This window comes from Vigna umbellata, chromosome 1 (assembly GCF_029865625.1).
Source record: "Vigna umbellata cultivar VRB3 chromosome 1, Vumbellata_1.0, whole genome shotgun sequence".
Lineage (NCBI taxonomy): Eukaryota > Viridiplantae > Streptophyta > Magnoliopsida > Fabales > Fabaceae > Vigna > Vigna umbellata.
Window position 1 is genome coordinate 88,104,808 of NC_142165.1, and position 72,089 is coordinate 88,176,896.

Here is a 72,089-nt window from a genome sequence, read left to right on the forward strand (position 1 = left end):
TGTTATTAAAGATATTTTATATTTTGTTTTTTAATGAACAATTCAAACATACGGTATGATTATTAATTATTATTTCGGGGTGCAGGGTCGAGTTGCTAACATTTACACAATTTTTCTTGGAACGTGGTTCGGTAACTGTTTTTCTAGTCTCTTCCGCTCCACTGAAGGTGTACCTGTCAAAGATTCTCTGATGCTTAAGTCAGTTAACTGTTCATACGAAATTTCAATATGTAAGGATAATAAATGTGCAATAAATGCGAATATCTACCTCTTACCTTTCACCTGTATTTATATTTTTCGACATGGACTTAAGATTAATGAGATCTTAATGGCTCAATCTCCGTCCAATACCTGTAATCACATATTACCTTAATCTTTGTATGGAAATTTGATTGTTTGATCGGTATTGCACGTCGTCCGGTCGTACTCGTTGATTCAGCTGTGTTCAATAGCTTTAGCGTGTTCCTATTTTTTGAAGACATTCGTCTGTCTGACTTGATGTTGGTGCGTCTGTGTGGCCGCGGTACAATTATCTTTTATAAGATTTGAGGTAACTAATTTAGAGTCTTCTCCGGTAAGAACAAATGTTTTTAATTGATGTTTAGAAATTAAAGATATTAATTTATTTCTTAATCCCTGGTTTGAAAGTTTTAGGCAGACATATCTACTTACTTGGTTATCGATAATGGGTATCAGCACTCTACGTGGTGTCTATAAGCCTTCTTCTCTTGGACAATTTCTTGAAATCTGAGATATTCTAACATGAATGAACGAAGTTGAAATGGAAAGCAAAATCTGGATTCGTGTATAAACGAACTTGCAGTTTTTTAAAGAGGGGTTATACAATACGTACGAAAATTTTCCTGTTATGCTGAAAGTTTCTTTTTTCTGTTCTACACTGACCGGGTTCAATGCACCACATGAAGAAAACCAGAAACTGAGAGGAGAATATGTCAAAGCTGTCAAAAGGAACACTGATTAGGATAGATTTCAGTATACATTTTCCTGACACACAATGTACATATCATTATCAAGCCAAAAGCAATTGTTTTCCCTTTTTTTTTTTCATTTCTAATGGTATGTATATTCACTAGCTGTTTGTTATTTTTAAAAAAAAATCGATTTTTTAACCTATATAATTTTAAGTTTCGGTTTATTTAAAGTCTATTATTTATTTTATGTTTGGATTTTTTTATTAACCGAAGTCTATTTTTATATTTTTAAAAAAAAATTATTTTTTTCACATTTCTATGTATTTTTTTAGGTTTAATTGCTTGCATTGTCCCTAGTTTGGCTGCAACGTGTCAAAGTAGTCCATCTTTTTAAAAAAATTTCAATTACGTACAAACTTGGTTTAAAAGTGTCGATTTCGTCCAAACGTATGTAAAATTTGCTTCAATCAAGTCCCTTCCGTTAAATTCACCAAAACGAACGTTAATTTTTTAGTTCTCTCTCCTCTGCTCCTCTGCTTCTCTGCTCTGCTCCTCTGGACATTATAAAATAATATAATGATAATATAAAATATAAAATAATACATTAAGCAATTATTAGAAAATTTGAAAATATTATGCATATATATTAAATGAAAAAAACAGTATACGTGGACTAAGTTATACAGAACTTCTGCACAGAGTAATGATTGTGGATGAAACTCTCATTTCTCATATATTTATACTTGGTTTTAGTTTATCTTACAAAAACATGAAAACTAAATCTAAACAAAAAGTATTCTTTTCACACCCATTTTCTGCTTCATTCGATAATTGCTTTTCGTAGTAAAATATTATATTAAAATAATAACAATAAATATAATTAAAATATTATAATTCGTAGTAAAATATTATCTAAAAATCAAATAATTCATTTTTCTGTTCTTTAACTAAAAAGGTATTTACAAAATTATTTATTTTGGTATAATATTGGTTGAACTGTTTCTACATATTTTCATTTTCTTTAAAAAAGAATTATACGTTTTGTGTTAATTATATATATATATAATTTATCGTCATTAAAAGTATATTAAAAATATATATAAGATAATAGGATAAATCATATATATTTAAAATAATTTATTAATTAATTTATTTACTAAAATAGTTTTAAGATAATAAAATATAAGATAGATATTTATATTTGAGATTAATAAAATTATTTTACTTTAAAATACACACATATTTTAATTAATAGATACTGTATAACTTTAATTTTTTCTTTCAATTAACAGGCACAATTCTCTATTAATAAATCATATGTAGCATATTGGTAAAAAAAAAAGTGGAATAATAATTTAGATAAAATCATTTAGTTACATCATGATCATGATTTAATTTATGTAAATATTAAATATAAGTGAAAAACATTTTACTAAAGGAGCAGCAGAGCATAGCAGCAGAGCAGTAGAGCAGAGAAGCAGAGGAGAGAGAAAAAAAAATTAACGTCCGTTTATGGGATTTAACGGAAGGGACTTGATTGAAGCAAATTTTACATACGTTTGGACAAAATTGACACTTTTGAACCAAGTTTGGACGTAATTGAAACTTTTTTAAAAAGATGGACTAACTTGACACGTTGCAGCCAAACTGTGGACAATGCAAGCAATTAAACCTATTTTTTTATTATAGAACCATCATATTCTCGATCAACAAACAGAGTCACCATTACATTTTTCTCCTTCACATTAAATAAAAGAGATTAAAATAATATTTGCATTAGAAAAAAAAATTATGAAACAAAAGAAATTAAGATGAAATAACAAACTTCTAACTTGATTTCGAAATGGAAAGAAAATAGATGTATGTAGTGACAACGACATACTTCGCATTGGCCACGAGGAAGGGAAAGAAGAGTGGATAAGTAACAACAAAAGAAACAGTGTAGTTTGTATTTGGTGACTAAGAATGGAATAAAATGGCTCTTGTAGCAGAGAACTGGGTAGCGATGCAAATGAAAAAACTTTAGTAAAATTGTAATTTTAACCCAGTAGACGAATAGATTTCGATTCTTTAAAAAAATCGAAGCATGTACTAATATAAACTTCAATTATTTTAAAACTAAAATTTATAGTTATATAAAAATTTCAAAAATGATGGAAAGACTTTTTTTTAAAAAAAAAAAAGAACGAAACATATTAAATAATTTTAAAAACCTTTTTACACTAGTGATTTCATTAAGTTTGTTTGGAAAGAGATAAAAGAAGTATATCATAAGTAATAGTTGACTAGTGATACATCACACATGTCATTTTCAAGTTGAAAGTAAATGCTTTGGCAATTTTTCAATTTAAGAGGGAAAGCTAGGATTATTATTATTAGGTATAGTACACATAGACATGGTTAATTTAAGGGAAATAAGATAAGGTGATAGTTGGGGAGCCAAGATATGCATACCTCTTATAGTTTAGCAGAGTTGAATGTATTAAAGTAAAGATATAATTAGTGGCACAATGTGTTGACAAATTAAGGATGAAGAGAAAGACAATAGAAGCAGGGTGAAGAAGGAGAATAAGACAACGGAGGTTCTTTCGTGTTTATTTTAAATTTCTTAGAATGGAAAGGGTATACCAAAGAAGATGCGCGTGGCAGAAATGAGATTCCTTCTGTCATATGCTTTTTTATTTTAGTTGTTTTTAGTGTAATCTTAAAACTTTGAGTAAACTAATCAATCAAGCAAACGAATTAAAAAAATTGTAATGTTTATCTCTCGATACCATATATACATAAAATGTGTGATAGGTCTTTTGAAAAACATTTATTAAAGAAACATAATATCAAAATCAGTGAGACTTAAATTCAATTCATATCACCTTTAACTCAAAACATTAAAACAGTGTATTTATAATTTTTTTATCTTATAAAATGTTCAAACTTTTCATTTTCATCCAATATAAAATTTAAACTTATACTTATTCTAACCAACAATATTTTTCTTAAGATTAAATCCTTCCCACATTACTTCACTCTCCCAGCACTTACCTGAAATTACTATAAGGAAGATTTTTTATATAAAGAATCTCAGGTAAAAATTCTTTACTCATATTATACCAAACAATATTCATTTTATATTCAACCGTTTGAATTAATAAAACTGCAAAGCAATTTATATATTATCTAACTAAACGAACCTCATCTTATCATTCAATATAGTATTTTAATTGTTATATCTTTCTCAATTAGGGAATATGTGACGAAGTCAAATGCTAATAAGCTATATAAGAGAAGTGTACTAATTAGGGTTGTACACAGTAGTGGTAAATTAGACAAGTATATTTACCGGAAAAGGTTAATATTTCTATTGCAAGAAAAAAACTCTCTTTTAACTTTTCGAATAACTATTTCTTCAAGTTCAGAATTAGATTCAATCACCAACTTATGGAGATTTAAAGTCAAACGCTCAAAATGATTAAGTCATTCCCATCAAAATAAATTGACATTATTTTCTAAGGTCACTTGCATTGCAATTAACGAATGATTGTGCAGAGTAAATTGTTTATAATTATCAAAAGTCTTCGGAACCCATTATATTGCATCATATTTAACATAGAAAATCTATAGGTTCTTTTTATTAAGCACATTTTTATAATTCCAATAAGTTATAGTCCATGAATATGATTGTAGATACATGTGATCCATTATAAAAAAAATCGTACAATTTCCGTTGTAATTAGCTATTGTAAATTTGGTCGGTATTTAATCTCTAATTTTTATCATTTTAGAATTGTTGAGAGTTAAAAAGTAAATTTTAAGTCTAACTTAATCTTACAAAACAAACTAATAAAAATAAATTTTGGATTCACAAAAATATTGAGTTTATCTAATTTTTAATTATAGTAAGATTAGACCTGTCAAACAAACCCATATAATGAGATTTGGCTCTAATCCAAAAAAGCCCACATAGCCAAGAAATCTTTGAGAGTTGCTCCCTCCACCACCCAACAGCTCCTGCACCTCTTCCAAAAAAATTTTTAACTTCCTCTAATCACTAGAGAACCTTCTTGCACAATGAATGTTATCTCCAACCAAACACACCACAATATCCCATGCTACACCACCACATTTTTAGCAAACAAAAATTAGAGGGAAAAAAAGATCCAAAGGAATTTCATTCAACGAAATCAGTGGAATGTTGTGGAGGTGCATTGATACAGGGACATTAATGAAAGTGAATGGTTGTTGGGTAAAAAGGTAAAAACATAAATTAAATATTAATGAGGGCAAAAAAGGAATGGGGAGGTGGAGGGAGTGATGTGTGGTGGTGGAGGGAGCAACTCCCGAAATATTTTTATCAGAAAAGTCCATGGAGTCAAATATCCCAAAACCCGGGTTAGGACTTATGACCAACCAATGGGCTTTCTTTTTTAGAATTATCAAATATAAATATATTAACATCATTAATATTAATTTAACAAAAAAAAGTTAAAAATATAAAAATCACACAAAACAATAAATAAATAAATAAAAAATCATTGAATCAATTATTACAAATAAATAATTAGCAAAAAAAGTGTTTTCAACCTATAAAAAATAAAATAAATAACTATATAGGAACTCTACAATTTTAAATATCTAGATAATACATGTGATTTTATTATATTATTTTTTTCTTTTTATATCTAATCATAATATTTATTTTAATCCTAATTTAAAAAATTAAAATGTTTCATATAGTATATTTTGTGATAAAAACAAAAGGAAAACAATATCACCGTGTATCATTCTTTAAAAACATGAAAACAACTCTAAGAAAATTATTGTACTTATTTTTAAAAAGTTTATTTTACATAATGAGAAAACTTACTCTGTTCTCATGTTTCTTGGTAATATTCTCAGTTTTTCCTAACCATTTCCAATATCAAAAATATATTTAATAGTAACTTGAATTAACTCATCTAATTATATATATATATATATATATATATATATATATATATATATATATATATATATATATATATATAATTAATTAAATGATAAATATTTAGTTAGTAATTTCATCTCTTATTTATTTTATTTATGTTTTAGATATATTTTTATCTATGTCTAAAAGTTTATATATACATATGATTTTTATAAAAAAATATTTACTCAATTCTCTCATTTTTTTTATAATTTTTAGCATATTTTTTTTATTTTTTTTAATTTAATAAAATTGTGTGTATTTTTATTCAATTTTAATGTACGAAAATGTTTAGGTTATATTAATATTATTTTTTTTTTATAATTTTTAGCATATTTTTTTTATTTTTTTTAATTTAATAAAATTGTGTGTATTTTTATTCAATTTTAATGTACGAAAATGTTTAGGTTATATTAATATTATTTTATAATAATAATAATTATTTGATTTTTTATGACTGTTTGTTTTTAGAAAAAACATTTCCTTTTAAATTGAAATTGAAATGTGCTTATTATATTTTAGATGTTAAAAATAAATATAAGTTAAAATTTTATTTATATATAATATTTTTCAAATAATTTTTCAAAATAAATTTATAAAAATTTTCAAAACAAGAAATAATTAAAATGTGTTTTTACAATTATTTTCAAATATAAGTAATATCTATACTTATAAAAAATAACTTATTTTGAACATTTTTTTTTCAAAATTATCTTATTTTTAAGCTTAAATAAACTTAACATATATTATATTTTCAAATTTTCAAAATAATGAAATTATGTATTTAAAATATGATTATAATTATGTACCATATATTAATAATTTTTGTGTCATTTATCCATTTATAAAATTAAAGTATTGAATGAATAAATTTATAATATTTTGCTCTCTTAGAAACATTTTTTTCTTTATTCTCATTTATAATACTATAAAAAATTTAAGTAATAATATTGAAACACAATAATAAATAATTAAATTAAACTAGGTGGATTTGTGAGTCAATCTGACTCACCACGGGTTCAACCCGGGTGAGCTGGGTTCTGAGTGAGCCGGGTTGAAAATTGGCCCATATAAAAAATTTCATTTCTTTCAAATCCAACCCGACCTGAACTCACGGTGGATTGGGTTGGTCTGCGGGTTCTAACCCATTTTGACATCACGAATCAAGACATGCCAAAGGCTACTCCTGTCGTTGATTATTCTTTTTTTGTTGGGTTTTCTTCGTCCATGGAAGAAAATATTGAAAATAGGTGTAGGAGGATGGAAGAAATGTACATTCTTAAAGGTTCTAGGCATGAAGAAGTGTGTAATCTAATTAGATATTTAGATACTAGAGTTTCTCAGTCAAAAGAGAAATTTAATAATTATTTTGTTGATATAACGATGATATGTGATGAATTTGAAATTTTAATTTAATAAAATATTTTCTACTTTTGTTTTTCTTGTTGTACGAGTTTTCTAATTAAGGAGAAGTTGAATTTTATTAAGTTATCTGATTTAGGAGGAGCTACATGAAGAGTTCATTTTGTTTATTATGATAAAAAAAGAGGAGAAAAGTTTAAAGCATGATTACCTTAAGACTATTTAATGTTCTTCTCTTATGTAGTTGGTTATTTGGAGGTAATTACAAAAGACTTTAAAACAAATTTTGATCATCATAAAAAAAAGGAGAGATTTTTGGTAAAAGAAGGAGATGATGGAGATCATTTTTCAAAGAGTAAATTTTGATGATGATAAAAGCAAGTCCAAGAACTTAAAGTGATGACAAAAGATATTGGAAGACTTATATTTTATTTATGTCTTTGATTGAGCCTTTGTAATAAGTCATATATTAGTGAATAAAGTGTTTGTAGGACTTAGCTTAGAGAGTTATAAAGCAACATGCACAAAGATCACTCATGAAAGATTTTATTTATCCGAAAAAACTCTGATAATTGATTATGACTAATGATAATCGATTATCTAATTAAAATCAAGTTTTTCAAAAGAATTTTTGTAATGATTGATTATCATTGTTATTAATTGATTATCATAACGAAAAAATGTTTTCAGAAAAATTTATGTGATAATCGATTATCTTTTTCAATAATTGATTATTAGTGGTAATTGTGACTTGACTATTCATATTCTTGACCTAATTTTCAAATAAGCAGTCGATATATTTTTTGGGAGACCTATTTCAAAAATAATTTTTCTATTTAGAGGTTTAGGGTTGTGACGGCTAAAGAAACTCTTTGTTTTTGTGAAAATGGGCTTTAAAAATCTATTGTGGGTAGAGCGATAACTTTCACCAAGTAAGTTCTAGTATTATTGAGTATTGTTTTTATTGCGTAGCTCAAATGAAGTGTTTCATTCCTTGTGTTATTCAAGGAATGTGCCATCAATCTTTTATGTATGCAAAGAAAGGTATTTTTAAACCTTAAACTTTTTCTTCTATGATTGTAAGTTTGGTTCATTTTTAATGTTTGAATTAATCCATCATCTTTTAAAGATACTAACGACTGGATGTATGGTCTTTTGATTTGAACTAGTATAAAACATTTGTGTACTAATTTTGTATTCTTTACTCTATTTTATTGAAGTTATTAAAACAAGAGAAAATGTTTTAATTGAATGACAAATTTTAAGGAAAATTTTAAACCAATTCACTCCTCTTAGTTTTTGTCCAATGTATATTGTATGGTAAGACTCTAACCACGTTAGTTTAGCAATTTGGTTTAAATTTTTTATTTTGTTGTTGTTAAGTCTAATTTTTAAGAAAATCTGTTTTTAGATCCAATAATTTATGTATCACATTATAGGCATGCGAATGTGATTTTAAAAAGTCAATAAAAGTGAAAATTGTCTTCTACCATGATAACAAAACTTTAACCAACCAAAATATGAATGATTGAAAAGAAAACAAAATAATCAAATTTTCTCCTTTTGGGAAAAAAACTCCATATTTTTAGCTACTTTCTTTTTTTAAATTCCAAAAAATTAAATTCTACCTTAATAAAAAAAATTATAAGTTAAAATTTTAAAGTACCCTTATAAATTATTTTTTCCATTCAAAATTTTCTTTTATCTTTCTTTGCAATGTTTTCAACTCTCCCCACCAAAACACATGTATATACATTTTAATGTTGATTTTGTAGGATTGGGTAACTTTAAATTTCACTCTTTTTAGATAGTATCAAGGTTTATATTAGTCAAGTTTATTAAACATATATTGTTGTTAGCTATTAGGTTCTTCCTTAATCTCATAATTGTGATGTTGAGATTTGGATATAAAATGTGTTAAAATCTTACATTAATTAGAAATATGACCAAATCATAACATATAAATAAATATAAATTTCCTTTTTAAAGATAACTTGTAACGGTGAATTAAACTTATATCCACTTTTTTACAAACATTTCTAAATTTTGTTTGAACCCAAATGGATAAAATTAACTAAACCGCATTGTTAAAAACTATAGTGAACCAAAAATAGTTCACCTAAAACTAAACTAAAAATTAGTTAAGACGGAGTGAACTGAACTAGTTTTTGTTATATCAAATTGTATTGTACTAAATTGCACTAAATTGTTATATGAACTGAACTGCTATATACCTTAACTTATTTCCGAATTGTATTATTTTTGAATCAAATTACAATAGTTTTGAACAAAACTATTTTTAATTGTTTAACTAAATTATTCAACTAACATTACATCTCAATTAAAATACTAAAAAAATAATATATACCCACTTCATTCATAATACAAGTCCTCGTAAAAAAAATATTTCATACTCACATCACTAGTCTCATAATATAGTCAAAGGAGGATATGAAATATTTTCTATGGTAGATTTTGATTTCTTCCCTTAAAAGTTGATTTTCATTGGTATGGTCAAATGTCACCAACTTCAGAATATCCTTTAGTATATATTGCTTTCTTCCTTGAAAATTGAAAAGCTTTTTTACACTTGAATAAGCTGAAAAGTCATTTTCTTCAAATATTTATGTGCAAGGAAGTAAGGACCCGTGCACTAGGGTGATAATCATTACTTTTTTTCATTTGAGATGATAATCATTACTTTTTTTCATTTGAGATTAGATTAAATGAAAGTGTAAGACGAAAACAAAAATTGTCGGTCACCCTTTTAATATAATTCTTGATTCCCTAATCCATAACAGTTCATCCCAGTAAAAACCCAATACATTCTCAAAAGATTGACCAAATTGGAGAAAAAAAAAAAGCGGAAATGAATAGTAATATTTAAAAATTGAAAACCCAAAGAGATAAAAATATCACCTCACGTCCAACGTGATGCAAGAAAGACAATGACAAAGAGGACAAGGAGAAAGGGGGTGACAGGGCCTTTGATGACGACAACGGGGATGAGAAGCTTGAGAAGCTCTTATTCTCTGTTTCGACTATGGGGAATGAATAAAAATGAAGTTTTCATAATGTTTAAGATAGAACGCAATTAAAGAGAAAGAAAAATAATAAAAGATATGATTCAATTAATGAGCATATAGAAACTATAAAAGAGTACTGTTTCATTTTTATGTAGTTTAATATAATACAGTTAATTAGGTTAATTTTGTTCATCCCTACTAATGGCTGAGTATGGTCTCCTTCATCTTCAAAGTTTTGACTGCATATGTGAAGGAGAGCAAAGCGCACATCTATATCTACTAAGAAAAACATGGAAGAGTGAGAGATCGATCCCAGATGGAGAAAGGGGAAAAAAAGGGCTGTGGTAACAAAATAGTTTGGGGAGTAGAGCAACGTGTGATCCCATCATTCAAACCTCGAATAGAGTCGTGATAAAGAACCACAATGCTGAAACGAGCAGTGTGGTTACTCATATTTCTTATATTTCGGGGATATTAGATGAAAATATTACTATATAAATCAATTGAAAAAGCTAATTGTAACTCACAAAATGTGCATGGTTCATTTCAGCTTCTTATTTTCTTGACCTATATTTTTTTAAGAAAATTTGTATGCCTTTTTTTCCCAACAATTGGTGACCCTTGTAATAACATGGTAGTGATCTCAGACTGAGCCCACAAACCAACTAGAAATATTCAAATTCCTCAAATTACTGATGCCACTACAGTATGACGTTTAATCAATGTTTGCATTTGATGGAAACGCAGCAAGGTAACTAAAACGAAGAATCAAAGAACAATAGTCATGCAACTGCAATGGGAGCAAGCAGAAAGTATATATATATTATATATAAATTTGACCACGGAATCCATTTTGTTTGGTCCACTTTAAATATAAAGTCACATTACAAAAGCAAGCACAAAAAGTTACAGTAACGAATTGCTTGGCTTTCTTATGCTTGGTTTTGTTTGGGCTTATCATCGTGCTCCTCCAGGACAAATAGCAGCAACCGTTTTGAAAGAAAATGAAATTTTCGCAAGTAAATTTTACAAACCATGGACCTTTTAAGCAATGATATAATATTCCAACTGCGGAATTTAAGTTATGGAGCAAAGATTACATACAACGAGTGAAATAGGTTTGTCCCACATACCCACCAGCCATAGCCCTCCTCACATTAGACTCAAACAACTTCGGGTTCTCTCTCAAGACCGCAGCAGCTTCATGATTCAGGGGATCCTCATAATTTGGTTCCTGCCACGATAATTCAGAGATTATAATGTAAAAGTTCCAAGGATAGTAACCAAAATTGGCTAAAACCAGAGTCATACCGTGAAGAGATGATACAATCCGTAGATGACTGTGTTTATATTGAGAACAGGTTTCCAATCTTCTCGCAGGATGTTAAGGCAAACATTTCCTTCCAAGTCTATATTTGGATGGTAGACCTACGTGTATGGCATGACAAATTAAATTCTGAGTTTTAAACAGACAAGGAAAATGAAAAATGTCACTAGCAAGATTAACACGTAAGTTTCTACATAAATAAAGTATGACTATATAATACCAAATATAATCATGGTTTCCCAATTCCTACCTTTGTCTTGCACTTAACCTTTGGAGCCTCGTGTGGATAGATGGGAGACACTTGGAAAGTAAACAAAAATGTGCCACCCCTGTAACGAACAAACAAAAATAGAGGAGAAAAGGAAGTTCTCAGTTCATTTTCCTTTTACTTATGGGGTGGAGAACGGGGATGTAAATCCAATGAGATAGGTACATCCAATTTTCCAAGTTAAATACAAAAGAGATGGGCAGATAGTTTGGGAAGTTCCATACATGTAATAGCCATCATCAGGTTGGATTGAAACTTCAAAGTTCATCAGGTCATCTTTGCCATTGGGAAATCGTATGATACACGATGTTGGCAGATTCAATTCACTTATGTCTGCAAGAAGTGCACACCAATGTAACCCGAAAGCTCATATAACAATAAGATGGCAGAAACCACAGCCTCAAGTAATCTCAAAACAAGATCAATAATAACAACAAAAGCTTTATCCCACTTGGTAAGGTTAGCACCATTAGCTACATGAATGACATATAGTCTGGTTATAGACCAGATCTCAGAGAATCTTTACCATGAAACTTCTATCAACAATTTCCCCCAATGTCTTTCTTGGTGTCCCTCTCCCCCTTTTCATAGGAATAAAAACCATACAATCAACTCGTGCTACCTGAACTTCCAAAGGTCCTTTTTGTATGAAACCAAACCACTTAAAACCAAAAAACAATATCATATATGTACTAAGAACAGATACTCATTTTAAGAGATATATCAGTTTACAACTTTACCAACACCGTGGGAGAGTACACAAAAATCAGAGTATGTTAAAACAGAAAATAGCCAGATTAAATTCCAGCTTACCACATGCAGAAAAGAAATAATCTTCCCAGAAAAATCAATAATAAATTCAAAACTAAAACAGCTTCCATGAATACAGATGGAAGTGATATAAACAACGAACAAGAGCACAAACAATCACCCATTGATTTTTCCCCTGTCAATTCACATAAAATCGAAAATACAATTGATCTGAGAAACTATTGCAGTTGTACTTTCAAGTACCACAGTTTTTAACAAATAAAAAAGGATCTTAACAAATAAAAAAGGATCCTTATAGTTAGATCTCTTAAAAGCTTCTAATTGCCATTTCCCTCAAAGTTTGTGCATTTCTTACTTCAGAATTAAAGCAATATCTAATACTGACAAATGCACAAAGATATTCTCACACAAACTTGAATTATTACACTGCGTGATGCCAAAAAACAAAATAAAATTATGCAATCCTGTCAAATGCATGAATTAGACTATTAGACCAAAAACTACAGTTTTTACACAACATAATGACTAAAAACAAAAATAAAACCACTTACATAAGGAAAGTAAATTAACCAATAATGTAAATCTTCTAAATCACTAAGCCAAAAGCACGAACAAAGTGACAAACAACTCATCTTCGGAAACAAGCTTCAGACATCATAAAATGCAAATTGTGTGGTAGATATTCAATATGTTCCCTTAAAAAAGTAACAACCTTTCTTCTTCAGTTCAAAGTCACTCAAACAAAACAAAACAAAAACACTTACATATTGTTTATTATTTCTATCCCTTGTGATGAAAATCAAAGATCAGAAAATTTCAAACATTCTATTCTTACAACCAAATACATCAGTTCAGACTAAGTGAATCCACAAACTCCTTTTAACACATCCTTCCTCGTGCATGTCTAAAGCCCACAGAAGTCCCTACTCTGGTAATTAAAAGCTACATAAACTCTTTTGATGCATCAATTTTGGGTAGCACATGCATGATCGAATTGACTTGTGCACATAAAGCTTTGAGCCCAGCACACAAGTTTTAGCCATTTACAAAACAGAAATCATAGAGGTTAACCTTTGTGAAGACGCAACTCCCCAGCTGATTGCTTCTTAACAGGTGGTCCTCCGCTTGCATTTTCTGCTTGCTCTCTCTGCTTCTCCTTGACTTTAAACAGTTTAATCATCGTTCTGCAAAGGTGACATCAACTCAATCATGCACAACATTTAATTCATTATTGCCCGGCAAATTAAAAACCACAACTTCAATCCAAAGCCAAAAAGCAAGCAGATCAGAATATTCAACAGGGACACAATTAAAAGGGGGGAGGGGGCAGATCGAAATTTTGGCCTTAAGCCAAATATTTAGTTATCCCAAAGATGATAAACCTACATGTCTGGTTTCCAATAAAAAGGAATTAGAAAAGCGTGAAACCCTAAGAAACGAAGTAACCGGAAGAAGAGGGAAATCTGAGAGAGATGAAGGGTGAGGAAGTTGGAATAGAAATGAAAAGCTATGCGATGAGGAAGAAAGGAAAGGGAGTCTGAATTGAGAATAACCTGTATTGAGAAAAGTGCAGAGATTGAGAGGAGGAAAAGAGGAAGACGGAAGAGATTTGCGAGGGGTTTCGCAGTTGGCAGGTACCGCACACACTGCACTCGCACGCCGCAACTGCTAGCCTTTTTTTAGCTCAATTTTCCCATAAAAAACCTTTCATTCTTTGGATAATTTTTTGGTGACGTCACCAACATGATGCATTCTAATTTTACATCTTCCGTCTAAAATCTCTTTTCAAATAAATAATGACAATACTTAATCATCAAACTCGGTTAAGTGGATGGGATTTATGTTTTGACTGTTAATGTATTGTAATTATAAAATGAAATTAGACTATAAAATGTGATGTTATTTATGACATCTAATAACTTTTATTGTTCTTTTTCTATTCAACTCTTCTTTAAAACACTTTACTTTTTTTAGAAGATGCAAATACCTTTCTTTTTTTAGGATTCATAGCAATGGTGCCATTAATATCTTGTAACTGGAACATAATACCATTTAATATATAGATTTAGAAAATCAACATAATACCATTTACGAAAAAGTTATAAATCAACATCAACCCATCTTATACATTTAATATAGATTTAGGAAATCTAATAAAATCGTTTCCAAATTTCAAGATTACAAAGTTTTGGAGTACTGATTATATTTCCTAGTAGACTACTTCCCATCTACGTTTTATGTGTGAAAAATATCATATAAAATTATATTTAAATTGGTTTTATTAATCAATACATGACCTAAAGAGGATTATAACACTTAAATACCTGAATCAAAATCTTTAAAACAAAACATATAGAGAGAGAGAGGGGGAGGAGGGAGAAAGAGGGAAAAGTGAGTTTTTCTTATAATTCAAGTTTACCTGTGGTGAACTTTTAAGTACATTTTTTATGGCCTCTATTCTTTTTTATTTTTTCTTAAACTTTTCTCCTCTTCACCATTTATATAGTTAGTAACTAGTTTTTTTCTTTTCCAACTATTCCCATTATATATATATATATATATATATATATATATATATATATATATATATATATATATATATAGGCATATAACACATAGTTTGTAACACATTAAAACTTGAATCTTGTTGATCTTTTGTTGTGCAAGATGAAAGTGTAATGAAAAGTGAACTGATCATTTCCATTTCTAACATACCACTGCATCATGACCATAAATAGAAGTTGTGCTCATCCATGGTTAATATAAAGTATTTATAAGAATTCCAAATCAACCACACTAACTCAATTAATAAGGTTGAGCATTATCTTCTACCAAAAATTTGCACAATTAAGAACTTAATAATTTGTGTTAACAGTGTCTTCTTTCTTTAGTTTTTGTTCTTTCTATTTATATGTCCAATCTTTATTGCATTGTATATATTCTCTAAGTTTTAAACATTTTTTTATAAATTTTTTAACTTCTAACATTTTAACTTGTATTGACAGTAAAAAATGTCATTGCTTTGACCCTATTCCTGATAATGAATCTTGTGATCATTTTGAAAACAAAGCATTTGGTTTTGAGTAAAAATGTCTGACAAAAATTCTCATTAAATTATTAAAGAATAAAGTTTGTACTCAAATTGAGAAAAGATATATTAGATTTTAGTGAAGTTGAAATAAAAATGATATCAAATATATTTTTAGAATATTTTGTCAGTCAATATTTTCTGAATAAGGAAGAAGCTTATAATTTTATGAAAATTACGCAAAAAGAAATGAGTTTTGAATTTTAAAAGAATGATTTACTTAAAAAAAATGGAAAAATAAAAATACAGTATTTTTGTTGTTATTATGAAGGATTTTCAAAGTAAAATTTTGTTAACTCATCTAAGTATCAACATAATAGGATATTAAAAGTGTTGATATTATAACGTGGATATAAGAGTGCTGTGAGAATCAAATGAATAAGTATTTGATATTTTTTTATTTATTGCCAAAAAGAAAAGTAGGATATTTGGGGTGTCTTAATCTTAATACATAGTTATTACTAGTAGAAAGTAGTCACAAATCCAAATTTCTATCAAAGTGCACTGGGATGGTATAGATTACAATAACTTTCAAATGAATAAAATAGTTCTCTGCCTACAATCTCTACTTAAGATACACCACCTCATGATGGAAGCGACCTCCACCTTCAAGAATAGAGTGGCTTCTCAGACCAGAAGTGACAGCAGAATGGAGATTGGTTGGAGATGTTACGGTGCACCGAAGGTGTTCGATGAATGGTCTGGCAGTGTTTGGATGTGGTGTGGTGAGGAATTCTAACTCAGACGGCCTTCCAAAGGGGAAGGGAGCTAGAAGGAGACAAGCTAAATCAGCTATCAGCAATGAACTTGAGAGAATGGCTGGATTTCAGCAGCATTTCATTATCAAACTGAATTTATCTTTTACAATGAATCAAGCTCTCTTTTATAGAAGAAGAGAAACTTGGAGAAGTGCAAGGAAAGCTACATATTGAACACGTGCATAAATCTAGAAGAAGTGTGCAGGAGAAGTGTCACAATTGGGTTGCATGTTTCATGTGGAAAGCATTCAAAACGTGTTCAAGGTGATGAAGCTGGTCTGCGTTCGTTGAGCGACAGGTGCGATGTGCGCTGTGCGGTGGCAGCAGATGCACTCTTCATTGCTTCCTTTGTTCTCCTTTGCTTGGCTAGCCTCTCAAGGTGTATAGGCATGGTTCTCCACCTTTATTGGTAACCTACAAAACAAGGTAAAGATATTTAGTTAAAAAAGAACATGCTAATACTTTAGAAAGAAAAGATGTCCTTTATTCAACTTCCCTTTCTTGGTCTTAGAGTGAAGTTGATACTTCTTTGGATGGGAAATTCCTAAAGGGTTTGCCATCATTCCCTCCTTCTTTAAAACGATTTGTCCTCAAATCGGGAAGAAAGAAAAAAGCACAACTTTGGTTTTTATTGGCCACCGGGGTCAAAAATATATCTACAAAAAATAGCAAAAATTAGTATGATTAATGAAATATATGCAAAGATAAGAAGATAAAATGAAGGCCTTTTGACAAAAATGGTATGAGAAGAAGTCTTGGCCTTTAATATATTTTTGGATTCACTTTGTTTTGAACATTCCCCATGATAAAATGAAGAAACAAAGTGATGTTTTTGAAAAGAAGAGTCAAGGTATTTACCTTTTAATGAAAAAGTTAACAACATGCATACCTTTGTCTCCTTCTTCTTTTCTTGAGAAGGTTGCTTTTCCAACCTATTTTCTTGTTTTCTTTCTTTTTTTCAATTTTTTCTTTGATTTTTATCTCATCCTCTTTCACTTGTTGAGGTGTAAGAGGAATCAATTTGATTTTAGTTCCTTTATGAAGGAAAGTTATTTTGTTGGTATAGCCATCATGAGTGGAGTTATGATCATATAGCCATGGCCTACCAAGTAATACATGCTCAACATCCATTGGAACAACATCACATAAAACGGTTTCTTCATAGTTTTCAATGGATAGTGGTATGGTTACTTGTGTGTTGACTACTATTTCTTCATCCTCTGTTATCCGCTGAAGCTTATAAGGCTTGGGATGAGGAATAGTAGGTAAGACCAATTTGTTCACCACTCTAGAACTACAACAATTGCAAGAGGAACCACTATCCACAATCAATGAGCAAGTGTTTTCAAAGATTTTGCATCTTGTTCTAAATAGGTTTTCCCTTTGTGATTGTTCTAGTTCTTTGGATTGACTTCCAAGAAGTCGTCTTACCAATAATAACTCACCTTCACAAGGTAAGGCTTCTTCCTCAGAGATAGAAGTATCTGAGTCACTAGCTAGAAGAATCTTCACTTTCACTTTGATGATCTAAGAGATAAGTAGATCGTTTGTGAGGACACTCAGAAGAATAATGTCCTCTCTCTCTCCACACTTAAAGCATTTGGTCTCTCTACCACTTGTTACTTTTGAAGATTCTTTGGTGAGGAGGATATTGGTGCATTAACATACCTAGCTTGGGAAAGGGAAATTGATGACATGCATCCATTCATTGTTAGAAGAAGTAAATTTGAAACCTATTTCTATTCTAGAGATAGTGAATCATATGTTCTTAGTCTCTACACTTCTAGTTTTAAAAAAACATGCAAGAGAGTGGTGGGATGAAAGACGATATCATGTTAGGATAGGAAAAAAGTCCCACATTTGTGATTGGAATGAATTAAAATCTTGCATGAGAAGAAAGTTTGTGCCTCTTTCAATCAAAAGAAACCTGGAACTAATGAGAGATAGTATTGAAAATGGAAAAATATTTCTTGAGAGATTAAATGATTATGGTTTCTTTCATAGAGAAATAGAATTTGGGGCAAAACTTCAAGAGTTAAGGGATAAGAAAAGGGAAAGAGATATTAAACGAAGAGAGCAAGAAAGAAAAGAGGAAGAAGAGAAGTGGAAAAGAGAAGAGAAGAAGAAACGAAGGAAGAGGAAAATAGAGAAAAAGAGGAATTGCTACTGATAGCAAATTCAACTCCAAAAATCATAGAAAGGGAAGGTTTTTAATTCTTTACATCTTTTCCAGTAATTGTTGGGTCTTCAAATATTAACTTCTCTTTCAAAACAATTGTCATTTGATATTCTATGCACAACGTTTCAACAAATGGCAATTTTTTGTTATTGTTACCTTTATGGAGACAAATAACTTAAGACAAAAGCAAAATAACTTTTCCCCTTGGACTTCTACACATGCTTCAAACGTCAAAACAAACTCTAGGAAGTTCTTATTCTAAAGTTCTTATCTTAGAAAATTTTTATATTGGATTGATATTAATTGCAAATATATTTCATGTGTATTGTAAATTTATATTTCATCCAGGAGGAGGAAAAGTAGATCTCAAGGAATAAAGGAATAAGGCCACTGCAAGATGGCTTTGCTCCAGTTGTGGAGCGTCTTCATAAGGCACCTGCCAAGATTTGAGGACAAATCTTTTCTAAGAGGGAGGGAATGATGACATACTGCCTCATGAAATTACCTCAATATCTTCTTGTATTTCTTTTACATTTTAATGTACATACATTTCATTTCTCTTGGAGCACGAGTTACTATAAACTCTCGTCTCCACCATTGTATCACTCACTTTTGAGCATAATGAATTGTGATTTTTGTAGAGAAAATCCAGACACAATTCTCTCTTGAAAGTCAAGCTAGATAGTCCAAAGAGATCCGCCTCTAGCCACCTTCAAAGCATATTTCCTTCATTTTGCATTTCCATTTCTCCATTGTGCTTTCTCTATCATCCTCCACGCTGACTCCTCCACTGCCACATCTCGGCACGCGTCAGCTCCTCGTTACGTCACCGCTCCAACGCATCAGCCACATCTTCATTGCATTGCGCAAGGCTCGCATCTCATTCATTTTTCTCTCGTGCATCAGAAAGAGCTTCTTCTTCCGCAAGAGTTCTTCCTCGTCTCCAACCACAGATCTGCCTTTTTCCGCCATTTCAGCCATAGAACCTCGTCTTCCGCAAGAGTTCTACCTCGTCTTCTCCCTTTCTTAAGCCTTTTCAGCCATAGAACCTCATCTCCACCGAACGGTTCTTCGATCTATGGCCTCCGCTAGGGTTTCCTCGACCTTTTCCATTTTCCTTCATTTCCATCGACTAAACCCTAGATCCTAGGTTTTCCTTGTGTTCGCTCTCAGTTTCCTCTTCGATCTCGAGTTTCCTATTCCATTATGTTGCGTCTTCACTCGTCGGAGAAGCTTCAAGGATCCAGATCGCACTCCTACTGCCTCAGTCGGTCTCAACTCCTCAGGCTCTTCCATCACCTCATTTAATCTTGTAGATACTTTATATTATTTTATGTATCATCACATTGTTTCAGTGTATTAATCCCTTATCTTTAAATAAAAGTAGATTTTTTCTAAATGCATATGCATTTTCATTTCATATTTTCTCTACTCTTACTACCTATATTTTCCTAATAATACTCAAACACTTTTACTCTTCTTTTGTAAGTTTAGTGTAATAATTATCAACTTTGTACTACTTATCCTTAGTGTGACTTTTGACAAGAAAAAGGATTTAGGTCATATGCTAAATATCACAAATGATTATTATCCATATATTTTTTTCAAATGATACCTTTTACAGTGAGCTCTAAATTATTAAATTGTTTGAAGTGATTTACCACTTGTCTATGTTGTACTAAAATTGTCTCAATTCATCTATTATCCATGTTTCACACTATAGTTGCAATCTTACAAGAAAAAAGTAGATATGACACACTATTTTATTCACCTTAGTACACATCACATGTACATCGTCGTCTAGTAAGATTTTCCTATGTTTCAAATTTTGCTTAGTTGTTAATCTCTTCATAATTACCCTCCAAGTTAAATATTTGACCGATGACAAATCATTAATTATCCAAAATAGTCTAAAGAAATCAATATCGTCCCTTTATTTTGCTACTCGACAAGTTTTCATAAGCTGATTTTGATAGTGTGGACATTTCCCACTACATCACACCATTTCCATTCATCTTCCCTTTCCAAATTTGGAAATCTTAGTTCTAACTCTATCATCAATGTTGATATATGTGGTTTTTCACACTCAAACCATGTTCTCCCTCACCACTCACACTATTTCCATTTATTAACATTCCACTAACTCAACTCCATAGTCCATCATCTTCCATAACCAGCCTCCATTTTCACTAGGCCGATAAAATAAATAACCTAATGTTCTTGATGCCCAACCTTCCTTGTTCCTTAGCTTTGCAAATATTCTTTCACTTTACCCATGTTATTTTTCTATCCATTGCTTCATGCTACCATAATAAGTCTCTTTGTAACCTTATAATAGCATTGCATACACTAGATGAAACTTTAAAGAATGAATAGTAAAATAACGGGATGGTTTTAAAAACATACTTAATTAGACATATTTTGTCATAAGAACCTACCTTTCCACCTAACTAGTTTTTTCTTAATCTTATTCACCATATTATTCCAAAAACTTAACTTTGTTGGCTTTTCCCCAAAGGTAAGCCTATATATACAAAAGGTACACTAGTAATAATGTAAAAGTTATGCAAAACATTGTAATACGTGGACCTCAATTCTTATTCCTAAAATTGTAGTTTTGTGAAAATAAATCTTTAGTTCGAACACGATTTTTAAACATCTCAAAATACACTTTATGACTATACATGTGGGAAATTTATAAAATATTTTTCACATGTTAATTTATATGAAATTATGATCGTAATTTGAATCAATTTTTAACTTTTGTATAATTCATATTTTTCCGTTGTAAAGTGATTCATATCACGATAATGATTTTATCCTTCAAATATGAATCACATTAACATGAATGGATAATATTCCTAAAAAGGATATACTCTCACATCAATCATAAAATGTTTGGTAGTTTTCATAGTACACAAGTTTGGTTAGATTTAGACTTTGATATGGAGAAATACCCTTAGTTTATTTAACAATCATTCAACACCTTACCATTAAAACCCTTATTAGTTTGTGTCCATCTCTCATTCTTCAACTTGCGACTTTTCATAATAGATTATATGTGGACTCATATTTATCTACATTTTGTACTCCTTTAATGTACTTCATGTAACAATTCACAATTATAACAAGTATATTTTAATATATATTTTTCTAATATCATCTATCAAATCATTATTATATATCTTTTCAAGACACATATATCATATAATAAGATATATCTAGAATTTTCATTTTTTATTAGCATCAAAATACATTCCATAAATTATCACCTTTCATACTAAAGATAACTTTGTTCTCAACATCTTTAATTAGCGACTAAATTTTTCATCTTTGCATTTTGTTACAAATATTCAAAATATTTTACTAAATTATATATATATATATATAATATGGTAAGAAGTCATAAATATATTTATAAATAATATTTATGAAAACTCTCATATATTTCAAAATTATAAACATGATATAAGAAGGTCTCTCACGTGATACGTTATATATCTTGGAAACTTTTCTATATCTTAGTATTCTAAGAAACAATCGACTATTTTGAGAAGTTAATCCAAAATTGAATATACAGTTGCTACCATTTGTGAAAGACAATGATTTATTTTTTTGTTGAGTGTTTTGAGAGTCATCTACAAAGAACCTGTTCTACTTTTTTGTGATAACCAATGTCATTCAAATTGCATTGAATAAAGTTATGCTTCAAATTGCATTAAATCAAGTTATCAAGTTATGCATGAAAAAACTAAGTACATTGAAATTGATTGTCACATTGTTAGAGAAAATATCAGTGTTCTTAAACTTTTTTCAATTTCCATTAACATATAACTAGTAGATATTCTGACCAAATCTTTATCTCTTATTAAGTTAAAAAAAATATTTGCTCCAAGCTAGGAATGTTTGATTTGTACATCCAGTTTGAAAGGCTATTAGCTTTTATGTTGTTTTTTGTGTTATTTTTATTTGTCTAGTAATGTTTCAGTTTATGGGGTCGAGGTCAACTCTTCTCTATAGTCTACTCTTCCAACTCCAAGCACAGGTCAAGATTCTTCCTTCGCTTCATGCTTACACCATTCGATCAAACTAGAGAGTTACTTATAAAAGGCACCCAATACTAAAGTCAATAAGAATCAGACAGTATTAGTAATAAATGCATAATGAAAGTAAACAACCTACCACAATACCTCAAATTTGTATTTATAGATTTTGGAATGGGTTTCGGATTAACGTCGGCCTAATTACGACCCAACTAGTAATAGTCTTGTTTAGCTTTAACGTAATCATCCTCAACATTAATCTTTGTTTAACGAGATCGCTCGGTTAACCAGCCGACTCTTTTGGTGTTTTAGGTTGATAGAATTGTCCAGTCTTCTACTGACTGAGTGGTCATATTATACACAGGCCCCCCAAGCCTGAACATATCCTTGCACCTTGATATGCAAAGGGGTTTTTGAGTGCGAGAAGGTTTCGCACGTTTTGAGTAGGATAATAGGATTTCTATGTAGCTGCTCAATTTGAAATGGTTAACTACGTGGGCAGTTACTTCGTAATTGTGGCAGTTGCGGGAAGTTGTAACCGATGAGAGTGGGACACATAATTTTTCGGGATTCATGTGCTCATTGAAACAAACTATTAGCTTGAAACCCCAAAAGAGTCGACCGATTAATCGAGTGGTCGATTTAAACAAAGATTAATGTTAAGGACAATTACGTTAAAGCTAAGCAAGACTATTACTAGTTGGGTCGTAATTAGGCCGATGCTAATTTGAAACTCATTCCAAAATCTATAAATACATGTTTGAGGTATTATGATTGGTTCTTTACATTCATTACGTATTTATTGCTAATACTACAAGATTCTTACTGACTTTAGCATTGGAGTGTCTTCTAGAAGTAACTCCCCAGTTTGATCGAACATGTAAGCATGAAGCGAAAGAAGAATCTTGACCTATGCTTGAAGTTGGAAGAATGGACCAAGAATAAGAGTTGACCTCGACCTCCTAAACCCAAATAGTTTTATTTACTTATATTTGTAAAAAATTATATACATGTACCATTACTTCTTAATAAAATTTCTTTTTGTCCATGCTTTTACTTTTCCTCGTTGCTTTCCCTTTTGTCTCATTTTTCTACTTTGCCTTATCACACATCCAAGGTTCATCATTTTCATTATTGTATCAAGGTTTTGATTTTAATATCATACATTTTCATGCTGCATACATAAAAAACATTGAATTAGATTTATTGATCAAATATGTAAAAGTTGTCAATTTTAAGACTGTGAATAAGAAATGTTGTAAATAAAAACAGGAAATAGGTGTAATCAATATTTTAGCAAGGTAAAAATAATAGGAATAAAGGGACTGCAAGTAAGATAAGTAGTAAATTATTGATACATAATCTATCTTCCTAAATGATATTTTCTCATCGGAAACCTAATTCTCTTCTCTTCAATTTCTTAAGAAAACAAATCAAATATAAATATGAAAAGGTAGATTTATTGGGTATAAAAGTTTGATAATGGAGGAAATGGATATTGTTAAGAAGTGGACTTTAAGTCTAACTCAATCCCACAAAATTGACTTGTAAGGTGAGGTTTGCACCCACTTATATATATATATATATATATATATATATATATATATATATATATATATATATATATATATATATATAAATTGACCTTATATTTAGTCGATGTGAGACTTTCAACACCCCCCCTCATGTCGAGGTATAAACATAATCTCGAGCCTGAGATTAGAAATTAATGGGTGGTCCGATAATAGCCCGATAGCGGGTGGAATAACATGTCCAACAAACAACAAATATCGCTAGGATAGGCTCTAACCATAACTCTAATACCATGTTAAGAAGTGAACTTTAAGCCTAACTCAACCCCACAAAACTGACTTGTAAGGTGATGTCTACACCCAAATATATACTCTAAATTAAGTGGGTTTTAAACTAGTCGATGTAGATATAATAGAAAATAGAGAGAATTTTTTTTGCTCTTTACATAAACCATGGTATGTGAATGTGCACTTCTTTGGGAGAAAAAGGGACAAAGGCTTTTTGTGATCATGATAGAAGTTATTACATATACTTAAGAAGACTACAATTATCTCCAATGTAGTAAGTAAAAAAAAACGATAGACATTAACAAAGAACAAAAATTGCACTCATTATGATGCCCTATCATCCATTTTCATATTCGTCAATCTATAAGGGTGTGTTCACTTTACAAGATTGATTTTGGGGAGAATGAGTGGATGAATTTGAGAATGAATTGATTATTGTTTTTTTGAGGGAATTTGAAGGTTAGTGAGAGTAGATTTAGAAGTAAAGTTTGTGAAAATTAGTATAGGATTTAACCGATGTGATAAATTAAAAAAATTAATTGGTAGAAATTGAAGATTACCAAAATGTCCCTAATTATAAAAGTAATATAAAATAATAATTGTTCACGTTATATTTAATTGTAAAAATGTTTATAAGGAATAAAAATAAAAATTAAGTTTTAAAAAATAAAAATTAATTCTAAAATGTAAAAAAAGTGGTAAATTAGTAAATTGAAATAATTATGTTTAAAATATAATTTAAAGAGTCCCTAACATAGTATTTTGGATGCTTAGTCGTCATTATTCCTCAACATAGGAAGTTACTTCTAATACCCTCGTGAATAATTAGTAAGGAAGCTTCCCGAGGTAATAGATGATAATTTATAAGACACAAGCATCATGTTTTTTGTACCTCAGGCAAAGATGCTCTAATACCATAGTATAATAACAAATTTAAAGACAGTAAGCATTGTATGTTGGTTACACAATACAATTTACCACCAACCTTGGAAATGCATCAATGCATGGAGGGAAGCATGAAGGAAAGGTGTGCAGGCTTGTGGAATCGAATAAATCACCACGGGAACCAAATACAAGTGATCAGTGGAACCGAATACAAGCTTACAAGAAGCAAATACAAGCATCAGATGCATTTGTTCTTTCAACTAGAACCAATTACTCGAAAATGGGAACTGAATACAGCACCCTCATAACCGAATACAACTCTTCTTCAACTCCTTCTTCAAACTTTGTTCTTCATCTTCTTCATCTTCAACATGGTATTTTACAAAGTATGTAGGACAAATATGACATTTCAAACGAAATCGCTCCAAATCTTAGTTTATTACTGGGTGACCAGAAAAGTAGATATATCGCAAATCCATTTAAATTCATCTTCGAAAATCTATTCAAACGAACATGTTGCATCTCCCAAAATTTATACTAAAATTTTCTCATAAATAGTACAAAATCATTCATATAAAATCTTTAAAAGATTAATTAAAAAACTCAGGTGTTCTTTGAGTTCAAGAAGCTTTGGAGGTTCTTTACTCAAAGCTTTTAAGATTATATTTCTTCTGACAAGAAAGTTTCAACATCCTTTTTCTTTAAAGCTTAGGCACAAGATTAACATACTCTTAATTTAATTTAGTTGTTGTATTGTTTTTAGTATTTGTTTTTTATACATTTTTTTATGACCACATTATATTGGACACCTTCAAGCCTATAATGAATATACTTAGGTGAATATCAACATCTTTCGATATTGAAAACAAATTAAGAAAATGTTAGGTGGGTTGATTTGAGCCTAACACTATGTTTCATGGTCCCAATTTTATATATATATATATATATATATATATATATATATATATATATATATATATATATATATGTGTGTGTGTGTGTATTAGTAATTTTAAATAATTATTTTAAAAAATTATAATTGGAGAAGCTAGTAGTTTATAGAGTTGGGTGACTGTATTTACTTGATTTTTGTTTCATGACATGTTACTTTGGGATACATATTAATTTGTGTTTGGATGTGTTTCAATATAAATGTTTTTGGAGAAGTTCACAATGCTGGGCAAAAAGATGAATGAGCACTATCTCTTTTTGTAGCCAATGCCATTGACAAAGAGACTGCCAGTGGTGGATAAGGTGACGTAGGATGAAAACAATGTTTGAACTTGTGGACAACAGGGAATAACATTGACATCTACACCAAACCATATAAAAAGAAGAAAATTAAATAGAAAGATAGCATATTATTTTATTATTTTCGTTTATAATTAAGAGTTGAAGGTTTCATAATTAATAATATAAAGCATTTTATACGTATTGATGAATGAGGAAATATAGGGATATTTAATGAACTGGTATTTGAAAAGAAGATGAATCAGTGATATTCATTCCCCTTTGCTGTGGTTTCTTGCAAGTATAGGATAAGTGGAATCACACGTCAAATAAAAGGAAATAAATTGGTTTAAAAGAAATGGAGAAAAAGTTGATGGAATTGACACGAGGCAGTGAAAGGAGGTGACAGAACATAAAGGGAGTGAAATGGAGGTAGGCAATAGATAGATATATAGATAGATGATAGTTGATGCTCTCTGCTGTTGTAGTTGAATCTCATCTCATATCCTAAGATCCGAATAACCAATCTAAAGTAATTGAGTAATTGGTGCAAGTGGAACGCTTTGCTTATCCACTCACCACTCACCACTCGCCATTCACCACCCCTTCTATTCTTTTTCCTTCGCCCACTCTCCTCCGTCCAACACTCGTTAAGCCACCCTAATGCAATGCATAAACTCTCATAGTTCTTACCAAAGCCCAAACCTTTCAATCTAACTCCCCTAACCAAACAGATTCTCACAACCCCCACCATGAGTGCCGTTAATTTTAACGCATGGCTACACCCCAGCTTCACCAGATCCAGATCCCCAACTTTTCTATTTCACGGCCTCACCAACTCCCCCATTCCCTCCTTCATCGTTACCAAACGCCCAAGAGATAAGCTTTGTTCCTCCTCGCCTTTCACAGTCTCCGCAGTGCTCACCAAAGAGGAGACTGTTGAGACGGAAGAGAAGCCGGCGTTTAACTTCAAGTCCTACATGGTCCAGAAAGCCGACGCCGTCAACCAGGCGCTTGACGACGCCGTTCCGCTCCGCGAGCCGCTGCGGATCCACGAGGCCATGCGCTACTCCCTCCTCGCCGGTGGGAAGCGCGTGCGTCCCGTCCTCTGCGTCGCCGCCTGTGAGCTCGTCGGAGGGGCCGCCGCCACCGCGATGCCCGCTGCCTGCGCCGTCGAGATGATCCACACCATGTCCCTCATCCACGATGACCTCCCCTGCATGGACAACGACGACCTCCGCCGCGGTAAGCCTACCAACCACAAGGTCTTCGGGGAGGACGTCGCTGTCCTCGCCGGCGACGCGCTCCTCGCATTTGCCTTCGAGCACATCGCCGGGGCCACCGTCGGTGCCTCCCCCCCTCGCATCGTCCGCGCCCTCGGAGAGCTCGCACGAGCCATCGGCGCCGAGGGACTCGTCGCCGGGCAGGTGGTCGACATCAAGTCCGAGGGGCTTGACGACGTTGGCCTCGAACGCTTGGAGTTCATCCATCTCCACAAGACGGCGGCCCTGCTGGAAGGCGCGGTGGTCCTTGGCGCCATCCTGGGCGGTGGAACCGACGAGGAGATTGAGAAATTGAGGAAGTTTGCCCGGTATATAGGGTTGTTGTTTCAGGTGGTTGATGACATTCTGGATGTTACGAAGTCTTCCCAGGAATTGGGGAAAACTGCGGGGAAGGATCTTGCGGCTGATAAGGTTACTTATCCCAAGCTTTTGGGGATTGAGAAGTCTAAGGAGTTTTCTGCCAAATTGAACAAAGATGCTCAGGATCAGCTTTCTGGCTTTGACCCTGTCAAGGCTGCTCCTTTAGTTGCTTTAGCCAATTACATTGCTTATAGGCAGAACTAGATTGTTGAACTGTGTCACAAATTAACAATTGTTTACAAAGTTTAGATTTATGAAGCCATTCTATATGCTTACTGCACTGCAGCTATGGATTATAATAATCCCCTTGCCCTTCCTCTTTCTGCCTTACTCGTCAATTTTGAATGATGAATAAGTATTATATACCTGTAATTTGTAATTAAGTATTATATCCTTTTTCGTATATAAGTGTAAAGGATTTTTATACTAATCACACATTGCGAAGTCTGTGACTTTCACATTGATTTGTTTCAAAGTCAATCTGGTTGTAAAAGTTTCACTTAGGTTCTGTATGTAGATTAGACTCAGTCTGTTTTTCATTTTTACTGCTTGTGAAGATTAGTTTTGGATGTTGAATATTTTGTCTCAGGAGTTAAACTAGTGAGATGAGTTTTGCCTGATCATGTAAATGTTTCTCTGATGGCTTTTGAGTGTTTAACTGATATGGAATAAAATGGAGCTTATTTTATTTTTTCCATTTGCTGTTGTCTTTGGTTGCCGTGTTGAGTTTGAGTCTGAAAAGAATTTGATTTGCGGATGCTGTGTTGGGATAATTGAAGCAATCAGTTTTCAGCAGAGAAGGAATAGTCAATCATGTCAGTGGAGGATGATGAAGCAATCAGTTTTATATTTAACTTTGGTTCATCTATTATATAATATATTATCGTAGGTATGCAATTAAGTGTCATCAAATGAAACACTTCTATCTTGTTGACTCCTTAATTTTTTAGATTCTTTTAAGCAAAATGACCGCATGAAATTTGCTATCCTGAAGACAAGTTTGTTCTTACTGCTTTTACAACATAAACCCGTATCAGATGCTCCACAATTGTGCAAGTTATTCAGATGCTGCAAAGAATGGAATTTTAAACTTATTAGTTTAAATTTGTTTTTTACAAATTAGTAAACAGAGCACGATTTCTAAATCAAGATCATCTGTTAATTGTGGCTGACTTTGAAGTTGTATTCTCACTGGATGTTACTGGAATGTATTGTTAGGCAACCAATGGAGTTTAGGTATACAACAAAATAAGTTATTGGTTAGTCTCTTGTTATATGACAAACAAAAATTTGAGTTTGTGTTGAAAGTGGTTATGAAAACGTAGTTATGAAAACGTAGTTTCTGAGGTGTCTTGGACAAAATTGCTTTGGAGAACTGATTGTATCTTCTGAGAAAGAAGCTGATTCGCGAGTCCTTTTGACTCTCGAGTAGTGGTGGAACCTTGTGCTTTTGGAGGCTATTAATTTATTCTCCAATCCATCCCTGGCACTTGGAAGCTATTAACTTAAAAAGTGTCTTTTATCTTGAATGTTAAGATTAATGGTGCACTATATGCCATTGATTGAACTTTATACTAATGTTAACCTTTCGGTCCGTGCATTTAAGCATTTAATTTTGTCATTGTTCATTAATATATATAATTTGGGTCTGTCTTGTCTATATGATAGTCTGATTCATTTGCAAAGGAGCTTGATTTGCATGAAGATAAAGTACAAGCTAATACATCCATCATGGACCAATTAGCACCTTACACAGCATGGACAACTTCTTCATTGAGTAGCAGACACAAGAGCGTTTTAATGCAGCACTGATTAGTGATTGGCATGACACGCCACGAGAAATTTTGATGTCTGCCTTTTTCACCAGTTTTGTGTTGCCAATAATGTCTCGTCAAGACCCCATATGTAACAACCTTATTCTTGGATTTTATGTATTTTGATACGTTGTCAAAATCTAGACATGAATTGAGGGAGCTTTTACGTTAATGTTATTGGATGATGCATAATTTATCGACATGCATCTCTCATTTTACACATTTATCTTTCATTTATTACATTATTTATTAAAATCAAATAAAAATGATAAGTTAATGATTTCGTAACTACCAACAACCCGCACTCCTTTCCCCTTGACTTTAAAATAAAATAACAAACAAATCAAAAAATAAAAGATATTCCAAAAACATATTCAATATTATTTAATCATAAAATATAATAAAAATAAAATTTATAAAATATATAAATATAAAATATTAACAAAAAAACTATATAAACTATTAACCAAAATAAATTAAATATACTAACATAATGTTTCATACATATATTTTTTAAACAAATTTAATACTATAAATAAATATAAAAAATACTAAATAATAAATAATATAAAGAAATACAATTTATAAATTTTAAACAAATTTAATTAAATATAATAAAAGAAACCCTAAAAAAGCAAGCGGCGTCGCTCCAAGTGCGGTCATCGTAAACCGTAGGTCAAAGTGCGACTAAAAGTGTAGCTATCAAACGCCAACCGCAGATCTAACAGCGGCGACCCGTCGCACGGTTCTCATCCCTCCCAACCGCAATTCCATGTGCGGCGACCGCAGTTCCATGTGCGGCGGCGCCTGATCCGCAATTCCAAGCGCGGTTAAGGCCCAGAGATCAGAGAGATAAAAACGAAACAAACACATATTTTATCACACTCAATGCATGACCTTAAGGAAATCTGCCCTTAAGTTAACTCTATGAGAAGAAGAAAATCTACACTGTTGCGCCAGAAGAACTTATAAACAAATGAAGTTGATAATGAGGGAGGAGGAGAGGAGTGCGGGAGGGAAAAAAATGTGAGCTTGAAATGAAATGCGACAAGGAGAGGCAAGGAGAGGAAGGAGTGTGGGGTTTACAAAATAATCTGAAATGCGGTAAGGCTAAACTCAGTTAGGAAGGGGTGTAGGAATGCTGCTTCAATTTAATCATTAAATGTGTTAGCTTTTTTAAAATAAAATATTCTTTCTGAGAATGGTAGAGTTGTAAATAAGAAAAGGAAAATGATACTTGAACAACCATTTTTGACAACATTTAGACACGCGCACACGTGTCTAAATTTGAGTGGTCCATTTTCATTTAATTTTTCCAACTGGACCACTCAAATTTAGACACGTGTGCGCGTGTCTAAATGTTGTCAAAAATGGTTGTTCAAGTGTCATTTTCCATAAGAAAAAGAAAGGAGATGAAGGATGATGTTGGTAAGGTCCATGTGATGCATTTTGACTAGACCAGCACTCCTATTTGTACTCCTATTTGTAGAAAAATGACAAAGTTCACAAGATGCACGTTGAACACAATTAAGAATAGAATGTAAACTATCACTTAAAATTTAAAAAGACTCGTTGACCAAAACTATTGGTAGAAATAGAAATGTCACCAACTTTTTAAATTGTATGATTATTGAATTAAATTTATTATAAATTTTAATTTTTTATGAAACTTAAATTTTTATCTATTGACTTTTTTATTTTATGATTTTTTATATATTTTAATCAATCATAGAATATATGTTAAATAATAAGATGCTAGTGGGCAACTAAGATAAGTGGCGTATACGAGGGGGACAGGTCTTCCAATCAATGTACCATTAATTCTTCAAAAAGATGGTTTACTGGGGCAATTAGACAAGACGACACGGATCACTAATTTTCCAATTTCTCAGTTTGTTAATTTGATTGTATTTTACTTTCAATATATTTATGCTTTCTAAAATAAAATAGCAAATTTGTGTTGTAATTTGTTAACTATGAGATTATGTAATTTATGTATAAATGTGGAAAAAGATTGAAATCATAAATATAACAACAATCATACAAAAATAAATCATGACATGTTTCTCTCTTCTTTTTTCTTTGTTTTGTTAATTTTTTTTATTACAAAATGTTTAATATGTTTTTTTTAGAAAATGTTTAACAAGACAAAAATTACAAAAATAGTTCACAAAACATTGGTTGGTTTGATTCAAATTTTTATAAAATTTAAATTCAAATTGTATATTTGATTAAAATGAGTATTTAATGAAAAAATAAATCAAACAAAACTGTGAATTCTTGTAATTAAGAATATCAAGCTAAGCTACCTTAAAGGCTAACCATAGACTTAAGCTTAAATAAGTCAAGTTAACTCAACTCAATTTTATTTTATTTTGTTGAGAAAAAATTTATAACTCTATTTCACCTATAATGGATTGATACGTTAAATAGATTTATTTATTTTACACATATTTTTTTCTCTTAACTTATTCCATATATTGATTGGATTACACTTAAAATGAATTTGCTAGTAACACAATTTGAATTTATTTTAAACTCTTGCCGTAATATTTCATACTATTTATATTTAAAAAAAAATTCTTTGTTAGTTCAAGACGTCCACTAGAAAAAGAAAATAGTTTAATTAATAATTTGTTTCTAAAGGTTGGTGTTATATTATCTTTTTTACATAATTAAATTTCAACATTTATTAAATAGGATTATTTAGTATTTTATTTTAAATTAAGGCTAACAGTTTGAAAGTATCATGTAACATCCTAAAAATACAGTATAAAACTATATAATAGAATAATCACATGTTAATAATACTACATATCAGTCTTACAAAAGATAGGACGTACGCTTATGGCCGAACGGCCTTACAAAATAACGAGAAAGTTAAAATTGTACAAATAAGCAATCTAGACCGAACGGTTTACAAAAGACCTATACCGAACGGTCATACAAAAGAAGAAGGTAAAAGATGATCGAACAATCATCGTACAAATAAACTAACTACTGACCGGACGGTTCTACTGTTCGGTCTTAACTTCTACCTCGACCAAACTTTCTTCTTCCAGCAGCTCTTTTCCTTCTGCTCACATCCACACGAATGATCATTGCGACATGACAATAACCAAACGTACAAAACGGACAAGATAGGAAAATAAGGTAAGTATGTAATTTAATTCATGTATCAGCATATATTTCACACAATCAATTAAACCAGATAAATCATTAACTCTTTCATGCAAAGCCTAACACTAGACTCTGACTGTCCGGACTGTATGAATTTTGTGTAGCTACGACGTCCGTGCACCCGGGTGATGTAGTAATTGGGATACCCTCAACAGCTGCCACCCGAGGTTAGTCCTATCTGTCCAAATTAACCATAAGGACTAGGACCTCCTGTCATTCCCACACATGACTTACCCTTCTCTACGTGAGAAACGAGTAATCGCGGAATATCAGGATGAACCGCCAGCTTAGCTTTATCCACATTCATACTTTACCAATTCCAATATCCATTCATGAGATATTCCTTCCCGGAATACTCTTTCATAACCAAAGTCATTTCATCCATATCATATTCCATCATCTTTCATTATTAAAATCTCAACTTAACCAATTTGAATAAAGATCCCGTAGGATACCAAATATCGAACGTTAGTTTTTAACCCAGAACAAGACTGAAAACTTGGAGTGAGACCGAGATGTCTCCAATTCAAAACAGATCAAATCGAGAGAGTTACTCACTTGTTTTGAAAGGGACCGAATACAATAATACTTCTCAGAGACCAATAGAATCGAACGTTATTTTCCAAGTGAGCCAATTTAATGAACTGACTCTTGAGAGTTCAAACCGAACACCGTAAAGCCTAGGCCGAGTACTAAGACTCTAGGCCGAAACCAATTGAGACAGATACTGTAAGACATCAAATTATAGTACTTGACGGAATCATATGAAGAAACCGATGCCAATAAATACTTAGCTTCTTAATGAGTTAAACATCAAGGAAACCGAATGTTAGTTGAAGATCGAGCACTGTAGAGAGCTAACGCTAGTGAGTTTGGACGAACGCTCTTACTATAAAGATAGATTACGGAAATGAGAACAAGCGCCTGATGTAAGACCGAACACTTACTTAGTACGAGCGCTTGGTATAAGACCGAGCACTACTTAGTACGAGCGCTTGGTGTAAGATCGAACACTACTTAACTTATAAAATAAAGGCTTGATAATTATAAGATATCATTTAACTAATGTTCAAGAATGAAGGAAATATACAAATACATATAGATATACTATATCTGAAGTTTATAATCAAATACCAAGGAACAAATATCCTTGGTTGAACGCTTAAGTACAAATATTACAGAACGAAACGAAGACGCTAGTCTTCAACTAGAATTCTCTCCAAATGAAAGAATTCAGTTCCAACGGAGTCCACAAGAAAACCGAACACTATATCGAACGAGCGTTGGTCTAATACCAAACACTTATTAAGAACGAATGCTACTGAGAACGAACACTTGTATAATTGAATGGTCAATACTGACTCTTGACAACATCCTTACCCATTTCATGGCTTTCATTAATCATTAATACTTTTAAACAACATACAACATTTCATCATCAACCAAATCATTAACACAATATCATTCCAGTTTCTCATCTCTTAGATTCACATACTCATACAGCCAACAATGCAGTAACAACCATATTTCATATTCATTCAACAATCAACGAACATGCATCCATTCAAAGCAACAAACTAAATCAAATTATATAAGCTTCCCTTACCTCTTAACGTGACCAAACGCTCACAGATATGGTTACTAGTTCACTTCTACAAATCCTTCTACCCTCAACGCTCGACAACTTCTGAAACTAACTCAAGTAAAGATCAAAACACTATCAGAATCACTCATTTTAGAAGAGCGATCAACACATGAAACCAGAACTTGGTTTGCATGTCCAGGAAATCACACGGCTGAGGGAGAGATGAACTTACCAGCTCGGAATCGAAAACTTATCGGTTCAAACGAACGCCCTCGACGCCGGGAATGCTCAGGTGTGGTCTGTTTGATGATCAGAGGAAGAAAAGAGTAAGATTTCGTAGAGAGAAGATGAAGAAATCTTAGAGAGAAGGAGGAGAAGAATGGAGTTTCAGAAGGTTGAAGAAGATGGTTTGCATGTAGAGAGTGGCGTGAATTTTGAAAACTTTGAGTTTTACTCCTACCGTCAAAGCCAAACGGCCACTCCACTGCTCACACTTGTCTTCCACTTTCTGTTTTCCAGCTCCCCTTCCTCGACACTTGTCTTCCACTCAGCTGGGGTTTTGAGTGGCTTTTCAATGGTTCTGACATATCATATGTTAAAATCTATATTTTTTTTTACTTTGAAACCCCTTTAATTTTATTATTTTTTTTTCTCCCTTCACATTTTTTTCATCTCCCTCCACACTTTACTATGTTTTTCATTGTATATTCGTTTTGCACCATTTCTAGATAATAGAACATCATCTATCAAAGGACACTTTTTCCAATTAGAAGTCCTAAATAATCCTCTCACGAAATCTCTCACCCCATATAAGAATTAACTCCAGAAAAAAAATTAAAAATAAAAGTTGTGGGAGTTGGAGGAAGTTGAGAGGAGGTAGAGAGAGAGAGAAAAATTAAAAAAAAAAATCATAGAAGTTTCAAGAAAATGATCTAGATTTTAACGTATAACACTTCCAATTAGTATTAACATCAATCCAATAAAACAAAACAAATTGACTCTATTTATTGAGACCTAGTTGAATAAAAAAAAATATAAGAACAAAATACAACATCATTGTATCACAAGAGTATTTTTTTTTTTTCAATTCAAAGTCCTAAATATTCCTCACTCGAAATCTTTCACCCTATGTTATAATTAACTCCAGAAAATAAAAAGAAGCAAACTTTGCAACGTAAAATGTGGAGGAAGGTGGGAAAGGTGAAGGAAGGTGGAGAAAGGAGGAGGAATAGAAAAGCAAACAAAACAATCATATGGGTTCCAAAATACAAGATTATCCATATTTTAACATGTAACACTTTCAAATAATGTTAAAACTAATTTAATGGAACAAACCAAAGTGGCTTTATGTATCCAATATTAAGATTCAATTGAATAAAAAAATACAAGGAATAAATAAAACATCGTGACATCCAAGGGTACTATTTTTCCAATTCAAAATCCTAAATATTCCTCACTCGAAATATTTCACCCCATGTAATAATTAACTTGAGAAAATTAAAAAAATTAAAACTTTTCAACATAAAACGTAATGAGAGGTAGAAGGAGGTGGGACAATGTGGAGGAAGGTGGAAGAAGGTGAATGGAGAAAGAAAAAAAAAACAAAAGAAAAATTAGAAAGGTTTCAAATATAGCGAGTTAAAAAAATTCGAACCTGGTTCGACCCACCACGGGTTGGTGGGTTAAACGGGTTAACTCACTTAATTATAAGTTTTTTTAAATAAAAAAAATTATAATTTTTTTTAATTCAAATCTAAATAAAACAAATAAGTTTTGAATATGGATAACTTTTGTATCACTTATCCATTTATAATATTAGAGTCTTAAATAGTAAATCTATAATATTTTTCTCTCTTGAAACATCTTTTTCTTATCTCCATTTACAATATAATAAAAAATGTTAACTAATAATATTAAAACACAAAATAATAAATAATTAAATTAAATTAGGTGGATTAGTGAGTCATTGGCTCACCACGGGTTCAACCTAGATTCTAAGTGAGTCGGGTTGAAAACTAACCCACATAAAAAAATTATATTTTTTTTCAACTCAACCCGGCTCAAACTCGTGTTGAGCCGGACTGATTCGCGGGTTACAACCCATTTTGACAGTATTAAATTATATCAATAATATGTTGATAATTCAATATATATATATATATATATATATATATATGAAAATGATACTTGAACAACCATTTTTGACAACATTTAGACACGCGCACACGTGTCAAAATCTGAGTGGTCCATTTTCATTTAATTTTTCCAACTGGACCACTCAGATTTTGACACGTGTGCGCGTGTCTAAATGTTGTCAAAAATGGTTGTTCAAGTGTCATTTTCCATATATATATATATATATCTATATATATATATATATATATATATATATATATATATATATATATATATATATATATACCTGGAGGTAAATTACCTTTGTGTACCTTATTATTTAGGTTATTACCTAGTTGATTATCTCTTTTTATATTAGGAATGCAATTTTATTTTAGAAATGTTTAGATTAATAATAAATATAATATAGATTGAAGTATTATTATCTTGGAAAAATTGAAATGATACTTACAACCTAAATCTAACATGATCTCAGTTCACATGACTGTTCCAACTATGAATCCGATGGTCCCAATTCCAAACAATAAATAAAATATCAAAATTAGTGTGAATTATTATATTTTAAATGCATATAAAGAGAAAAGAAAAAAAATCCAGAGAAGCTAAATTGGACTTATATATTTTCCTCGTCAATATGTTTCTTAGTATTTTTATATTTTTTTTTTCTATTTATTTTACTGAACAGGCCCACGCTAATATTGTTTCCAATACCTTTAATGTTTTGCACCGTAAGCTTAGTCAACCTTCACCTTTAATAGTTAAATATGTAACTATTTCCCTTAAATAAAATAAAATTTAGTTTCTGACTCACGCCATTTGGTCAAGCAAGTTTAACTTCTCTTTAATAACAGTAATGGTAAGACTTGACATGCTTCTAAATTAGTTCATAGAAATCCTTGAAACCTTTTTGTTGTAATATCTTTTCAATTATTTTCTTATTTGTATTGATAATTTATTTTCAACTATTGATGATTTCACTAAGCATATTTGTATTTATCTTTTGAAATATACTGTGGACTACATTTACACTTTAATATTCATGTGATATGTTTTTAATTACCATAATCTCAGTTAAAATCATAATGATTAAAAATTAAATACATTTTTTTATTATAATGATCATAACATATTTAATAAAATTTTGTGTGGAATCCTAAAACAAATTTTCGTCTAACACGTAGAAGTTAAAATTGTCAAAAATGAAAGTTAGAAATCATTATCTTTTAAATAAAGTCTAAATAAGTAATATCAAGTTGGTGTATAGAATTTATTTTATTTATATACATTTATCATCACTTTTATCCTATTTAAAAGGGGAATCACAAACATGTTATCCAAATAAAAAGGAATCATTAAATTATTATCCTATATTAATTTGTAATTAGTAAACCTAAAATCTTATTTGATAACTAAGCAGGAACACAGAACATAAATTCATCCCAACTCTTCATACTCATACTTATAGTACATGTGTCTGACTTCTCGTATTCGTTGTTATGCTTGTCTCACACCTAATATTTGTGTCCGTTTTAAATTATTAAAACATTTATAAAAGTAACCTAATAAACTTATCTTTATTATGTTGTCTTGTTCTTAATTTTGTTTAATTTGAAAGACCCATATTATTTGTTGTCACATAATTTTCTCATTTTCTTTTAGTTGTTTAATTTGTTCAATATTCACAAAGATTATGTTAAATATATTATTTCTTCCGCCACAAATTTGATTACACTTTTTTTATTTGATTTGGTTTTGTTAGAAATTATCTCGTGTTTTTCATTAATATGATAGTATCAATATATACATTAAAACAAGAGGAATGGTAGCATATGATTATGGATCTTATGATTGTGAATCACTATGATTATGGATCCTATTCAGATGAGTGATTTCTAATAATTATTTACAAGAAAAATATCTGATATGTATTTATTTACGTTATCTAAGAGGTTCAATGCTCCGTTCACTTGAACGTATTGTACTGTAGATGAGATTTAAGAAGATGGAAAAACGAGATTTTTTATGTTCACTTTAGAGGAAATGAAGGTGATGCTGCGGATTTTATGTTCATCAACTCACATTTCTCGTATTAGCAAAGATTTGACTAGAAGTGTACTTTTATTATATTACCCCTATGTTTTAATAATAATAATAATAATAATATAATTTTTTTTCATTTTAAAAATTAATTTTTATTTTTTTCTCTTCTTATAATAATTTTTACAATTATATATAATATTAACAATTACAATTTTATATTACTTTTATTATTAAGGGTATTTTGGTAATCTTCAATTTTTATCAATTAAACAATTTTTTTTAATTTGTCACATGGTCAAATTGTACACTAATTTTCACAAACTTTATTTATAAATTCACTCTCACTCACCTCTAAATCTCTTCAAACAAACAACAATCAATTCACTCTCAAATTCATCCACTTACTCTTTTCCAAATCAATCATTTAAAGTAAACACACCCTAAATGGTATAATATATATTAGGAAAAAATATTTTCATTAAATCAAACAGTTGTTGAAATATATATTTAATTATTTTTATTTAATGTTTTTTTACATGAGATTATTTAAATTGAAATTTTAAATATTCAATTGTATAAATTAAATCTTGTTAATATCAAATTTTCTATACCTATTATTTGATATATACTAATAAAGATGAGACAAAAATTTATACTCTTAAAAACAAAAATGAAACAAATATAAAAATAAGGATGTCAATAAATTTTTATTTAAAAAGTAAAGATATATATATATATATATATATATATATATATATATATATATATATATATATATAATTAATCTTAAACTCATCATATAAAGAAGTATGACTTTGTAATAAACAATTAATAATCTAATAAAGCAATTGTATAGAAAATGTTTACATTTGATTTCACATTAAGTTAAATATAAAATCATGATCACATCCAAACGTGAAATTCATCATTTGTAAACCAATTACCAACTAAAATCGTTAAAGGAAACTAATAGGATGAATAAATATATAATTTGCACAAAGGGTTAAGATGCATAAAGATGGAAAGTGAAAAGTGTAGACAATGTGGGAAGGGTTAAGGTTGAATGTAATGAAAATGAAAAGAAAAATATATAAATGACCTGAATTGTATTTGAATGATTGAACTGTAACTTTTTTTAAGAAAAAAGGAAAACGACAATTGAGTATATAATGAACACTAACAAAAAAATGTCAATCAGTAATATTCTCATAAATTATTTTAATAGTCGATTGTACATGTTACTATAGTTTCTTATTATGTATCTGCATAGTAACCATATGACAATTATTTTGAAATAGTAAATCTATGTGTATGTTATGTCATTAATAAATAATTACAAAATATAAATTATTTAAAAAAAAAATTATCTGTCATGAGAAATACATTTTTTTTCACTAAACATAACGAAATAGTGATTTTTTCCAAAAAGAGAAAAAAAAGAAAAAAAGGGGTAAGTTTTATTGTGTTTGTATGTTTAAAAATTATTAGTTATTTTCGTGGACTATAAAATTATAAATATGTGTAAGTATAATATTCGCTTTTCGGTAATATGAGATCTTGTTAAAAATGTGATTTATGGTTTAGAATTTTGTTATTTGGCTTAATACCTCTTTTTGTTCCTCGAAATGTTTAATTTCGTCAAGTTGTGAAAAAAGTGTCCAATTTAATCCTTTTTGGTCACGGCGTTAAATATTTAACGATCCTGCTGACAGCGTGGACTGATGTGTGCAACGTGGCTTTTTTCCTTCGTAACGTGACAATGACAGTGTTTTTCATTAACTGAGAACGTGGCAGTGGGCAGTGATTAAAATTCTGAGTGTTAGGGTTTGGTTTGGGTAATTCGAAATCGCGATTTGGGGATAAGCATTTTGGAGGGATAAGCATTTTGGAGGGATAATTCATTAAATAAAGTGTTAGGGTTTGGTTTCCTCCGAATTGGTCTTTGAGGATTAGGAATGGGTTCCCAAGGGTGTTTTTCGTTTTCGAAAAGGTGGGTCAAAGGATCTTCTCGTTCGTCCCATGGTGGTGCTTGTAGGGGAGGTGGGTTAATCCCTACTTGTTACTGTGGTGATATTGCAGTAATCAAAGTGGCCAGAACTACGAAGAATGCTGGGAGAAATTTTTGGGGTTGTCCTCATTACAAGGTTTGAAGTATACCCTTCTCAGTTAATGTTTTCTTGAGTTGATTTGATGCATTTGTTCATAGATTCCCTAACATGGTGAATAACAGGGTGGATCTTCAATTGGGAGCTGCTGTAACTTTTTCAAGTGGTGTTGTGAAGACAACGTGGATGAAAAAGATTGCACAATTCTGAAGAGAATAAGTGAGCTGGAAAATGCAGTGAAGGATTTGCAGAAAATGCAGAAAATGATGAAGTTGTTAGTTGTAGCTTTGTGTGTGTATTGTGGTTGACCTTGTAATTTTCAAGTTGTGTTTAGGTTGATTTAGTTAGATCGTGAATTTGGGTGTTTGTTATAAGTTGGCTTAATACCTGTTATGTATTTGGATGCTTGAAAAAAGTACGTTGACAATGAGAAGGTGTTTTGGTTTAACATCAGTTATCCCAAATCGCGATTTCGAATTACCCAAACCAAACCCTAACACTCAGAATTTTAATCACTGCCCACTGCCACGTTCTTCGTTAATGAAAAACACTGTCACTGCCACGTTACGAAGGTAAACAGCCACGTTGCACACATCTGTCCACACTGTCAACTGGATCGTTAAATAATTAACGCTGTGACCAAAAAGAATTGAACACTTTTTACACAACTTGAAACCAAATTGAACTTTTTGAGAAAGGTAGGACGAAATTGAACCTTTCCCTTAAAAAAAAAATATTAAGCCTTGTTATTTTAACACTAACAAAATCTCGTTAAAAACCAAAACCTTCCCAGGATCGAGTCACGAAGCAATCTCAAAAGAAAAGAGATTTGAAAGTTGCGGAGTATCGTGATCATAGCCACTTCAGTAGCAGTTTTTGAGTTTTCCAAATTCCATCAGATAATTTCGGATCAAACTACAGCAACTCTACAGCCACAGCTCTGGTAAATTCATCTTCTATTATGCACTCAGTAGTAGCTGCTACAACAAGTGAAGTAGATCTCATCTCAACCAAGTACGCGTTTTCCTCAACCCGATTTTGGAACTCGATTAAAAGGGGTTTTCATATGACTATTACATCATTTTTCTGATGGAAGTCCCCAAATCCCCTTCCAAATACAAGCGAATCGCCAAACACAAATGGCTTATAAAATTCGGTTTAGTAATTTTGGTGATGCTGCTATTGTTTCTGGGTTTTTATCTCGAGTCAGAAACCAGAAAACTCAATGCGAACCGGAAAACACAAATGGGTATTACACTGTGGTTGTGGATTGTGGAAGCACTGGGACACGGGTGAATGTGTATGAGTGGATGGTAGGGGTGAAAGGAGCAATCAAAGGGAACTTGCCAGTGTTGCTGCACTCCTATCCTGATAATACAACGAAGAGGAGTTCACTTTGGAAAGGTTCTTGTCAATATCACTGTATGCAAACTGAACCCGGGTTACACAACTTTATTAATGATTCTTTAGGAGTGAGACAGGCTTTGGAGCCCTTGATTGTGTGGGCGGAGCAAGTGGTGCCGCGAGAAATGCGCGGCAATACTCCTGCTTTTGTCTTGGCTACTGCTGGGTTGAGGGGGCTCGCCTTGGAGGACGCTGATAGGGTATTGGGAGATATTGAGGCTGTTGTGAAAGGCCATAGCTTTATGAGGAGCAAGGGTTGGATAAGGGTTTTGAGTGGGAAGGAGGAAGCTTATTATGGCTGGGTGGCTTTGAACTACAGAATGGGCACCTTTGATGAGAACTATCCCAAGTCTCCCACTTTGGGACTTGTTGATATTGGGGGCTCGTCGTTGCAGATTGTGGCAGAGATAGATGTTGCTGGTGATGATGTGCATGTGATGAAATCAAGGCTCGGATGAATGGAGCATCGGATTATGGCATATTCATTTCCTGCGTTTGGCCTAAATGAAGCGTTTGATAGGACAGTTCTTATGCTCAGAAACAATCAAGGTGAGGAAAGAACTGCCAGTATCGCTGACCTCAAACATCCTTGTCTGTTATCAACTTATGTACAAAACTATACATGCCATTCTTGCTCTGCATTGGCTTCCATTTATGAGAAAAATCACAGCCAAGACCAGGAAAGTGAACTTTATTCTTTACGTCTTACTGGAGAACCTAATTGGGAGCAATGCAAAGAACTAGCTATTGGTGCTGCTATGAACCCGAGTTCCAAAGTGTCACATCTGACAGTTAGCAGAAATTGCCAAGCTAGTTTAGTTTCTGGTACTGGTAAGGGTATAATCATTTGTTTGCATTGTAGTTTTCTTATTTTATTAATTCACGCCTTACAATTTTTATGAAATTTTCTCTTGGTCTTCTTGAAGTCTGTTGAATATACATGTTAATGGAAACTTATAATAATTTCAGCATGGCAAATTTTTAGCAGTTGGTTTGGTTTGTACCCGGTGGCTATATGTAGTTACTTTCATTTTTTCAACCTCTCACCCGTTCTCCAAAACGCTACTTTGTAAAATCGTAAAAATGAAAAGTAGATCAAACAATAAAGAAACATTATTGCATCCTCTCTATGATCATACCAAAAAATTTACTTGTTGATTGTGTGAAACTATATCACTTTTGATGACTAAGGTTGTCATACAGTCCACCTTTTCTCTATGTGTTGACATTGCACAGCCCTAGCTCCCTGATAACATGGAAGAAAGGGTGGTTAAAAGTTTTGTTTCTATTATGTGCTGGTAGGAACTTACTGTGTTTCATTACGTACCTTGCAGGCACTGATATACTTAATTTAACAGCTGTTGCACAACCAGCCAAGTTTCATGCGTTGTCTGGTTTCTTTTTTGTCTACAACAAGCTAAATTTGAGCCCAAGAACCAACTTAACAATGGTTTGGGAGTCAGGCAAACAAATATGTTCAAATTTATGGTCTTGTTTGAGCAGTGTTTCTGAAAATCCAAATTATGCTGGACAATTTTGTTTCTAGGTGGCTTATATGGCATCATTGATTGATTATGGTCTCTGTCTTGGTGATGTTGAAGTGGTATTTGGCCCAGGTGACATTTCGTGGACTTTAGGAGCTGCATTAATTGAAGGGAAATTTTTGTGGTTAAACAGTACAAGCTACGAAACCCATGCTATTATTTCAACTTTAAAGAATGTCAAGGTCACGTCTTCTCCTACTGTTCTATTTGCTGTACTCGTATTACTTTCATTGATTGTTTATTGTAGTCAAATTAAGCTACCAATGCCAAGTAGAAGGGATTCTGCTTCTGGCTCATCTTTGCCATCTTATACTCCTGTAAGACGTCGATCTAACTAATAATATTTCGGCATTTTTCTGTCAGTCCTTTGCATAATTCATTTTTGAAGAATGACATGACATTGGAAGTTCTAGAAATCAATGTTTATTTACTTTGACTCACTCAATTTTAAAACTGACACTTTAATAGGAGGAAACCAACATTGTCCCCAATGTTTTGGTACCAATTGCACAATATTAATGAAAAATAGTTGAGGGATTGTCATGTATTGGCAGTTTCATTTTCAGTTGATGTAACCTGAGTATTTTATGAAACCTAAAAGCCATCCAAGTCATATTTGGGGAATTCTGAAATGAAGAATATGACTTGAGAAGTCAAAAATATGTTCTCAATATGAATATTTGTCTATCATTCGGTGCTTGTACAATCTTAACATTTGATATTAATGACTTACCTTGCCTGTATAAATTATTGTTTGAACATCAAAATAGAAGAAATAAGTATAATATAATTGTATTATAAATATACTTGCTATAAACATTCTAAATTCCTTTAATTGATATTTCTTTTGCTCATTCCTCTTTTTTTTTTTTTCTTGATTTTTATGGGTCACTGGTGGATCCAGGGACTGAGATAGTAAAAGATAGCTTTCACAGGCTGCTAACTCCTTTGGCCTCTAGACTGACCAGTTAAAGTTTTTTCCATAGGCAAAGAGAAATTTTAAATAAAACAGTAGCATTGATAACATAAGATATGCTATGAGTGCAGGGAATAAACGCACCCAAGAATTCTGAGGTGCGTACATCTTCTTGTTCACTACCATCATATATTACCGAAGACAAACCCCACCCCTACATGAACTGACTAGTTAGAGTTAACTTTAAAGCAATGTTATATGGAAGAGAGAAAAACGAAGAAACTTAACACGTTGTAATATGTTGACTGTAGTTGAAGACATTTAGCTATGAATTCATGTTATTTTGTGAAGGAATGCTACTACCAGTCTTTTCTAAACGCTTTCTTTTATTTAGAAAAATTCACAGGCATGTCATCATTAAATGATGTAGGTCCCTCGCTTTATTTGGTAGGTCACACTCCCATGAACATATGTGTGTTGAAAAGAGCATGCTATTAATGTCTCTCTTTTATTGTAGTGCTTCTTGTTTGATTTAGTACTTTTATTTTATAATCATATCTACTTGATTCTTGGCTGCATTTGATTCCAATTCTTGGCTGCATTGAATTAACCCGTGAAACCTGATCTTACGAGGCAACATATTATACTCATCAAGGGCAAATTTAGCGTTCCGATGGCTACTTGAAGTTTGGACCTTTTATTTTTTTCTTCCTCCAATCCTATCATTAACATTGAATTTAACAAAGAATAAGCTTTCACAAACTAGGACAATATATGAGAGACATAATTGCAGTGACTCAACTTGTAAATCTTGTCATTCGTGTCGCATATTCTCAAACATAATTGAGGTTGGGACCTGCAAAACTAGATCACCTCCTTGAGAAATGACCCTCAACTTGATCGACCTACTGGTTCGATTCTGGTTATCACAAGAAATTAATCTCACTTTATAATTTTCTTAACGCTAAAGATGTTTTTCATAAATTATGGTCTAATTTCTTTATGGGCTTGGTTGGGTTGGTTTAAAATCTGTTAAGAAATTGGTTTGAGTTAATTACTTAAACTAGACTAACTCAATCCAATCTGATTATATTCAGTTGAGTACACAGATTCATATTGTTACTATGTTACAAATGGGTTTGCACAGTTTGGAGCTTCTGCCTCCAGTGTGGTATGCAGGAGTATAAGGTGGCAATGTCATGATCCATGATATTAATGATGTAAATGTGATCTATAAATATAGGCGAGAATGAATATCTATATTGTATCAGGTCAATTTTCGTACGGTAATTTTCTCTTAAAACATTCTCCTCTTCAGAAAATATGGCTTTGTTGTATACTGACTTAAAAAGCAGCATGACCCACCATCCCTCGGAGAACATGCAGGATCCCATTTACAGGATACTCAGTTCCAGCGTCATTTCCATGCTACACTAACATGACTTTTCATGTTTCGTCTTCTTTTCCTCCACCCTTTCTCTCAAATTTTCCACCTTGGCACGCTTCTCGGCAACAAAGTCCCTGGTTATCAAGAAAGCTAGCCACAGGACAGGATAACGTGGAGTATGGACTACAAAGGAGGAGTTTACTGGTTCCGCTCTGTGCATTCAGGCAGACAGGAAATGGCTGAGCCTTAGTCATTGCTGTACTTCCAGTTCCAGCTGTAAAGTTGATTGTGAATGAATCTCAAACGTGGGCAATATGAAAGTAAGAAAATGGTGGTGGTACATAAAGATAACGAGGCACGTATAATAATAGCATAGGACTCAATTGACTGACAAACTTCAATATCAAAACAAGATACATAGAAAAATGGTTCCATTTGAACGCAAAGTTGAAATCGAATCAATTTTTCTCTCAAGAACATTAATTAGACTGTTTGAATGCTTTTAATGTACTTTAACTTGTTTCATAGGGTAGAAAATGGAGGATGAGTGTTTAAAAATATGCCTCCTTTTTTCCATGAGCTTTAACCAGACCTGGTTATAGCCTTAAAAGAATAATATATATAATATATATATATATATATATATATATATATATATATATATATATATAAAATACTTTTTCATTAGATTTTATTACAAATTTACTTTTGAGATGTAAGTAGCTTTCTCTATGCTTAATACCAACTATATATTATTCACAAAATTAAAATTGCCCCATAAAATTTACAAACGTTACACATCTCTTCTTTACCAATACAAGTTGTGTGATTTTAGTTTGACTCTGTCTTTCTTCATATAGCTAATGTATACCTAAGATATTTTCTGACCTTGTAAGGTGATATGTATTCACTACAAAAAAAAAAAGATTAAATAGGGGATTATTCGTTGAACTTTGACATCAAATTAGAGTTGATATCTGTTTAGAACTCTGACACATTTTGATTCTTGAACTTTAAAAATGTATGAATATAGTCATTTTAAATCAATTTTGTTAAGCTTTTTTGACATGTCAAATGCATTTCGTGTTAGGATTTGATGAAATATGATATGTGGAATTGAATTATGGTTTTAATTTGGCTTTAGTGAAGTGAATTGTATTATGAAATTGTGCTTATGTTTTTTGGTTGGTACAACAAATGAGTTTAATTGAGTAACTGAGTAATGTACAATCTGATAATGGGTATGTTTTGACATCTGTTCGGTAAAATTATGCAGACTGAACGAAAATATACTCGTTGGATAAAGTGAAAGTCAGAAAGCTACCGAGCTCACGGGTTAGTCCCTTGCAGGCAGCTTCATCTTCAGGCCAGAATTTGGTTCCTTCAAAAGGGTTTCCTTGATGTCCTTAAGGTTAGCTCGAACCCTAGCTTCGATTGGGGAAAAATTTGGACCCCCTCGCAACTCAATTCTGCGTTTGGGGTTAGCAAAGCTGTGCGTTTTGAGCTTCAGCTATGCGTTTTGACTCGTCTTAGGACACGTTAGTCATAGCAATTGACAAAAAATAGCTCCTTTGACCAAGGTTAAACTGCAAAAAGAGAGAAAATTGGAGATGGGTTAGGAAACAATTATGCAAAGAAAAAACCTATTCTAGCAAAAAGACAATTGTATTTATTTTCAAAAAGTTTTAGAAAAGCAAGAACCAATATTAAACTCGACACAATTATTTGTTAAAAACACCTAATTAACTTCATTTTTACAAAACGTATATTTTTCATCCTAACCAAAAATTAACCTAATTCTAAAAATTTTAAAACTAAGAAATTAAAAAAGAATATTTAGCACAGAAAAAGATGAAAAAGTGAAGTTACACCCCACGGACTGCCCTCCTGGGCAGGGGAGATCTAAAACTCTAAAAGGAAACATAAAAAACAAAAGACAGTCACATTTCACCTATTTACAGATCTACACAAGTCCAACTGCACTATCCTAGTTCAAAACTGCCAAAAGACCATTACTCATCCAAATCCAAGTTTAATGAAAGCTAGCAAGTAAAAGAAATCCAAATCCAAATACATGTTTATTTTGAGGTACAAAAACAACAGAGAGAATGTTGCCACCCCTAGTGGCAATGCAATCTGATAGCTTGGCTACAATTCCAACCGTGTCCTATCAGAAAGACATAATACTAGGAAAAATTGTCAAAGGAGACTCATAATTGTATGCTTACCGTGCATTGAAAGACATGGATTTCATGAGTGAGGAAGGAATTGGAAGACTATGGGTTTAAGGGGTCAACGGATATATTACAGGTAATGAAATTATTATAACCGTAACTGTTCCTGTTGCTCAATCTGAAAACTTTGAGGTTGTTCAAAGTAGAACACAGTTTTCGGACGATGCCCATTTCATTTGGCTATCCAAACTAAGGTATTTGGTGCGTTTGTGCTTGTTTTCTCATTCCGCATGCATTAGCTTTATGGACCAAGAATAATAGGAAAAGATATACGTGGTCTAGAACAATGGAAAACGACTTCAATAACCTGCATAAACGTGGTCTGAAACAATTGAAAAGTTATTCTCCAAATTAGAACTTTGCATACATTTGTGGCGGTTTGCAGACACAGCCACTCTTTCTATTTATTATTATTATGGATTTGGTTTAATAGGTTCGGAGGTCCCTATATTTGTGTGTTCGTTTCAATTGAGTCCTCCAATTTTAGAAGTGATCAATTGGATCCCTAATTTGGTCAATTTGATTCAATAATAGCCTTTTCGTTAAATGCAGTTAACGACGTTAACCTTTTTTAATAGGTGGCAAGCTGAGGCGTCCAGGTGACACTGTTTGAGCCTTTTCTCAATCTCTGTTACCTCTCTCTCTCATGTAATGAAATCCAGTAGCCCCATCATCTTCATCAAATTTCACTCATCAATCACCATACCCTTAATATATAACCCTTTCATCTCCAGTTCAGAACCCTCATCCAATTTCCTTTCTTCTTCCTTCGATCATTTGTCTCATTCCTCTCCCAAATTTTCGTTAATTCTCAATCCACTCCCTCGTTCCCAATTAGGTCCCATTCTTGTTCAAATTTCGTTTTTGGGTTCTCCCAATTCAAAGTTCTGCACTTTCCCTTTTTGTCGTGGAATTTCTCGTTCCTGGAGAGTTCAATTCCATTATCTCTCACTAAAGCTGAAAACTTGGAGAGAAAGTGTCATACTTTTCGATTCAATTTTTTTTTGACAACCTTAATCGCTCCCCATGAGGATCGGATCAACCAGATCTTCCCAGAAATCAATTGAAAGAAAATTTTTTCAGACTCTACAAAATAGGAAACAAACAAACAAAAAAAAGGGAGAAATCGTCAACATAAAAGATTCTGCATTGGTCAGTGCACAACAGTTATATTTCTCTCTCTCTCGTCGCATCTCATTTTCCTTCGCTGTTTTCCTCTCCCATCTCATTTCGCACAATAGACAAAGGCACACAGACCTCTAGCATCACACAAGAGCCGCTCACGCTTTCGTCCTGGTTTCCTCTTCCACTATTGATTACAGGTCGTCCATTGTCGCAATCTCAATCTCTGTTCAGATGGTGTGGTTTGCTTATATATATAAATAAAACAAAAAATGAAAAACTAAAGAGAATCGATCTGCAGGAGGTTACCGATTAATGGAAGAGTTGGTGTTGTTTTGTTAGAATGTCTGACAGTGGTTTGAGAAAAATGAAAATAATATGATTAGAATGGAAAAGAAGAAGAAGGTGAGGAAGGTTTGAAGTCAATATCTGGAAGAGGAAGAGTGTGAGAGCCAGGTGTTTACCCTAGAAAGGATTTTATTTTAAACTTAAAATAAAATAAATTCTATCCGCATGCGCCACGTCATAATTAATTGATTCGTCAGCATGCCACGATACATTAAATTTAACACCGTCCACTAAAATTAACGGCAAGGGCATTATTGATTCAGTTTTATCAAATTAGGGATATCTAATTGATCACTTCCAAAATTGGAGGACTCAATTGAAATAAACACACAAATATAGGAACCTCCGAACCTATTAAACCTATAGATTTTTATAGGTGAGAACAGTATTATTTCTACGTAGAAGATGGTCATTGGTAGAAAGCTAAGAAAATTCCCCCCCACCCCATATTAAGTAAATGACTAATTAAACCATCCTAATCAACTGACAGCTGTCCAAAATAAGGGTTTTTACGGTATTTCAACCGACCCATTTGAATTACCAATTTAGCCTCACCTTCTTCACAGTACTACCTAATCAATGGCAGTATTGTCTTTTCGCGTTTCCCACTTCACCCCTTCGTGGGTGAGTCCGAACGGTTTGGACCTTATTCTCTTCTATATAATATCAGACATTCTCCTTCTATATAACATCAGACCTTCTCTCTTTCTCCCGCTTCTTGTTCTTCATTCTTTACCTTTTCTGTAAAAAAATATCAGCCTTTTTATCCTTTTTTGTGTTATCTGCGTCTTTGGACGTGTGAAAGGTTAGTCATCTGTATATACTTTTCCTTCTTTGTCCACTTTTTCGCTTTCTATGTTCATCTTCTTCTCCTCTTTTGACCTCATCTCTCAACTTTTGGCTTTGTTCATCTCTTTCGACTTATTCCTTCTATTTACATACATGTATAGAACCAGTAGCTTGATTTCTCGTACTTTGTTTAATCGAACTCTGTTTTTGTTTATACAGAGTGTTATCAAGGGTTGAAGATTTGGTGAACATTGAGTTTATCAAGTTACGTATTTTATAACCCAACTTATGTTTTCTATTTCGTGTGTGTATCTTTGTGGTTTTGGCTTCAAGTTTGTATTTTTATCTCATTAAACTGATTCTTCAACTATTTCCATCATGTATTAGACGGCAAAGAAATTTGACACGATCAAGAAGAGAAACGTTGTCATGATCAAGAAGAGAAACGTTGAATCTTGTTGTGAGAATCATAGATTTATGGTTTGTTGAATTATGGGATTCCAAATGACATATGGAGATCATTCGTACATATCAAAAGGTAATCTAAAGTATCAATGCATAACTTAAACCTTGCTTAATGTATAAATCTTCATCATACATATACATAACATGATAAATATTATGATGGTTAGGGTGATACCTGCAATGATTAAGAAGGAAGATATGGGTTGGTGGAAGGACAAGAGGATCAAAGTTATATAATGCATAATTTAAAAATCTTAAATAAGAGAACTCAATTTAGTGTATGCGACCATTCTTTTAAGCTATTGTTCATAGGAGCAACATCTATACAAGAACCCATTGCAAGTGTACGTGCCAAGGTGTGGAAGTCCAAAAGTAAAAATGATATCATTGATGGAAAGTACTCTGTTGATTTCTTGATTGGTAAGCATATTGATGATTTCTTCAAAAGCATATATGTCCTTCCTTGATAGATATTTATAATTATTTGTTGATGTAATTTATAATTTTGTATTTGACTTGAAGGATTTTAGGTTGGTTATATTATGTACGTTATTTATATTTTACATTGCACATTTAATAAATTATGTTCATTATGTAATTAAGCTTTTGTTGTCATTTCCTTCATTAAGTGCTGCTGTAATTTGTGTTGTGTAAAATTCGTGACTCCTTGGAAGACAAATCGTGTAACACTTAGTCCTGCATAAGCATTTTAATATATTGATAACTTATTCTTGGTTTCTTTTGTTCTTTTAGCTGATGTAATTAATTTTGAATAGGACCATGGCCAGTTTCACTTGGTAATGGGTGATGATGTACCTGAGTTACAAGATTTTAAGAAGCACTTTATATTATTGAAAAAATATTTGCCTGCTATGAAGACTAATAAATTTGTATTTTGCAGAACTTGTAGATTTGAATATTAGGATGGTGAGGACGATCCCAAGTGTTTTCCAGAGGATCTAGATGTTGGGATGTACTAGGGCATTTAAGGCTAGGCTACAAGCAAAGAACCGACCTGCTTAAGTAATGTGAGTTTCAACTGATATTAAATTTATTAATCACATTAAAAAGTTTACTTTCATAAGAGGAGGTATTAATTGTAATAAATGTCTATTGACAAGGACAAATATTTGTAACCGTTTTGTTATATATTGATTTTTGTATTTAAATGTTGCAGGCACTGGTAACTGCAAAATGTATTACTAATAGGGCATCTGATTTAACAACGGACACTGGAGTTAGTTAACTATCTAACCAAAGTTAACCCTAGTTAACTAACCCTAGTTAACTAACCCTAGTTAACTAACCCTAGTTAACAAATTTGAGTTAACTAGTTAACAGTTAACTAGTTAACTATAATTAACTAACCATAATCTTAATTAACTAATCCTAGTTAACTAACCCTAGTTAACTAACCCGAGTTAACTAAACATACTTAACTAATCCTAGTTAACTAACCCTAGTTAACTAACCATAGTTAAGTAACTCCAATTATCTAACCATAGTTAACTAACCACAGTTAAGTAACCATAGTTACCTAACCCTAGTTAACTAACCCTAGTTAACTAACCTTAGTTAACTAACCTTAGTTAACTAACCCTAGTTAACTAACAATAGTCAACTAACCCTAGTTAATTAATCATAAACCTTGACACTAAACCCTAACCCTAAATCATAAACCCTAACCCTAAACCCTAACCCTAACCCTAACCCTAACCCTAAACCCTAACTCTAAACCCTAACCCTAAACCCTAACCATAAACCATAATGCTAATCTTGAAAACCATAAACCCTAAACCCTAATCCTAAACCCTACTCCTAAACCCTAAACCATAAACCCTAAACCTTAACCCTAAACCCTAAACACTACACCCTAACCCTAACCCTAATCCTTAAACCCTCAACCTTGGACCTCGGACCTAAAACCCAAAACTCTTAACCCAAAACTCTAAACGCTAACCCTAACTCTAAACCCTAGTAAACTCACTCTAGTCAACTAACCTAAAACCGTAAACTTTTATGTGATTGAATTTTCAACTTTAATTGCAAATCCGTCTGTTTTCGTAGTTGGAAAGAAACATAACATTAGTATATTGAAGCCTGAAGTATATGGTGAAACGATCTAACTGACCTTTCAATTCAGTAGTCAACTAACCATAGTCAACTAACCATAGTTAAGTAACCATTGTTAAGTAACTCTAGTTAACTAACCATAGTTAACTAACCACAGTTAAGTAACCACAGTTACCTAACCCTAGTTACCTAACCCTAGTTAACTAACCCTAATTAACTAACCCTAGTTAACTAACAATAGTCAACTAACCCTAGTTAATTAATCATAAACCTTGACACTAAACCCTAACCCTAAACCATAAACCCTAACCCTAAACCCTAACTCTAAACCCTAACCCTAAACCTAACCATAAACCATAATGCTAATCTTGAAAACAATAAACCCTAAACCCTAATCCTAAACCCTACTCCTAAATCCTAACCATAAACCTTAACCCTAAACACTACACGCTAACCCTAACCCTAATCCTTAAACCCTCAACCTTGGACCCCAGACCTCGGACCTAAAACCTAAAACTCTTAACCCTAAACTCTAAACGCTAACCCTAACTCTAAACCCTAGTAAACTCACTCTAGTCAACTAACCTAAAATCGTTAACTTTTATGTGATTGAATTTTCAACTTTGATTGCAAATCCGTCTGTTTTCGTAGTTGGAAAGAAACATAACATTAGTATATTGAAACCTGAAGTATATGGTGAAACGATTTAACTGACCTTTCAATTCAGTAGTCAACTAACCATAGTTAAGTAACTCCAGTTAACTAACCATAGTTAACTAACCACAATTACCTAACCCTAATTAACTAACCCTAGTTAACTAACCCTAGTTAACTAACAATAGTCAACTAACCTTAGTCAACTAACCCTAGTTAATTAATCATAAACCTTGACACTAAACCCTAACCCTAAACCCTAACCCTAAACCCTAAACCATAAACCCTAACCCTAAACCCTAACCCTAACCCTAAACCCTAACTCTAAACCCTAACCCTAAACCATAATGCTAATCTTGAAAACCATAAACCCTAAACCCTAATCCTAAACCCTAACCATAAACCTTAACCCTAAACACCACACCCTAACCCTAATCCTTAAACCCTCAACCTTGGACCCCGGACCTCGGACCTAAAACCCAAAACTCTTAACCCTAAACTCTAAACGCTAACCCTAACTCTAAATCCTAGTAAACTCACTCTAGTCAACTAACCTAAAACCGTAAACTTTTATATGATTGAATTTTCAACTTTAATTGCAAATCCGTCTGTTTTCGTAGTTGGAAATAAACATAACATTAGTATATTGAAACTTGAAGTATATGGTGAAACGATCTAACTGACCTTTCAATTCATAGTGAGAAATACTATTCACTTATTTTCCTCATTAGTCTAAGCATGTTTTTATGTATGTTTATTATACTCATTATTGTTTCAATTCAGTAGTGAGAAATAATATTCACTTATTTTTCTCGTTAGTCTAAGCATGTTTTTATGTATGTTTATTATACTCATATTATTGTATAAACATGTTCATATTTCTATTCTTTTAATTACTTTTCACACATAACAATATTTTCTTTTAATACTTTAGCATGGATACATTTCGATTTTTAAAAGTTAACTAATATTTTAGAAAAAAATTATTCTCAGGATCATTCATTTTTTTCTCCTTCTATTTTCTTGTATTGAATTATCCTTTTCTTAATCCAACCAAAATACAACCAAAAAATTGTAGAAACTGTAACCCTAAACCCTAACCCTAAACCCTAACCCCTAACCTTAAACCCTAACCCTAAACCCTAACCATAAACTATAACCATAAACCATAATGCTAATCTTGAAAACCATAAACCTTAAACCCTAAGCCTAAACCCTAATCCTAAACCTTACTCCTAAACCCTACTCCTAAACCCTAACCCTAACTCTAAACCTTAACCATAAACCCTAAACACTAAACCCTAACCCTTAAACCCTCAACCTTGGACCCCGGACCGCTGACCCCGGACCCTAGATAACAGACCATGGACCTTGGACCCCGTACCCCAGACCTCGAACCCAAAACCCAAAACCCTAAACGCTAACTCTAACCCTAAAACCTAGTAAACTCACTCTAGTCAATTAACCTAAAACCGTAAACTCTAAACCATACACCCTATACCCTACACCCTAAACCTTACAACCTAAATCCTAAACCATAAACCTAACCCTAACCATAACATTAAACCCTAATCCCTAAACCCTAAAACCTAAACCCTAAACCCTAAACCCTAAACCCTGAACTTTAAACCATACAACATACACCATGCACCATGCACCATGCACCATGCACCATGCACCATGTACCCCACGCCCTACGCCCTAAATCCTAAACGCCAAATCCCACACCCCATTCCCTAACCCTTGCCCTAAACCCAAAATCTAAATCCTAACCATAGCTCTAAACCTTAACCCTAAACCCCAACTTTAAACGCTAACCCGGACCCTAGGCCTTGGATCCTGGACCTTGGACCCTGGAACCTAGAACCTGGAACCCGGACCTTGCATCTTGGACCTTTGGCCATGGCCTCTGGGTTTTGGATCTTTGGCCATGGCCTTTGGGTTTTGGATCTTTGGCGCTGGACCGTGGACCCTGGTCCCTGGACCGTGGACCCTGGACCTTGGACCCTGGACCCTCCACCCTCGGCCTTAGACCTTGGACCGTGGACCCTGGAACCTGGACCCTCCACCCTGGACCCTGGACCCTATACCCAGGACCCTGGACCTTGGTTGGACCCTACACCTTGGACCATGGACCTTGGACCCTGGACACTGGACCCAGGACCCTGGACCCTGTACCATGGACCCTGAACCTTAGACCATGGACCCTGGAACCTGGACCCTGGATCCTGGACCGTGGACCCTGGAACCTAGAACCTTGAACCTGGACCATGGACCTCGTACCCTGGAACCTGGACCATGGACCCTAGACCCTATAACTTTGAACCTGGACCCTGGACCCTGGACCTTGGAACCTGGACCCGGGACTCGGGACCCTAGACCCTTGACCCAGGGCTTTGGGCGCTAGATCTTTGGTCCTAGACACTGGATCGTGGACCACGGACCACGGACCTCGGACCCAAGACCCGGACCACGGACCTCGGATCCAAGACCCGGACCACGGAACCCGAAACCGGGTACACGGAACCCGGAACTCAAAACTCGGACACCAGACCCCGGACCTCGAAGCTTGGAACCCGGACCTCGGAGCTCGGAACCCGGACCCCGAAACCCGGACACCGGACGTCGCACTTCGGACCCCGGACCAAAAATTTTAAACCCTAAACCCTAAACACTTAAACCGTAAATTCTAGCCCCAAACCCTAAACCCTAACCCTAAACCATATTCCTAAACCATAACCTTAACCATAACCCTAAACTCCAAAACCATGAACCTTAAACCCTAAACCCTAAACCCCAAACCCTAACTCTAACTCTAAACCTTAAATCATAAACCCTCAACCCTAAACATAACCCTAAATATAACCCTAAACCCTAACCATAACCCTAAGCCTAACCCTAAACCCTAACCCTAACGCTAAATCGTAAACGCTAAACACTAATCCTAACTGTAACCCTAATCCTAAACCCTAACCCTAAACCCTAAACTCTAAATCATAACCCTAACATTACCCTAAACCCTAAACCATAACCCTAACCTTAAACTATAACCCTAACCATAACCCTAAATCCTAACCCTAACCATAATCCTAAATCCTAACCTTAACCCTACCATAAATCTTAAACCCTAACCATAAACCATAAACCCTAAACTCTAAATCTTAACCCTAACTCTAAACCCTAAAGCTTAATCCTAACCCTAAACCTAACCATAACCTTAACTCTAACCCAAACCCTAACCCTAACCCTAACACAAACTATAACCCCTAACCATAACCATAAATCCTAACACTAAGCCTAAACCCTAACCATAATCCTACCCTAAATCCTAACACTAACCTTAACGCTCACCCTAACCCTAAACCTCAATCCTAAACCTTAAACCATAAATCTAAACCCTAACCTTAAACTCTACCCTAAACCATAAACACTAACCCTAAACCCTAACTCTAAACCCTAATCCTAAACACTAATCTTAACCCTAAACTCTAACCCTAACCCTATCGTAAACCTAAACTCTAACCCTAACCCTGTGTTAAACCTTAAACCGTTCATTTGAGTATAATTACTATATTATACATTGAATAACAACCATACTCATGTTATAAGGATTAGAAATAGATCATAATTTAATTGATTCAAAGTATGTTATAATTTGTCTTTTTTATGTATTAATTGAAATTATTTTTTTTTTGTGCTATGATTAGACCATCTCACACGCTAATACAGAGAAAATGAATAACGTATCTAAGGCAATATTGAGCCAAATATATATTAAAAATGTACATTGATTTAATTAAATCTACTTTGTAATCATTATTAGATATAAAATATATTTTATACATTATTTAAAGTATTGTGTGTATTCTAAAATATACTTTGTATTTAAAGTACTGTCAATATTTTGTTGTATTTTCTGCCTGTATTCTATTGTGGTTTCAAACTGTCTAAATTTGTTATTATGTAAAAAAAAAAGACCAAAACAAAAAATATATTAAAACAAATTAATAATAAATTTCAATTATTATCAAAACCAAAGCATATACTACCAATAAGTTTTTGTTTATTATCAAAATCGAAATATATTAAAAAAGTTAGATTTGAGTAATCTACAAAACTGGTGCCTATTCCCTTTGATTTCTAACTATATATTTTTGAATTATTTTAGACACTGATAAACTATACTTATTTAGTAGAACTGAAACATATAACACCAATAGGTTTTGGTTATATGAAAAATCGAAACTTGTACCCTTGTTTTCTGACCTTAAAAAGTCTATAATTATTTTAAGTATTATTTGTTGGGAAGAACCGGTACCTATTTTTTTTTTTTTCTAATTTTAAATATTTTTAAATTATTTTGAGTTTTAGTTGGCTTAACAATTGGAGTATGACATTGACAAAAACTAAAGTGAAAGACCTTAACTGCATTGGATATGTGTAACATCAGGGCGATGAGGTGGAAAATAGAAACGTGCAATCAGAGTTTGTTACAACAGAATAGCACGTGGCAGCTGATCCTTTTCTCAAGGGATTGAAGAGAACAAAAGGAATTGGAAAGAAAAACACTTATTTACAAGATTTTGTGGAATGACGGAAGGATGAATGTTAGTATGAACTTTCTTGCTGATAAACTTCTCTATGCTCTTCTTCTGCTCTCTGGAATTCCATTCTTACTTTCTCTTATTAATCATCATAGCGAAGAACTTCAGCGGTTAATGAGTCTGATGGAACCTACGGGACCAAGCACAACAGGACCGTGATAATACACGCCAAAAGATGGCAACTCAGTTGCAGACCACCATGAATGCGCGCTTGGACCAAATGCAGAAAGAAATTGATTTATTGCTTGGCGGTCATTCTCAACCCTTTGGTGGCGTGAACTCAAACAAGGATTCCGCATTCCACGTCAAAGACATTTCGTTAGGGTTTCCCCATTTTGATGGCACTACACCGGTGTTGGAATGGATTTTCATAGCGGAAAAGTTTTTTAGTTATCACAAAACGCCGGATGCGGAGAAAGTGGATTTGCAACAATCCATTTTGAGCACGACGTGGTTCCTTGGTTTAAGATGTTGCAATGCTTGAACTCCATTTGAACTTGGAATGAGCTTAACACAGCCTTAGAATCTCAATTTGGACCTTCTGTCTTTGATTGCCCCACCCTCGAAGCATGATGCACACTGATGCAATAGCAGAAATTTTTAGTATGCAAGTGGTGGACTCTAACTCTCTTACAAGCCCCTTGTTGGCTCTTCCTCCTACCATGGACCCTGAGTTAGCATCATTACTTCAGGCTTATACCTATGTTTTTAATACCCCCTACCGCCAAGAACTCGTGACCATAATATTCAATTGGTTGAAGGATATGATCCTGTCAAAGTTAAAGGCGTATCGATATTCTAATAGTCAAAAGGAAGAAATTGAGATATTAGTGCATTCATTCTAGAAACGGATGCATTTGAATTGTTGAAAGAGGCACTCACTTCTGCTCTAGTATTAAACCTTCCTAACTTCAAGGAACCATTCATTCTAGAAACGGATGCATTTGGTGTGGGAATAGGAGTTGTTCTATGTAAGGGCCAGCACCCTATTGCCTACATTCGGGGAGTTTTATGCAATCACGGAAGCTTTAGCTAAATTTCGCATTATCTTTTTGGCCACAAATTCATCATTCGGATAGATCAAAAGAGTTTGAAATCATTGCTTGAGCAGAATTTACATACCCGAAAACGACAACAATGGTTGCCGAAGTTTCTTGGCTATGATTTCACTATCCAATATAAACCCGACTAAGAGAATATACATGCAGATGCATTATCGCGCAGTTGTATGATGGCTTGGTCTGAATCTAATAATGAATGGTTAAAAACAGTGGCAGATGGCACACAGCAAGATACACATTTAGCAGTAATTTGTAATCAGTGCTTGCAAGACAATTTGCATGATTGTCATTATACTTGCTAGACCTGTCAATTTGTCCCTCCTTACATGGCTTGGTCTGGTCCTAACTGGGTCAAAAAATCCACAGGGTCAAAAAGGGCCAAAAAGTCCCTCGTAGAAAAAGCCCACGGAGCCAAAATATCTTCAAAAGCCCTGTGGGCCAAGGTCAACCCATGGGCCTTTTTTTTTAGAAAAAATGTTCATTTTGAATACAAGAAAAAATATAATTAACTCCTAATTTGTTACAAAAATAGTTACTATAGAAAATAAATTGAAATTTTTATAAGAGGAGAGTTTTAAAATCAAGAAGCAAAAGCAAAATGACAATATTTATTGAGTTAGATTCTCTAAGTATATAATTAAAGGATCATTTTATAAATTTGAAATTTAAATATTTAATTTCACTTTTTTTTAAGTTATAAATAAGAAATTAACTTTTTATCTAAAATTATCCTAATTGAAATTTAAGAGAAGATTTTCTCTAATTGAAGCTCTTAATCTAAAAAAAATAGGCTTCTTTATTTTCTTAGAAAGTTATTGAAAAAGAAATTAAATATAAATGATTTTCTTTTTCATTTTATACTCAACAAATCATGTTCATAACAAAATTAATAAATAAAAAGAAAAAACTCATAAACCTTGTGCAGACTGAAGTTGTATTCGCCCATAGAATTCAATCTCGTACTATTCACTCAAAATGTTTACATTTTAAATGTCATAAATATAAACATAAACATACATTTATGTTATGTGTTCTAATTGAAAGTTAAAAATAAATTATTTAATGTGTTAGTTAAAGAATTGAAACATTATAATATTTGTCATTCTTTAGTACTTTAGGTCTATTTAAAATTTTCATTTTTTTATAAATTTTTAAGAAATTAACTTTCTTTTTATAATATATCTTATTGGTGATTTTGAGAAAAGATTATCAAAGAGAAAAAAACAAAATAAAACATAAGTTTAATTTACACATAAAATATTAATACTATTTTTGATCAAAAAATTTTAGATAATAAATTTTTGAATTATTTTAATTTTAAATAATTAAAAGCTTGAGTGATATTTTAGAAGTCAAGGAAATAAAACAGTGATTCCTTTTAAGAACGGTAAAAGCAGTGCAAATATTAAATCAAATTAATATGTTATTATCTCTCTTTGGGGTTATTTTGATATTACTAATTATATATAATTTTCTAATAATTGGTGTTTGCAACATAAGACATAATTTAATTAAAATTGACAACCAAATAAAGCTTTTTTATAATATTTCAGTAAAATAAATTTGTAATACTATTTAGTTGTATAAAATTAAGTGTGTGGTTTGCAATTGTTTTTAATTATTTAAAAAAGTGGTTATTTTGAATATTAAATATTCTATTATAGTATAATTAATTAGTTTTATTTAATAATTTGAAATAAGAAATCAATTACATGAATATAAAATTTATTACTTTTAATAGTTACTATTAAGAATATTGAAGTTTAGTTTTCAAAAAAATTTTAGTGGGCTAAACCCATCTTAACGCTGACCCTAATTCCTTGAGAGGGGGTTTTGGGGGTTGGGGCTTTTTTTTGGCCCCCATTTGAGGGGCTTCTTAAGAGGTGACTTTTTCAATAGTGGGTTAGGACTAGTCCCGGGATCATGGTTCAAAGTAACACCTCTAATGCTTGCAAGCAAGTGTTATTGTTCTGGAAAGACAGATTGGTATTGCCGGCAGGAGGTTCATTACGACTTCAAATTTTAAAGGAATTTCATGCTTCCAAGGTCGGTGGCCATGGTGGTGTCACAAAAACTCTGGCTTGAATTTCTACTCAGTTTTATTGGCCCAAGATGCACCAGGATATCCAACACTTTGTGAGAAATTGTTCCATCTGCCAGCAAGCAAAGTGGACCAGGTTTTGCCTTCAGGTTTGCTCCAACCATTGTTGGTTCCTCAACAAATATGGGAGGATATTGACATGGATTTCATATCTAATCTACCCAATTCGCATGGTTATTACAATATATTGGTGGTTGTGGATAGACAGTCCAAATTTGCTCATTTTATCCCTCTGACACATGAATTCAGTAGTAAAATGGTAGCAGAAGCATTCATTAATTCAGTGGTCAAAATTCATGGCTTTCCTAAGATCATTGTCTCCGACAGAGATAGGGTATTTATGAGCTCCTTTTGGCAAACCTCTTTAAAGCTCAAGGTACAACAGTTCTTCTTATCACCCTCAAACTGAAAATTTGAACAAAACAACCGAAATGTATTTAAGATGCTTTGTATTTGATCATCCGAAGATGAGACAGTGAAGGAAGGAGAAAACACAACAACATTGCAAGAAAGTGATAATATATTATAAATTCACAAGGACAGAAACTATGGTGGTGCAGGAAGAATAAAAGGGCTGCAGGAAGTAGCAGCCCATTTTAAATACTCAAGAATATGTTCACACGTCTTCTCAATCGGGCCTATCACATATCTTAGTTCCTTATTTTATAAAATAGGGTAAAATCTCCATACCCATTTTAAGAAGGGAGAAAGCTATATTCTAATAAGAATTTGAGAAGTTATTTTGTAATATTTTTTACTTTAATTATTTTAAATTTAAAAACATATTCTTAAAAATATCTAAATGTAACTGAAATTTTTTTAAGATGTCTTTATTTCAAGGTAAAATGTGGCATTTTTGGAAATTATAATCTAATGTCTAAGAATATTATCCTCACAGACATATATATATCTCGTTGGTATATAGTAATTTTATAAATATAAAAGTGTAACATGTAAAATAATGAAATGGGAAGGAGTAGTTAATCTAGAAAATATCTTTCCTCTTATAATGCGAATTTGAAAGGAGTAATTTTGGAAATTACTCATTCCTGAAAATACCATTTTAGGAAATTATATCTTATATGAGAATATAACATTTTTTAAGAAAGTTGAGAATTCTAAGTAATATTTTAGAAACAAACATATTCTTAAATATATTACAAAAATAACAATTAATTATAAATTTTTAAATGTATAATTATAAAAATACAATATTATAACTTGAAACAAATGTGTTGAAATTGTGACGACTCACACTCAGTGACAGATTATTTTACTAATCAGATTTTATTATTCGATTAAAAAATTTGGACAGCGATTCTTTGGACTGTACTCCTAAAGTCTTGTTAAACCCAAAATCCTAAATAATAAACTTAGGTACAGTCCAATTTTCACCAACTTTCATCATTCACGATGTTTTTTATGTCCTTAATCCAATCTTTATCTTATTCTCATTTATAAAACCATCTTTACTCTATTTTATACACTCACTCTCTCCGTTAAATTTTCACAAATACCATGTAACACGTTAGTTTGGTAAATTAAAAGAAACACTTTATCAACAACATATAACAAGACTCTGCTTGTGAGTAATCTCACCACTATCCCAATTACCACTTCAAATATTTGACATTTTAGATTCACACTTGGAAATAAGTTCAATGCCTTATATCAATAATTTTATTTTAATTCCAACTCTCTCAATGAAACATGCTACGTTTTATAATTTTGTTTGAAAATCAATTTGAAATAAGGCTCAAATGCATTTAATCAGATAATATACCTTCATATTTTTAAAACATTTTTTTATACGTTTAAAATGCATTAATTTTAATATATATATATATATATATATATATATATATATATATTAAAATATTGAAATCTGGTATTTTGAAAATCTATTTTTGTATGTCTCATTATTTGTTGGTTATTCTTGAAAAAAATACTGTAAGTTTCTTTTAAATCAAATTATTTAATAAAATATTAATGTAAATATATGTAGTCTTTTTAGAAATAGAAATATATAAAAATAAATATTAATATTTTTTACTAATACTTTTGTTTTAATAATTTAAATTTAAAAAATAAAAACTCAAATAAAAATCTAAAAAAATTATTAGTAAATATTAGCATATGAAATACATCATATTCGCATATGTTCAATCAACAAAAATAATTAAATACATGTATTGCCGTTGTCATCACTAAATATATTCATCCCAAATTTTACTTGTACATATCCATTTGTCATCCGTGTACAACGGTACAAATATGTGGAGCTCATTTTTCATTTCCGACAAAAAAATCTCATATCCATAAGCACACACTAAAAAAATATGGATTTATGGACATAATATCAAAATTCACAGTAATGTTATCGTAAAAATAACTACCAATAAATAATAGTAATGGATAATTACTTAAGATAATTATTTGCTAGTAATTATTGGCTATTATTAATCAACAATAATTATGTGACCCAACAAGGTAGATTATCAACATAATTATCCGTTGATAAGTCTGTCAGTAAATAGAATAATAAATTTTATTGATAAGTTTGTCAGTAAATGAAATAATAGATTTAAGTGTAATAAATAACAATTTTTATCCACCACAATAAACCTAGACATAATTAGATGTAACAATCAAATGCTCAAATCCATACCACTAAAAACATAATTATAATGTCATTAATACAAACATAGAAGTCTTAAAGTAAATGTACATAAACTAATAAAAGCCCTAATAATTATTAGAATTATTTTGTTCTTCTCCATCCTATTATTGTCAAGGAGGTGACTAGACTGGGTGAGTTGGACTAGAGAATGTCGTTGTTAGGACGGTGTTGGGTGGACTAAGGATTTTGTACATAGATTGTACTTCTGGAAGCAAGAATCTCATGACCAGATTTTTGAGATTAACAATCATCAGCCTAATCACAAGCTTGTAGTAGTTGTTTTAGATCATCATCAGCCTCCCACCACTACTAAATGTAGATGGTTAATGCTTCAATAGATCATTCCACAGTATATTTTAGCATAATTAATTAAAAATAAGGTCAATTCAAAATATATTAGGAAGTACAAATTTATCTTACAAATTTTATAAGATTGAGTTAGATTTAAAATCTTAAAATTTAATCTTACATTTCGATACCTTTCCATTTTACCACTTATAACAATCATAGATTTTTTTCTTACCATAATTAATTATCACACTAGATTCACACGATTTTTTTTATTGAAATAATAAAACCAATCTTCTGTTAGCATAAAACAATTTTTCAAACTTGTCAAAACTCAATTTGGTAAATGTATAAAATATCAAAGTAATAATGTAAAGAAATTCCTACATATGATTTTTACCTTCTGAAAGAATCCTGCATCAATTTTCATGTCGCTATACACAATAACATACTTGTGTTGTGGAAAGGAAGCATTAACATCTATTAAAGGTGGCTAAATCCTTACTGTTTCAGTCCAAAATGCCTATAGTATTTTGGGGAGATTGTGTTTTGAATATTACTTACATTATCAATAGGACTCCCATTTCTAATTTGTAAAATCACAGTCCTTATTATATTGTTTTTCAACACTCACCTGTCTATACCACCACTACGTACCACATCTAATACTCCTCATGATGCAAATCGTGTTTTAGTTGACCCTTCACCTGTGCAACCTCCCAATCCCATTAGAAGATCTTCTCGACACATACATCCTCCTTCATATTTAAATCAGTATCATGTTTCCATTCCTAACCTTTCATCTTCAAATTCTAATAGTCACTCACTTTCATATATGAAAACATATCTCTCGACATTGGTTCAAATGTTTTTCCACTTCTTAATGAAAACAAGCCTCTCATTAATTTTAATTATTATTATTATTATTATTATTATTATTATTATATGGTGAAATAATAATTTAAGTAAGGGTGAAAAGAGTATTAAAAAATGTGAGAAAACAGTCTCAGATTTAGAAGTTTGGATTCATATCCCCAATATTTGCAATCTTATGAAGAAAGTGGCTCCCTCCACCACCTCAAATGATTCCCTGCGTTTCGACAATTTTTATTTTATTCCAAAATTATCCTTTCTAACATTTACTATTTACCTTCTTTCTTACATTTATTATTTATCTTTTTAACTTTTAATGTTAAAACCTTAATCCCTTCTCCCACTACTCCCTGCACCTCCTCATTCCACTTTTGCCCTTCAGTATAATATTTAAACGAATATAAATATAAGTTGAATTGTTAAACGATTGACATTAAACATTCGTTGAAGGAAAAACGTTATCCACATCTGTTTCATTGTAAAATGAAACTAAAACTTATCTCTATGTGCCATACAACTATTAAGGCCCCACCTTTCTCCCTTTTACTTTTCATGCAAAAACTTCTCCTTGCAACTCATCAACCAATCAAACTCCTACATACATTCTCATGATATAACACACCAACACTCCTACAACCTCATTCGTGCAGTTACTTCATGGTTTAAACTCTCCATCTCCCTCTATATTTTCTTCTCTTCTTCCATTAAAACCTCTCCTTCCAATGCAACTCTTTCTTTCTTTCTCACGTACCCCTCTCTCTTTCTATTACTTATTCTTCATATAAATGCTAAACCCCAAACTCGTCCTATCTTACATATCTTCCAATTAAATGCTCAATCTCTCACTTTCCATTATAAAGAACCTACCTTCATGCAAAGACCTATTACTCACTGTTTCTCCCTCTCTCATAAGATCCTCCACAACACATATATATTATTTCACAAACTCTCACTCTCGTCAATCTCACGCTTAACCCACACTAAACTTCCCCTTTCTTCTCTATAACTAAACAAACCCACCCACGTGCTATTCCAACTTAAAGCAAATACTTTATCTTTGGAAATCCTTGACGTGAGACCCACACCCTCCCTTCCATTCCCAAATAACGATCTCACGTTTCTCCCTCTTGGCTCTCGCGAGGTGAAATCCTTTTCCATGCAGCATCTCTACATAATACTCTCTTTGCCTTTCTTCACTTTCTCTACCTTCATACACATATCCGTCCCTATACCTGTAACTCCACCCAAAACTACACATGGCTACCTCTACCTCTTCCTCTTTTCCTTCGGATCTAACTAGATCTCGAGGCTAGGAAAGATCACTTCCTCTGCTCTTATTCCTTTCTCTCTCCTTCCAACCACCTACAGAACTCTTCCAAGCTTTATCTCGTTCTCTTTCTTCTATCACACCATGCATACATAAAACGATCTACCCTCACTAACTTTCTAACATTCCGTAACACCATCATACCTTCATTCACACTCCTTATCTCTTCTACTTCTTCAACTCCTTTTTCTCTCACTAGTACAATAAAGAGAAAGGCACCGATTATTTTTGCTTATAGGCATCGGTTCTACAACCGAGACATATGTGGGCGAGGTAAAAAGGGTAAGCTTTATGCCTTGGTTACGGATCAAGATAAAACGAGATAGGAATATGCCTCGGTTCTTAGATAACCGAGGCAGTAGCGTGTTTTTTTTTTATTTTTTCAGACTTTAGGACTCGATTCATCATGCCAAATAGACCCAAGATTTCCCAGCTCAAGAATCTAAAACAAAGAAAGAAAACCATAACAGGAATCAAACAAGACACAATATTACAACAATGTTTATTTAACTGTTAAACCATTGACATAAACAAGTTTGAACAGAGTTTCACAAGGTTCTCTGTTTTTGTCTAGAGAAGCAGCAAACATCATGAGCTTCTTCGAGGAACAACATACATATAAACAATCAATGTCAAAATTACAACTCACAAAACCAAAGTGATAATAGCAACAACTAATGAGAAGAAACTCAGAAGCAGAGATGAAGCAGCACCTCCCACCATAAACATGCCACAAGTGATGATTGGAAGAAGGCCTTTATTGTGCGTCTGAAGTATTGTGCCAACAATGACCAAGAAGGAGTATAGAACACTGATCCAAACTAGAGAAACCCACTTGCTTGTGTCTTCAAATATCTGAAAAGATGTTGCAGAGAAAGCCACAACCATAGCAGCAACAGAGATTATTAGCAAAGCAGGTCCAAACGTCAAGCTGGGATGTAATGATATGACAAATTCACTTTTTGCGAATCTTGAAGAAGTGAAATTTGACAATAAAGAAAGTATAAAAGCAGAAGAACTGAATAATTCCATTGCATATGTGATGAAGAAGACAACGAACCAGACATCTTTCTTGCCACCTGGAACCGTCAGAGCAGCTCCAAACGTTACTGTCTAGGGCGACGATGACATTCTATTAAGGGGTGAGAGGGTAGCGACGACTCGCGGTGAGGAGTTTGACGACAAGCGTCGCGGCGGCGACGACACATAACTCGCCGATCTGGAGCGGCTTGGCGATCTGGAGTGGTGGATGAAGATGAAGATACTCTCTTTGATTTTAGGGGGAGGAGGCAGAAACCCTGTTTCTGATTTCTGGAAAAGAAAGAAACCCTAACAGATTTGGACATTTGGGCTTGGCCCTTTTCTATTTTCGGCGGAGGTAGCAGTGGCGGAGGCAGTAGTGGCGAAGGAAATAGTGGCAAGCGCGAGCACTGCAACACAAGGGTGGCGCGGCAAGCCAAGGAGTGGCAGTGGTGGAGGAACTCACAGAAGAAAGAGCTACGCAGAGGAAGAATAGGAGAGTAGGAGGAAGGAGAAGCACGCTATGTAGAGGAAGAATAGGAGAGCAGGAGGAAGGAGAAGCACGCAAATAGGTTAAGTTCAGTATTTGGAACCGGTTAAAAGGCCAGCCCGAGGTATAAAGTGCTGGACAACATCAACGATTTTGGTTCCTGATGAACTGATGCCTTGGGTCTGGCGTAGCAGGTAAAGTTGTAGGCAACGTAGCAGGTGTAGCAGAGGTATAGGCATCGGTTGCCTAGCCACCCGAGGCAATAGGGCCTTTTTTCTTATCTGTGGTGCGGTGTGTAGTGGTATAGGCCTCGAGTCTTGGATTAACCGGTGCAATATCACTATTATGCCTCGAGTCTTAGATTAACCGATGTATATAACGTTATATGCTTCGGTTTTCACATAACCGAAGCCTATATAGCGAGTTAAAAACCACATTTTTTACTAGTGTTTGATTCCAATATTTTAACCAAACTCTAACCAAGTAAACTCTCCCACACACCCATTCACTCAACAACATAGAAAGCCCATGGAGAAAACTCCACAAAGAGAAACAACCCAAAGGCAACCTCTCTCTTCTTACCCTTTACGTAAATCCTCTCCCTTATTTTACTCATATTTTTCCACTTATGACATCCTCGTCTTAAATTCATCATAGAATATTTAACTCCCATGCAAAGTTACTTTCCCACTTTAACATCCGAGAAGGATCTTCTAACTCTCCTTTCTCACTATCTTAACTCCACCACACCAACCCGAGGCATTTCTTCACACATAACTTACCAAGCTTTTCTACCACTTTCCAGAGCCTACCTTCTTATCTTTCTCCTCACAACACACTCACGGCTTTCCCAAACCTATCACTATTATCAATTCTTTTCCGGTCATAACCGAGAGCACAATATACTCTCCTAACAACTCTAAATTGTGACTACACTCGTTCCTCTCTTCACAAACTCACGCCAAAAGCTTTCTTCCACTCTTCCATACAAAACTAAAACACATACACCCACTCCGTCGTGACCCTTCTCTTTTCCTTTCCTCACATATACTACTCACTACCCGCATGCAAACATAATCATCATGGTTCTCATGATTTGCAAGAGTTTTGTTTTTCTCTTTCCTTAAACGGATTTCGAAATCCATTTTTGCAAAATTTCTTAACGGATTTCGACATCTGCTTGACAGTCGTTGAAGGATTTTTCAAAAACTTCATCGAATTTCGACATCCGTTGAAGGTTTAAAAAATCTTTGTCGAAATCCGTTTAAAAAAGTTTTCTTCAACGAATGTCAACATCCATTGAAAAAAAGAAGTGGGGGTGTAGGATTTTTTAAAATATAAAGGATAATTTTGAAAATTTAAAAAATGTGGTGGTGCAGGTAGCAATGTGAGGTGGTGTAGGGAGTAACCCTCTATTTCTTTAGGGTACTCATTTTTTTTTTATAAAAAATAGTAAATGTTTGATAAATAGATTTAAGTATGCAAACTAAAATATTAACAAACAGATTACAGACTTCAAGAGTTGGAGACCATGATGAATTTTGTTGTGCTAATTCCAAAGATTGAATTAGAATGTGAATATATGTTTTTGGCTAATAATAGTTACTAATTAAAAGAATTTATATAATTTACACCGCATCCATTATAACTATTTAACTGTTACAAAATTAATAGCATCATAAAATAAGGATTAAACAAAAAATACAATCTAAATAACCATGTCATACTTCAATTTTACTAAATCATATAATAATGAAGACCTAACAAGAAATTGTATAAATAAATAAGTAAAGATTAAGATAGAAAGATAACAAATTTTCTAAACAAAATTTATTTTTTTAAGAATAATTTTAGAACAATTTTTTAATTAAATATTCACTCAAGTATCGACATGTATTTACATATATACTCTTATTATCTAATTTCGATAATCAAAATTAAAGAATGATACCTAAAAAATTAAACGTAAAGATTCAAAGCGAGAGGAATATATATATTATACGTCAATAATTTTATGGGATATATATAACTTTTAACAATAAACATGAACAAATTATATTATGGATTTAGATAATTGTTTTATATCAGTCTATACAATCTTTTAAAAAAAAATTAATTTATGGAAATGAATAAATAAATAAGCATAAACAATCAAATTAATTTCCGACAAGATACTTAGAATATTCGTATATTAGATAAATAGATTTTGAGAAAAATCATCTAATCTAAAAATTCAAATAGTATATTATCTTTCTAAATTATGACTTAGATATAATTAAATTATTTTATTTGTATCGACATATTATAGTGAAACTAACATTTCTTTTAACATCCAAAACAATTTAATAGTACACGTCGGGACATGATTTAGTTTTTCTCACTGAAAATGTTATTTTCTTCGTAATTAAACCTAATTTTCTTTGAATCTGTCAAAAACAAGACACCAATTTCAAGGAAAATCCAATTTCAACAAAAAATTGGAAACTGAACTGAAGGTACTAATTTGTACTTGTTGATGACAGCCAATGACAATTTGCATAAGACATACACAACACATAAGTAAAATGTGTATTAAAAGATATCGTTTTGTTTAATGATCAATTCAATTTGTTGAAAATCAATCTAAAACTGAATGAAATCATTTGATTATTGACAAGTTATAGTACTGTTAATGTTAATTATAACTATTGGAAACACACATTTTTATTATTTTTTATGATAATAAAAATAATATTATTATAATAATAAAAATAAAAATAAATAATATTTATTTATTTATTATGTAGGTATTTGTTTTTATTATAAATAGATACTTTAGTTTAAAAAAATGGTTAAATTATAAGAAATAATCAAATTAAAAAATTCTCAAGTTTAAAAATATTGTTGTTTAAAAAGTAAAACTAGTAAAAATTTGTGTATAAAACATTCTCTTTTATTAATTAATGTTACAGATAAGAATACTGTGTAATGTTTGAAAAGTTAGGAGTAAGGGACTGTAACATCCCAAAATTATACAGTCATCAACTATATACTTAGAATAATTACACGTATCAATAACCCAAAACAGTCTTAAAACACAGGGATCGACAATAACGAAAGAGGATGAACGACCGCAAATGAAGAATAATTTAACGAGCGCTTACAAAAGATAAGGACGAACGGTTTACAAAACAAATACCGAACGTCCAACTATAAACAAACCATAAAAGAGCGCTCGCTCACAGCCGCTCGCTACTCTAACTACACTAACTAGAACCGAACGCTCACTGTTCGGCCTTCACTTCAACTTCTACCAGATTTTCTTCAGCAAGCAACCCTTCTTCAAGCCTTTGTTCAAGGGATGCACCACCATCTGCTCACACCCACAACGGATGATCATCGCATTTTGACAAGACGGAAAATACATGGACAGTAGACAACACAATGGAAATGCAAGGGTAAGCTTATAATATTTAATTTATACAATCAACACATATATTTACATTTCAATTCGTACAAACAACATGTGACTTATCCAATAACAAACATAAAAATACATATATATAAGACAGACCGTC

General features: G+C 32.4%; 2 protein-coding genes, 2 long non-coding RNA genes and 1 pseudogene across 6 annotated transcripts; 3 read left to right on the forward strand and 2 right to left on the reverse strand.

Moving 5' to 3' along the window:
* Nucleotides 1–11,076: 11,076 nt before the first annotated feature.
* On the reverse strand, nt 11,077–14,360 carry LOC124827394 (NEDD8-conjugating enzyme Ubc12). The gene is made up of 6 exons (XM_047300440.2): nt 14,200–14,360; nt 13,718–13,830; nt 12,100–12,208; nt 11,858–11,936; nt 11,592–11,708; nt 11,077–11,514 (listed from the first exon to the last, which is right to left on the reverse strand). Exons 2-6 carry the CDS (start codon nt 13,824–13,826, stop codon nt 11,377–11,379), a joined length of 552 nt encoding a protein of 183 aa, XP_047156396.1. The 5' UTR covers nt 13,827–13,830; nt 14,200–14,360; the 3' UTR covers nt 11,077–11,376.
* A 12,748-nt stretch (nt 14,361–27,108) lies between these two features.
* Nucleotides 27,109–28,615, forward strand: LOC124827393 (geranylgeranyl pyrophosphate synthase, chloroplastic). The gene has a single exon (XM_047300439.2). It carries the CDS (start codon nt 27,402–27,404, stop codon nt 28,494–28,496), a length of 1,095 nt encoding a protein of 364 aa, XP_047156395.1. The 5' UTR covers nt 27,109–27,401; the 3' UTR covers nt 28,497–28,615.
* Nucleotides 28,616–41,937: 13,322 nt separating this feature from the next.
* LOC124827386 (putative apyrase 7) lies at nt 41,938–44,462 on the forward strand (annotated as a pseudogene). The gene is made up of 2 exons (XR_015783714.1): nt 41,938–43,387; nt 43,891–44,462. The product of XR_015783714.1 is annotated as a putative apyrase 7 (transcript).
* A 1,816-nt stretch (nt 44,463–46,278) lies between these two features.
* LOC148206702 (uncharacterized) lies at nt 46,279–48,862 on the reverse strand. Its single transcript, XR_015783715.1, has 3 exons — nt 48,632–48,862; nt 47,728–47,989; nt 46,279–46,677 (listed from the first exon to the last, which is right to left on the reverse strand). It is a non-coding gene; the product is annotated as an uncharacterized LOC148206702 (long non-coding RNA).
* A 1,935-nt stretch (nt 48,863–50,797) lies between these two features.
* On the forward strand, nt 50,798–60,258 carry LOC148206703 (uncharacterized). Of its 2 annotated transcripts, XR_015786321.1 has the most exons (7): nt 50,798–50,912; nt 51,116–51,160; nt 51,284–51,434; nt 51,529–51,781; nt 52,263–52,389; nt 58,539–58,695; nt 58,788–60,258. It is a non-coding gene; the product is annotated as an uncharacterized LOC148206703 (long non-coding RNA). The 2 variants fall into 2 exon arrangements; XR_015786319.1 differs by lacking the exons at nt 58,539–58,695; nt 58,788–60,258 and having other exon boundaries at nt 52,263–52,591.
* Nucleotides 60,259–72,089: the final 11,831 nt, after the last annotated feature.

Coding starts and splice junctions, on each gene's coding strand:
- LOC124827394 (XM_047300440.2), bottom strand. CDS start 13,826: ATGATTAAACTGTTTAAAGTCAAGGAGAAGCAGAGAGAGCAAGCAGAA. Junction 12,209..13,717: donor GGAGTTGCGTCTTCACAAAG/GTTAACCTCTAT, acceptor CACTTCTTGCAG/ACATAAGTGAATTGAATCTG. Junction 11,937..12,099: donor CCTGATGATGGCTATTACAT/GTATGGAACTTC, acceptor TGTTCGTTACAG/GGGTGGCACATTTTTGTTTA.
- LOC124827393 (XM_047300439.2), top strand. CDS start 27,402: ATGAGTGCCGTTAATTTTAACGCATGGCTACACCCCAGCTTCACCAGA.